This window comes from Haemaphysalis longicornis, unplaced genomic scaffold (assembly GCF_048455015.1).
Source record: "Haemaphysalis longicornis isolate Haplotype H1 unplaced genomic scaffold, Haemaphysalis longicornis Haplotype H1 scaffold_5, whole genome shotgun sequence".
NCBI classification, from domain to species: domain Eukaryota; kingdom Metazoa; phylum Arthropoda; class Arachnida; order Ixodida; family Ixodidae; genus Haemaphysalis; species Haemaphysalis longicornis.
In genome coordinates, this window is record NW_027526385.1 from 101,172,593 (window position 1) to 101,244,681 (window position 72,089).

General features: G+C 48.3%; 1 protein-coding gene across 1 annotated transcript; it reads right to left on the reverse strand.

Annotated features, from left to right (window-relative positions):
* Window positions 1–5,164: 5,164 nt before the first annotated feature.
* On the reverse strand, window positions 5,165–57,519 carry LOC144139341 (uncharacterized). Its single transcript, XM_077671717.1, has 4 exons — window positions 57,433–57,519; window positions 21,625–21,715; window positions 15,888–15,969; window positions 5,165–6,361 (listed from the first exon to the last, which is right to left on the reverse strand). Exons 2-4 carry the CDS (start codon window positions 21,641–21,643, stop codon window positions 6,109–6,111), a joined length of 354 nt encoding a protein of 117 aa, XP_077527843.1. The 5' UTR covers window positions 21,644–21,715; window positions 57,433–57,519; the 3' UTR covers window positions 5,165–6,108.
* Window positions 57,520–72,089: the final 14,570 nt, after the last annotated feature.

Consider the following 72,089-nt stretch of genomic DNA (forward strand, 5'->3'; position numbering starts at 1 on the left):
CTGCTGCCAGATCAACGGCCGGCGAGTTTGTGTGTGCGGAAAATGGTGTCGCCACCATGGGAGAGTTTGTAAGACTGCATTGCTGAGATCGTGCCGAGCGCAAGTGAAAATGTGCAACCAGGAAAGCAACAGCTCACACACTCCGAGGTGATTGGTGCACTCGCACGGGTCCGGCGCTGCTTTGTCAGTGTGGAGTGTTGCAGCCTCAGCTGCTCCGACTCCTTAGATAATGTGGAGAAGTCTCGGGCAGCGAGGTTGTTAAACGAGACGAAGATACCAGACTATCATGTGCAAAAGCAAGGCAGCTCCATCAATAAACTGTTTTTAAATAGTATGTTATGTGCTTTTATGTCATCCAATTCCTTAGCATGCTCATACAGAATTATCCCCTATATTGAACTGATAGGTGGTTTTTGACGAGTTTGATGTAGTAGCCGATTTCTTTTTTCATACTCCCCCGTTTTTAAAAATTTGACAATCCAATGTTCAGGGGGGGGGGGGGTCGACTTAGAATCGAAATCGAACCATGTACCGCTACTAACGGCAAGAGAAACGGGAAATCAGGGGTGCTAAGAGGTGGGAACAGCTTTTCACCCTCGTTTCCATGGTTACGGTCGAAGCATAGCGTATTAATTTAACACTGCATACATTCTGGTGTCAATAAAGGTGATGCCGACTTTGAAAGTGGCGTTTCCAGTCTGTGCCCTTTGTCCACCGCACTCAGAGCGACTAACCTCTGTTCGAAAGTGTACTGAAAAATGTGATATGATTGTGACTACGTTAGTGCCGTGCATTGAATCAAGGAATTCACTAATATTCAGTTTGTTTATTACAGACGAATGCGAGTAACGCACTCACGAATAAAAGGAAATCCCGAGCAGCAGCATCCGTCAGCCGCCATGTTGTTTGTTTTCGTATGGCGCGGCAGTGGCCGCCGCCGGTTGCTTCGATGGTTGTCATCTCACAGCAAATGTGTTCTCATAATTGCGAATAAAGTTTCCCGCTCAACCCACAGCATTTGGTTATTCCGTGTGCTTATACAAAAAGCCTTTTTTTTACATCTACTGCGCGCACCACAAGCGCACGGCTCTTGTGAAAGCATTGATTAAAGAGCCGCCGCGTGGGGGGGTATTGGTAGTTGACGGAAGAGCTCCTCTTTGTGATACGACTTACTAAGCGGTGCTCGCTTTTTTTTTGGGGGGGGGGGAGATGCAATTGTGGGGGGTAGACCTACATTCAAGTCGACTTACAATCGTAGCGCAATTAAACACCATATACTTCGTGCACCGTACGACCAAGCCGTGTTTCCCAGTGCGGCTGCTACTGCACACACGGCACGGCCGCATTCGGTGATCGATCACAAACCCCCTGTTCAGTACGAGTACGAAGCGGCGAGGCATCGGCGGCGGCAGCGGCGACAGGGTTTAACTAGCGCCATGCTGCTTGTAGCGGCGAAAATTATCCCTGCCACCGCGGTGCTTGGGGAGCGCTCGCTGGGCAGGTCCGAAGTGTAGTCGGTCATGATTACGCTTCATTGTTCTCACATTTAAGCCATTTCTGTCTCGTCTGGGGCAACAGTGACCAATGTTTTGAAGTTACTAATTTTCAAAAGAAAATGCAGCGTGCAATTGTCAATGAATCGTATGATTCTCATATTACGCATGTGCATTTGCAATACACTATTGCACCGGTCAACAGACTATTTGACTACAGGTATGCTTGTTTGTATAAAAAATTAACCACTTAGGATTACCTTTTTTTTCTTCAGTTGCCTCACTTACGTGTCGGCAGTCGTCATATATGATGTTAGAAAACCTTACAATTTTGTATTACCGAAGTGCCAAAATAATTATGGCTTTTTCATGTTAAATTATATTTTACCAAAGTTTTTTAATACTACACTCCACGATCAGCTAAGTTCTCTATCTGCTATCTGCAAGATTTTCATTCAACAATCTACACATCCACAATGCGCTGTACGGTCATGCTCACCTATACTGTGCAAGTGCGCATGTATTTGTGCGCATGTTCTTAGTGCTCTTATCTTGTACCTACTGCTGACTTGTAAGGCTGGAGAGGTGCCGTCAAGCAGTGCGCAGTCGCTGCTTTTTGTTGTAAGTTCAAACTGGAATAAATGATGATGACGAACAGTGCCCTCGTAAAAAGACTCCCCATAGATCTTTGCAGCTGCATAACCATTGACCACATCCCCCGAAACATGAACCCCGTCCACAACTCGGGCCACTGACAAGCCCACATTGGTTCCCTCCACAAATACGCTGCAAATAAATTCGTAAGAAATGCGCTCACTACCAGACCGAGCCGGCCTTTTCCCTCCCCACTGTGGAACACCAAGGCGACACAGTAACAACCCTGGTCACTAATGACGCCACGGCTGCCCAAGATACCCTCATGAGAGCTACTGACGCCACAGTGCTGCCAGCCACACCACACGCTATCCCTTGCACACTTCACCCGACCTCGCCATCACCTGGACCCCCCTTACCGCCCACCGGCACATCTACCGGCTGTTCTCGGCCACCTGCCGCGTCTGAGCAAGCCAGAGGGGCTGCCCTCAGACCAGCACTCCCTGGTTGCAGCCACTCCAAGTTCACCTGCAGCCCCAACTGGGCTCACAGTGAAGCCAAAGAAAGGCGAGGGAGCTGCTCCTCGGCTGTGCACAGCCTCGTGCCTGCGTGGGTTGCCCTAGGGCCCCTGAAATTACGGTAGCGCCATTCTATGATCTCACCCGTGCTCCTTTCCTCCTTCGTGTTTTGCTATTTTCTTTTTCTCCGGCCAGCGCCGCCGCCCATTGGCCAACAGAAAAGTCCCGTAGTAGCTCTGCCACCTTTTTATTCTGTTTCCGCGGCCGGGTCGGCTCGCCGGCTGGGACATTTCGCAACGCCGCCGGTGCGGCGCCATGTTTGGCTGCGCAGCTTCAGTTCCGGCTTTATCGTAGGCGCCAGCGAATAGCAAAGAACTAGCGGCTCGTTCCGAACAAATGTCGCATCGGTATTGCTTTATGTTGCTTCGCAGTGCCTATGTGTTGTGCCTTAGGCAGCGCGAATAGGGTCAGGGATAGCAAAAGACTTCGTTATTCCGTCCGGGAAACGCGACGCAGAAAGAAGAAAAGTTTGGTGGCATAGATTTGAACAGGCATACTTCATGCTGACGTATGTCATTACGATTTGGCGAGGTAAGTTTCTGAATGCTTGTTCTTGCTCTGTTAAATTCTGCGCAAGCTCGAGCGATCACTTACGAAGAAATGCGTATTCCCTCAGCGACCGTCGTCCACCCTTTGTTCTGAGTAGGCATTGCCCGCAGCGGCGACTTCGTCCCTCGTAAGCTTTGCTTTGGATAAGGGGCCGTGTATTTGTGATGTGCGCGCTTAACTCCCAGCATAATTATCAGCGGCGCAGCATGTTCAGTCGGTTGTCGTAAGGTTTTCGTGACGCAAGAATTGTTCGCCTGAATTCGCAAGAGTTTTGGCCAACGACAGCGTGCGTCTGACCATGTAGCGTGTGCGTTCCGAGTACATGTAAGGTGTTTGTGGCATGAAGTCATGTTTTGTGTGTAAGCGACCCGGAGAGTATTATAATCCCGTTGTTATAACGTTGGAGCAATTTGCTGCGTAATACGTGCTTGGTCGTTGCAGCGCAAATTGAGGCTGTAAAGAGAAAAAAACAATTGCGGCTAGGTAAATGAATTGAAGGCCAGCCAATCTAGTGACCGCGCCGTTTATGTACGTTTTATTTGCAATTTCTGTTATCGCTTCGTTAAATTCGCGCACGTTTGAATGGACACTTTACATGCATATTCGCACCGCAACGGCTGTACGCCCTTTCTTCCGTGTATGCACAGTGCACAGAGAACCGTTAATTACATCTTAATTAACGGTGATCACACGTGAGGCCGTACATCTGCAGTGTACGCGCTTACTTCATCTTAGTAGTCAGTGGCGTAGCGTATGCAGTCATTGCGATGTGAACCAAAACACACTGGGCAAATATATTATTCTCAGCAGACCTATTTTTGTCCAGCAAAGTGGTTCTTAAACGCATTTAGTGTAAACGAGTTGAGCGTGGACCAGGGACCTCCTTGGCGTGGACGCGGCACTGAGCAGATGCACGAACGCGAATTTGACCACGCTACGGAAGAAGGGTCACTAACTCTCTTCTGCAATGCATTATTGTCTATATTTGCGGAGTGTTTGTGGCGCATCTCAGACTCGGTAGTGAATTTTTTTTTCTTCTCAATAGGATTATTCACGAATAATTTGAGGAACGGATATTGAATAAGCTTGCCGTTAAAAACTAAACCCAAATGCCACTCCCAGCATTTTTTCTCACAGGAAGCCACGTCAGCAGCACGAGCCACCTGCACGAACTCATTACGGACGATTGTTCCAATAAAATATCCATTCGGTGGCACCAATTCATTTTGGTAATAAACCTTATCGTTTTCTTTTAATAATCACCGTGATATCGGTGATTATCATGAGCTATTTATATATATCTTATATCCAAATGAGCCATTTATATATATCTATTATTTGTACTTAGAGGGGCTCGATCTCTGGTTCGCATGTGATATAAAAGGCCACAAATCTGATTTAAGTTTACCCGATCGATTGATCGCAGTCTTCTCTGACGCCTATTCCCAGAATTAGTAGCCCACGTTTTTACTCGGTTCGCACATGAACGTATGGCAGCAATTGCAGTTTAGTGTATCCCGCTGTGAAGTCGAGGAAGCAGGGATTTTTCCCGTCCCTGTAAGTGCACTCACGCACAACAGCATGTGTGTATTTTTTTAATCTAGTACGTCACAGCAGCCTATAACGACATGAAGGTGAAAGAAACATTTCTACAAAAACGGCAAAGCACTCGGAACTGCGCGGAATTAAGCTAGGATGTATGTCGGTAGTAACAGCAGGCGCAGGCTGAACACCGCTAATGATTCACAATCATCGTAAGAAAGGCGATCGCAAGGACGCCAGCGCAGCGCTTGAACGACGGCATTTGCAAATTAAGCGCTCGGTATACTGCTGCGAGCCGTGCGCAGGCCCTCTGTGCAGTGATTGCACGACTACAGCCACACGAATGAGAGAAGACAATTACCGTAACGGTGCAGTTTGAAATGTTCACGTTCGATCCTTTGGTGAGATGCTACAAGCATGCTGCAGAAGTAAACAAACACCGCGCTGTGCGTATGCGTGAGCGGCATCCACCCTGCACAAATATCTCCTTCCAGACAAAAATATGAAACAAAAGAACCTCACTTAGTGCATGTTGGTGAAATAAGACTATAAATCCTAAAAATGCCACCAAACAGCGATTTGGCGCAAATACCAGACCAAATTGCAAGTAAAACTCCAGTGAGCGGCCCTTCGCGTTGAGAGGGCGTCTGCTCTGAAGCAGCCAAAAAAATGGCGGCACCGCCGCCGCGTTCAAGCGCACGCGGCGCCGCGGGTCAGGGCAAAGAAAAAGATGAGAGCAGCGGAGAAGGAGGGAGCGGTTGTCGCTACCTTAGTAATTTTAGGGGCCTTAAGTTGCCCAAGCTGCTCGCGCCACCTAGCGTCTCCTTTTGCCCTCAGACATCCCTGCCACAGAGAAGCTGTCTTTCCGGGTCCACTTCTTTCCAGTGGAAGACTTTTTCGCATTGAAAGCACAACCACAGTCACTCGTAACATCCCCATTATTAAATACACGCAACTTCCAAGCTACTGGCGCCTTGTAACCTCGCCAATTAGGGGTTATATTATATTGAAGTTTGTTATATTAATGTTATACTATAGTGGCGGTTCTGTTCTACGTGCAAGAAAGCTCTCCTCCTGTAATTACTTCAGCCAGGTGGCACAGTTTTTTTCATGACATGATGACTAGAGCGGTGTTTCGTTGTTAATGCAAATTTTTGTAACATTGCCCGAAGCCAACATTTGCTATGCGGAGTACTCGTGTTCAAAGTTCAACTAGGCGAGATCCCCTCGCCTAGGTCAGAACACTGGGCCCAGTACTGAGCCTCAGCATCGCCAGCTTCAGCAGTGGCGCATCCCGAGGAAAGGGAAGGGCTCCCCCACTACTCGGACGCATGCCCCCAAATGGGAGCATATCACAAGCATGCAAACCACCATACTCGCAAACCGATGCACCAGGGAGACAGCTTGCCTGAACCATTCTTCCGGATCCTCCACTTTGCTGCATACTCATGCACCAGGGAGACAGCTTCCCTGAACAATTCTTCCTTATCCTCCACTTTGCTGCTGCTGCTGCTGCTGCTGCTGGAGGCATTGTCCACACTTGCATCTGGCACAGGCAAGTCTAGTCCACTCCATGGTTGTGAAGATGTCTCTGACGGCCCCTGGCTGCACAGACCAACACAGAAAATTTCTCCTGCAAGCGCTGGTTATGTGCACACTAACAATAATCGACAGGGCAGGGAGCTCCACTGTGCTGTGAGTGTACATTGCTCCACGTGCTTCACTCGTACTCAGGTCTACATCGGGCTGTCAGCTCTCCACACAAGCACATGCGCCATGAGGGGGTCATCACAAACATTTAGTGCCCCTCCACTCTGTGAAGAAGGATGGCCAGCAAAGCTGCGGTGCCGAGCCTCAACGTGAGCTTTGACTGGGTCGTAGTCCAAGGGGTACACGAAGCAAAACACGTTTGTAATTTGTTTACTTGTCACTGCTTAACTTGTAATTTGCTTACTTTTACTGTCACTGAGTATAGCTACGCCGGACTCCACGAGATGGTGGTACTTTGTGCGCGCTAAACACGCGTGTGTTTTTATGTTCCAAACTGTACCCCTCCGAACGCAAAGTAATGCCTCACCTCCACTGTGTGTACGACCAATAACAAATCTGCTGACACCACCTTTGATAATTTGATTGAAACGGGGCAGACGACACATGCCAGGGCTTTTTTTTCTTCGAGGTGGGGGCGCAGTGGCCCAAGCTGCACCATGATAGTGCCGAAGAGGCACGAACATGGCAGTTTCTAATGCTGCCAAGCGAAGAACTCTACAGCCTAACTTTTCAGTGAATACCATCTATAAGCACCATGCATCAGCATATGTAGCTCATTGTAACTGCACTGGCCTGAAATTTACTAACTGCGTCTCCGTAAGCAGCATTTCCCGAGATGGTCATGCAACGGCTTTACACTATGATGTAGATCGGTTCCTAGTGGAGCACTACTTATACCTGACAGCATGCCAGCATATTTGTCACCACATACTCATCACTACCCTTGGCAAACTAGTGTGGTATAAATTTCCTGCACATTCTACGAAAGAAGTACAATGGATAATGCAACTTTATGCTCAGGGATCAGTATAGGGCAAAAAAAAGTATTGCTGAGTCGCCTTGTCATGAGGTGAGCAACCGCAAACATTCATTTGCTACGTATACACTCCACGACCAGCGCGGAGACTGGTTTATAGAGTAAACCGCGTGCACGACTAAACCAGTCTTTGAATCATTGTCATATGACAGGGGGAGCCTGCAGAATCTAGCCCAAACTGAAATTAAAGGGCCTTGTCAGATGCCACACTCTTCCGACACATTTTGTCGCTTATGAACTGGCTGCATGCATACTTCGAAAAATGCGTCCGCCGACTGACCAGCTGTTCAGTGAAGTAAAAAAAAACAAAAGGAAAGTGAACACTGTGCTTATGAGTGTGATTACTAAAACGCTCATTACTTGTGTAGATGATGATGAAGTAGTAGTAGAGAAAGAAGTTGGAGCAAGAACAAAGCTGCTGGTCGCTGACGTGTCTGTCTGCGTGGTCGCTTGCTTCTAAGCTGCTTGGTTTTTCGCTTTCCTGGTTGAGGTGATCGGCCAACCTTCAGGCGGATTAGCGGTTGTTTCCCGCCATTCTTTTGGTCTTTTCTTTTCTTCCAGGTTGCTGGTTTCCGCGCCTGGATGTCTTTTGAGTCTCCTGGCCGGGGGAGTTCCCCCTGGGCGGCCTCGATTCGTCCGCAGGACATGCAATTGGAAGCCCTAAAGTGCAGTGGGGTGGGCAGCATCCCCGTGGCCTCGGTGCCAGTAAGTGGCGGATTCATCCGGCTGAAAAACCCGCGGGCTGTACAGGCGGCACTTCGAGCGGCTACTGAGAAGTTCGAGCACATTACGGAGGTCCGCCCGTTTGGCAAAGGTGGCGTCTTGTGCCGATCGTCAGACGAGACCTGTGTCGCTGACCTCTTGAAATGTACAATGTTTACCTCTGTTCAGGTGAGTGCATTTATCCCCCCTCACCTTGCTTGCGTGAAGGGCATCGTTCGAGGTGTTGATGTTCAGATGACACCTCAGGAGGTACTAGAGCAGTTTTCGGTAGCGGGAGTCACCTCAGTTTACCGTTGCAGCCGTGTTGTAGAGAAAAACAGGGTGCCAACAGAATCTGTCATTGCTACATTTGTTGGGACGCAATGTCCATCGGAGATTAAAGTATGGCCTCTCATTTACCGTGTGGAACCTCTCTCTCCCCGGCCTCTTCAGTGCCACAACTGTTGGCGTTTTGGCCACACATCCAAGGCATGCAAATCGTCTCCCCGGTGTCGCGCATGCGGTGAGAGCCATTCTGTCGAGCTAAGTACTGCCCAAGATGCCAAATGTTGTTTGTGTGGAGCGGCACACCCAGCTGACTATTCTAATTGCCCTGCGAGAGCTCAAGAAGTCCAAGTTGTCGAGGTCATGGGTAAGCGTCGCTGCTCGCGCGGGGATGCTGTTACAATTGTCAAAGAAAGGACACATGGTTATGCTGGAGTTACGGCCAAACACTCTCCATCACTCGCTGATGCAGCCGTAGTGAATACCATTGTTGCAGTGGTTGAACAAGCCGTTGCCAAGCTCCAACAGTCTTCCCTCGCTGACCCAGCTTTTGCTTCCGTTGTAGCAGCGGCTGTTGAGAAGGGTGTCTCTTCAGTAATCACCCAGTTAACTTCCACCATAATCGAGTGCGTGTCTCGCACAGTGGTGACTCAGCTGGCGCCACATTTGCAGCCCGCTCCCCTTTTGTGTACCTCCTCTCCCCAAGTGATCCAGCAAGTTTCCACCGTCCCTGAAGGTCCGCTGCTCTCAGCAGCTAATCTTGCCTCGGATTCTGTTAAAGTATCGTCTACTCTCGCTACTTCGGTGCGTGGTTCGGAACATCCTACTTACGCTGAGGCTGGTACTTCGTCTGTTCGTGGTCCTACGGCCGACAACGAGTATATTCCTCCCCTTTCGCCCTCTTCAGACTCGGACATGGAGCTTCAGGCTTGGCCTATGGAGACTGTTCTTCAGTCTAGTAAACGTTCCGGATCACCTAGTACCGAAACCCTGGAAGTGCAGCCAAAAGCAAAATCCAAGAAAGGTAAATCTGTTTCAAAGCCCAAGAATCAGATATTACAAGCTGCAGTTGCTGCAGCCGGTCTCTCTGAATCATAGGGGTTCTAAAAGTCGTTCAGTGGAATTGTCGCTCCGTTTCGGCAGGCTTTGCGGATTTACTTTGTTTGTGCTCCCAATTTTCCCCAGACGTAATTTTGCTACAGGAAACCTGGCTTAGTAGCAACCAAAAATTTGGACTTTATAATTACCGCACTTTTCGACTAGACAGGCCAACCCGAGGTGGCGGTCTGTTAAGTTTGATATCTACAAAGTTTGCCCACACCGCGAAGGTGTCCTTCCAACTTCAACGCCCAGACTGTGAAATTTTAGTGCTGGAATTAAAGCTACCTGGTTGCCTCCCCTTCTCATTGGCCAACGTGTACTTTCCTAGTGGCGTCGTTGATTCCGAACCACTTGATTTGGCTATTGCTTCGGCTGTACCTCCCATTATCTTTGCAGGAGACTTTAATTCCCACCACGTTACTTGGGGCTTCCGGACGGATTCTTGCGGTAATCGCTTGTTGGATTGGATTACAGATAACAACTTAACATGCATAAATTCGGATTCTCCAACCTACCATAAAAGACAAACGCAATCTGTTTTGGATTTAACTATATCTTCTCGAGGTGTTTCAGTGCCTTCTTGGTCGACTGTTGATGGCGGGTCGAGTAGTGACCACATCCCAATAGTTTTTGACATTGGGTGTCCCATCCGTTCCGTTAACCGCCAGAGCCGTTCTTTTGTTAACTATAAAAGGTTTCAAACCTCTCTGAAGGAGTCCCTGTCCTCTCTGGTGACACAAAATGAAGCTGAATGTGCGACAGGCCTTTGTTCCGCCCTTTCCTCTTCAGCTCAGTCGTCATTATTTGAAGTGATGTCGAAGAAGTCAGTATTGCCGAGTCCCTGGTGGGACGAAGAATGTTCGCGCTGCTTTAGACGTAGAAAGGCGGCCTGGAAGAAACTTTGCCATAACCTATCCCCGCTTAACTGGTGCAACTACAAATATTTTTCAGCGGTATTCAAACGCGCTGTTTCTAATGCTAAACAGACTTATGACACAGATCGATCTCTGTGTCTCTCCAAGCCTAACAATAAGCGTGCGCTTTTTCGCTTTCTTCGATCGCGGAAAGCAGTACCCTCTCCAGATAATACAGACTCCGTGGTGCTATCGTCAGGTGAACTCTCAGAGTCCCTAGAGTCGATAGCTGATGGGCTTCAAGCTCGTTTTTCATCCTTCTTAGCGATGTCATTTACTCCGCCAGACGTGGTAGACGACTTCATAGAGGTAACGCTATCAGAGCTCGCTGACGTCATGACTAAATTGACTGCTGCAGCTCCTGGCCCAGATGGCATTACAACTGAAATGCTGAAGTTATTATTTGACGAGGCTCCCAATCATTTACTTAACATGATCAATTATTCTATTCGACATGCATGGATCCCCGATGTCTGGCGTCTCGCCAAAATACTTCCGGTACTTAAGAATGCTGGTCAGGGCCTCTCGATTGAAAACGTCAGGCCTATTGCGTTGACATCTAATGTGGTTAAATTAATCGAGCGGATTTTGCAGCAGCGCATAATGCAATTAGTGTCCAGTTCTAGAATCTTTAGCCCAAGACAAATTGGTTTCCGCCCTGGGTGTTCGATTTGGAGTGCGCATATGGACCTTGAAAGCCGGATTAAACTTGCCCGTCGCACTAACCAGTTTTCGGCCCTAGTAACCCTAGATGTAGCAAAAGCTTTTCATAGCGTCGAATACCCTGTGTTGTTGTCCCGGTTACAAGTCTTAAACTTCCCAAGGTATATCATAACTTGGATTTGTGAATTTCTGAGAGACAGGCAGTTCAGTTGTGTAAAATTTAATGTTACCTCCTCACAGCGGCCACAGTCTAGGGGCGTACCGCAAGGGGCGGTCCTTTCCCCTGTTCTTTTTAACATCCTTGTAAGCGCTATTCCGGTGGTTTCTGGTGTTTCTACATATGTATTTGCCGACGATATTGCGTTTTTTGCATCAGCACCTGACATTCAATCTCTTCACAAATTATTGCAGTCTTATCTGAATATTATTGCCTCGTGGTTGGACAGTATTTGTCTCTCTATCAATGTGAACAAATGTTCCTTATTAGTTTTTCCAATCTCAGGTCCTGTTAACATTACTCTCAGTTACCGACAGTGCATAATTCCTCAGGTTCCTTCTTTAAAGTACCTCGGGATTATTTACACCAGTGAACTTGACTGGACCCCACATATAGCCCTCATTGAGGCCAAAGGTGCACGTGCTGTTGGGATGTTGAGAAGTCTCAGTCATAGGAAGAAGGGCATGCGCAGAGAGACCCTTCTTATGATATATAGAATGTACGTTCGCCCCATTTTAGAGTTTGGGTGCGTGTTATTCTCTGGGTGCGCCGCGTATAAGCTTCATCGTCTGGTTCTTCTGGAGCGCCAGGCTCTTCGCTGCTGTTTAGGGTTGCCTAAGAATGCAGCAAATGCAGTAGTTTACTTGGAAGCGCGCGTTCCTCCTCTGCTTAATAGGTTCCGGATTCTGACGGTTGAAACTTTTCTGAGAGCTTATAGCTCTGAGGTGAACAGGGAGCAGTTTATTTTTATTGCAGAACCAAGTGCGTTTATGGTGCACCAATGGCCCAGGTCCTTATGTCCACAAAGCACTTTGATACAGAGCTTCCTTTCTCCATTGGGTGTAGCAATAAATCAGATTATTCCATATACTGACAGGAGTTCACCTCTTTCTATCAATTTCCGGAACATTTTCCCCAAAAATGCTAAACTTTTACCAGCCCGGCTACTCAATCGCCTTCTCGAAGATTATTTGGCCTCTATGCAGCCAGGTGCTATAATTTATACAGATGCCTCTCAACGAGAAGAAAAATCCGGTATCGGAATATTTTCCCTTTCCCTTAACTGGACCTTTTCGGTTCGTCTGCGTGATTTTATCCCCATATTCTTTGCGGAATTCCTGGCAATTGTCCTGGCGCTACGAAAGCTGGATGTGTCAATTACATCTCCAATGATAATTTCCGATTCTTTTTCTGTATGCCTAGCCCTTTCTTCCCCTAAAGACACTCCCCTTCTGCGGACGTTTCGGTCACTCCTGCCACCTCACTTTACTGAAATTCACCTTCTTTGGGTTCCTGGTCATGCAGGGATCACATACAACGAGACTGCCGACTCTCTAGCAAGGGTAGCACTTTCTGGGCCTGTAGTAGACGTCGTAGAGCCGACACCTTTAATAACAGCAGCTAGGCACCGTAGGATGCTGAAACTCCAAGTACAGCAAGAATCGGTTTTATTATCATTAAGGGATTTCAATCATCTTAAATTTTCATGGAAACCTGAATGGTGCCCTTCACGCAACTTAGAGGTGATTATTACAGCCTTACGTTGTCGAGTACCCAAGTTAAACAGGTATTTACACAGGTCTCGTCTGGCGCCAACAGCTCTGTGCAGCTATTGCAACGAAGACGAGTCTGTCGATAACTTCCTTTTGACATGCCGACGTTTTTCCCGAGTCAGACGTCAGTCCCTGGAGGTGCCGCTTAACAGTTTGGGGATATCCCTAACAGTGCCGGCTATTCTATCGTTCGGGGCATCCGAAACGGGGTTCTGCCGCCGGGATGTATGCTCTGCCCTCCTGCGCTACATTGAAAATTCAAAACGATTCTCTTTATGATTGCGATTGGTCACCCTCGCTTTGATTTTTCAGGGTTTTTTTTTATTTTTTCCTTTTCCCTCAAAAATTTTTCAAACCGGTCTAAATTATCTTTCCTAAAAGTCGCGTGATTAGAAAAGAATTCCATTCATTTTAACCATCCTCTGTTGATTGGCCGATCCCCTGATTGGGTATGTGCCATAGCTAAAGGCGCAACAACAACAACAACAACGGTGGCCTACAGTCTGTCTTCTCTTCACCCGTCCCCTTCTCTACACTGAAGACTCACAACGCTTGAAAATTTACAACACACGCTTCGGCCAAGGACCCGTACGCCATCACGAAGGTCATATTCAAACGTCAGGAACGGCGGAAACGGACTGGTCAAAGAGTACCTTCTGCACCGAAAGCATCGGCCGGAGCCCGTCTACAAACATTACGGCTGTAGAAAAGGACGTTGTGACAGAAACTTTGTGACACTGGAAAAATCTGGGTTTGAGGCGATGCAAGGATACGTCACTTTTAGTGTTGGCCTCAAGATGTAGGCCCAGGATCTTGATGCTGGGCCTTTAATTCCCTTGTGCCTCATGATACGCAGCTGCCGTTGCCGACGGCCACAAGACTGGCCAAAAAACGCGCAGAACCGTGTCCGTGGATGGCTCTTATTGGCGTTCAAGAACCTTAACAAGACACCGCTGCTGTTTTAAGTGCCCTAAATGTACTACAGTAAAAGCTCTTTAATTCGAACTCGCGCCCTGGTCCGGGCACAGCCCTTTATACTTCAATGGGGGACAACTCCCGATAATTCGAACGCGTCCGTATCCAGAACGCTTAATTCGAACTCTGATCCCCTGTTTTCCATCGCTCCTGGCAGAAGCCGGCCCAGGGTGATCACGTGTTGCAAATCCAAACCAAATTAAATTTACTGAAGATGCAAAACAACGAAACAGGAAAACAACCGCGTGGCGCACGCGTTAGGCTCCTGCAACAGCTTATTTTGAGTCTACAGAGGGCGCCCGAGCGCATGCCATTATTATTTACGAAATCACCTCCCACAAACGTGTAGTAGCGCCGAATTCGCGATAACGAGTCCAGAGATGGCTTGTTTTGGTTCTGCCCGCGCTGTGTGGTGCGATTTCCATTCAATGTAGCACCCGCCTGATAATTCGAACAACTATATGGTCCCCTTCGAGCTCGAATTAACGAGCTTTTAGTGTATTTGCTTACAGATGTCACCATAACATGTTCTTTAGGGTGCGGAAAGGAAAAAAAGAAGCAAAAGAGAACCACAGCACTGGATGAGCCCCTATCAGCCCCGCAGCACTAATCCTGTAAATGCCGCGGAGAAGCGGCGGCAGGCGGCGAAGCTATCGCGAAGGTCAAGGCGAATATTGTGCTCCTTTAAGCATCGTCTCCCGCAAGAACAAATGGAGATTGCGGGTATTCTTTTAAAGCCATTTGGACGTGACCTTAGTATTGACACAAGTGAAAACTGCAAAAATGTCTACATGGTGTTAGTGGGTACTGAGAACATTTTTTATGGCCCCTCCATGTATGATGATAATTGGTTATAACGATGAAATTTTCAGGCATTTTGAGCATTGGCATAATTGGGCTGCACTGTATTAGAACAGAGTCTTTCTCAGTGTGAGCAAGTAAGTTTAGAAGACCCAACGTCGCAGCTTGTTAGGCGCTTTCAGTGACAAAAACGCCACGACGGCGGGATGCTAGCAGAGAGGACGTAACCCAGGTGCCGATTTGTGTCCCGTCTCCATGCCAACAGCCCCCTAAGGAGTGCCCGCGTTATAAACACTGAGACGGGCTAGCCAGCAGTGTCACAGCAGGAACTCAGCAGGCGTGGCACCTCATGCCTATGCAGAGTGCAGAAGAGGCCCAAACCACTCGAGAACAACACCCAACACACTGCCCCCCACAAGCTCTTTTCATGTCCTTCGTTCGGCTGAGTGCGCGGGAACTTACAGCAGTCCACACATCCAATTTCAGCCGTGTAGTCAGCTAGCCGCCTCTTTCACGATTATGTCCACGAGGCGAGGGCATCTGTCTTGCCCAGCATCCCGCCCACCCGAACTCTCAATCTGCTACGCCAGTCCCATCCGGAAACAGGCGCACGCAGTCTGTACAAAGTTTGGGTTCACTGGTTCAAAAGTACAGGGATGCACGAGTGAATCGGCGTGTGGTAATGGGTCTTCCTTGTCCAGTTTACGACATCGGATGGGCTCTTGATTCAAGCAGTGGCACTTAACAAGTAGACGGCACTAAAATGAAATGGAGATGGCTAAGGACCTGGAGCACTAACCAAGTGAGACTCCCTGTATATGCTTGCTTGACGCATGCACTGCGTTAATTTGCAATGGTTAGGTGTGTTGCCTCGAGCCTAAATCAAAAGCATGGCCGCTTTTACAGTTTGAAGTGTCGTCCTTCTTTGAAAATGATACACGATTCGCAGCTGGCAGTCATACTAATTATCCACCTGGCTTTACTTCGTGCTTCGCCCAGGTGACAGAAGCCTGCCTGCCATTGTTGGCCAATGGCGAGTGTAGTGCTGGTAGCACTACACTCGCACGTGCAGGGGCAGTGTGGAATGCGTAGGTGCTCGTTAAAAGCGCAGGCCCCAGAGTGTTTGAGCGGTCAGCCCAGTAAGAAGCGGCGACACGCAAGACCGCTTGAGGAGCTCTGGAAGCTAGAATGGAGGTCGAGGCTCCGTTCTCAGCCACGGCAAGGCTTGTGCGTTTTGGGCCTCCCCAGGCAGCAGGAAGGTGAACAGGACTCCCTGCATGCCCCCCCAGCTGCCCAGAGGCCTGGCCAAGGAAGAGGTAGAAGGGGCACCCACCTGGGAGGATCCTGGTCCCAGTCCCAGCGCCGCTTGCGTGCCTGCTTCTGCCTGCCCGACATGGAGGACGAGCAGGAGCCCCCTGCACAGGCACCAGGAACAGTTTCAGGAAGGCACTCTCCTGCCACACACACACCGGCCGCGTGCACACGCGATCACACCCTGCATGGATCTGCAGGGCTGCCGACGTCAGTTGTCACACCAGCGGTGAAGAGTGTCCAGCTGAAAGTCGCACACACGCAGCATCAAGTGTACGCAGTCATCCTGAATACATTCACAAAGTTTTGCAGCGTAGCACACAGCCTCTCAGAAAATGAGGCCACACGTGCGAGGACAAAAACCCCGACAGTAGCCACCTTTGATGACTGTCGATGAAGGGCTGTTGGCAAAGTACTGCTGCGGGACAGATTGGTGTCCTGCAGCACAACCTCCTACAAACCCTCCTCAGTTTGAAATAAAAATTGCAGGGGTGGAAGAGGACATGAGTTTGGGAGCAGTCCTGGGAGCAGGCAAAGGTTCCTTTTGTAGCTGCCCTGAAGCAGCCAGAAAAACCTCTTGAAGCAGCCTAAAATGCCATTTCGAGGAGGTGTAACAACATTTCACAGCATTATAGTGCCTCCTTGACTCCCTACAGGCCACTGAGCCAGCCCCCTGCCCTATTACGTTTGATCTGTTCTAACGTGCACTAGAACCTACTCCAAACCTGGAACGCAGTTCTTGTAATATGTCTAGAGCTTTACAACACACGCAGTTATCTAGCTTCGGCCCCAGTAAACGTGGCACACTATCACCAATCAAAGGACAAATTTCACGCGCACAGTCCAAGGCGACCAGACTACAAGCCTTGCTTCGTGTCCGGTAAACGGATGTGTTTAAGCAAGCTCGAGCACTGTGGCTTCCGTAAAAAAAATTAGCGCCAATCCATTCGGTGAATGTGGTTGGAAAGCAAAGCTTCAAACGGCCCCCACAACGATTACCCATGCGACGTCATTCCCTCACGTCACTCTACAAAAAGTGAAACCAGAGAGAAGTGAAATGCACTTAACCACACCCTCTATTAATAACTTCATGGAGATATTCTTGGTAAGATTTAATTAATGCATGATTCATGAACAGTGGTTGGTTTAGTTGTATTGGTTCGGCACAGGAGTGGAAACTATGCTTTTATAAAATTTAGGCTCAAACCCGGTGTTAGAAGATCTCTTTTCTCCGTCTTTGCCGTCGCGGACGGAGGCGGCGAGATCGGCGGCAGAGACGAAGAAGGAGTTGGAGGAGGAGGTGGAACTACTTCTATGCAGATTTCTGAGCGGCCCAGAGTGCGGTCCAAGGGGGGTAGTTCCTTCTTCACTGTAGCCCATATTCAGTCCGCGCCGCCTGTGCTCTGTCCAGCAGCTGAAGCTGGGCAGGCAGAGAGGGGCTGGATAGCAGCATCTCCAATTGCTCTTGTTCGGTAGTTGACGGAAAAAGAGGAGGATGCTCAGAGCTAAAGTCGCACACCCCGATTATGTGGCAGAGTGTTCCTACTTCTGAGCAAAATTCACATTCAGCGTAGCAGCAATTCGGGTGCATTAAGTGAAGACGCGTCGGGTGTGGAAAGGAGCCGGATTGTATGAGCCATAGGGTAGTTTGTTGTTCTATGGAAATGTCAGGGTAAGGCAAAGGTAGGGTCTTCTCAGAAGGCGATAATGCTGGGTTATGTCCCTGACCGAGACAAGCGGGTGACTGTCCTCGTGCAGCTCCTTAGCACGGGGGGTAAAAGCGCAGGCTTGGTGGCCGTGTTCGTTGCCCTCAATGTAAGTGTAAGCGGGTGTCCAGATGAGCTGAATGGAACCATTTGGGGAGTGGGGTTGTAGCACACGCAGTGCAGGTCAGGACACCAAACCCGTCTGGTAATTCCGGTAGGCTTGTTGGGAATCGGTGACTGCCTTCCGAACCCCTGGTTGAGTGAGAGCCAAGGAGATGGCTGCCTCTTCTGCTGCCGTCATGTCTTCGGTCTTGAGTGAGGCACAACAAGGAGGTTCGTTCTGGAGGTAGCCATGATGATGGCGTACTGCTGCCCTCGATGTTTGGAGGCGTCTGTGTAGATAACTGCATGATTCCCACCGACGGTGGTGTTGAGCGCTTAAGCCTGTACTTGTCGGCGACCCTCGTCGTGTGAGGGGTTCATATTTCTAAGCAAAGGGAGCATCTTTAGTTCTTGTCGCCAAAAGTCCAGGAGTACATCAAGCGGAGTAACATTCTGTGTTGCCCAGCCAATCTGGTTAAGGATGCTACGACCCGCCGCAGTTTTGCTCATTCGAAGCTTCTGGATAGAAAGATGGCCCTCTATCAGCTCTTCCACTGTGTTGTAGAGACCCGCGCTAAGCGGCCTCTCTGGGGACGCACTCATGGGAAGACCAATGCCTTGCTCAACCGCATTTCTAATCATTATATAAAGCATCTCTATGTCCTCCTTGCCGCGAAAAAGACAGGGGTTGACGTAAGTTTTTCTCGGGAGGACAAAAGCTTTAACTAATCGAAAGTTATGCGATTCCTTGAGGCCTCGCTTCTTGGTGGCAACTCGCCTGCTTATGTGTATGATTTTATTGACTCTGTGTTTGAGGCGATGCAAGGATACGTCACTTTTAGTGTTGGCATGAAGAAGTAGGCCCAGGATCTTGATGCTGGGGCTTGGAGTGATGGCCTGGCCATCAAGGAGTATTTGAATGTGTTCCTTGAGGTGTCGTTTGACGTGAGGGCGGACGACAAGGAGCTGAGATTTTTTACGTGAGCACTGGAAGCCACAGGCTTTAGCACATTGGCGTTCTAGAAGTGAGATGCCTTGGGTTGGTCTGAGCTTCCTTTAATCGCTGTCGCCTGGTATTCAGCGAGAATGCAGGGGTTAAACCCGTAGACGTGCTTGGTGAGTGCACCACTTGTCTTTCCCGTCTCCGCATGGGCTCGTAGCTAAATCGGTAAGCCAACGGGCTCTGGCTTTGTTACTCTACTAGTTCCAGGATCGATTCCTGGCGGTGCCTGTGAATTCTTTTATTTGTTCGCTGAAGTTTTCTGTTGACACCAACGGTCGCGAAGGAACCCTTGCAGGGTAGAGGTAAAAAGCTTTGCTTTAAAAAAGGCATTGGATTGCATTTTTTTTCTATCAGAAAACGGTTTCAGTGCGTGCGACGCTGAACATAGCGTTGTCTTCGCCACTCACAGGGTTGCAAAAGTCAGTGAACTTACGGAAGGCTACATTTCTAGGGCGTGTTGAAAGGCATGAATAATGTTGGATCATCCTCCACTAAGCAAAGCTAACCCGAAAGTTCAGAGGAGAAAATGCATAATTACCTCACAACAAAAGTGAACCAAATGAGAAAGCAAGGTCGAACCATCCAAGACCCGGTTTGATCAATGCATGCAGCTACAGAAAGTTCCAGGCAGCAAGGCAAGCATCGTCAAAAATGGGGGACTATATTGATGTTCACTTCCAATAAACTACAACCTTTTAGGCGACTATTCATCTATGTGTTTGTGATGGGGCACAAAGACATATTACTTTTGGTAATTTTCCACTGATAGTGGCTTAGCTAACGGCACCGGCCAACAAAACTGTAAATGCGACAAAAACATGCAGAGAGCAGGCGGAGACAGCGCGTAGTCGTTACGGCTAAGGCAAAGCCAACTTCCATAGCCACTCGTAGCTTAGATGAAACTGCAACCGCCGTCATAAAACCGAAAACAAGATGTTGCAGCCAAGTTTTCTGCACGCGGCATCATGGCAGTCGTATCTCGCGGTTCAATTAAAGGGGCCTTGCAGCACTCACCATCAACTACTCGGAATGTATTTTGGTGTAAAGTCTATTGTCCCAGCAAATCTCCTGCCACAAAAATTACGAAAAGCCGTTCACTATTAGCGAAACTACGCGCGATGAGAAATCTCTCATAATCATTCCCCCTCAACTCGACCGCGGACAACGCAACGAAAGCTGCGCGCTCTCTTCCGGAGGGGGGCGGCTCGCAGCGTTCTCTTCCGCGGCCTTCTATATATCACAGGCCGGGGAGTTTCTCCTTTTCTCCAAAACGTGGAGGGGTGTGTTTCCGGTGTGGTGCCATAAAAAAGCAGGCATAGCTGCCTGCTCGCAAGCGCACGCTCCGACTTGTAGGATGGGCACTCATAGCATCCTCAAGGCCGGCAAGAAGACGGCCAAGCCCGCGGTGCATGCGGACGTGAATTGGAACGAGGAGAACATTAAGGAGACCTTCCACCCGGTGGACAAGGACTACGGCTACATGCAGGTGGACGAACCCAAGACGCCTTTCAACTACAACATTAGCCACAACCAAGGACCTGTCAGTGCCGACGTCCTAGCTCAGAGAAGCTGCCCGCCAGTACATACCGTACGCAATGAAGATCAAAAGGGAAGAAGACCATTTCATGACAGCGAAAGAGCACCAGTTGGAGTTCGAGTTAGTCAAGCAGGCACGGGAGCGCCACAAGCTAGGCCTGGACAACTCTGACAAAGACGAGGACACAGAGACGGGGAAGCCGAAGGGAAAGCCTCCTGACGACAAGTCACCCAAGCGAAAGCTTCCCGGAGGCAAGGCTTCCGACAGAAAGGCGCCCGAAAGCAAAGCGAGCGTCGACAAGAAGCCATCCACTTCTACGAATTCATCTCTGCCATGCTCGTCGTAACTGCGTGATGTCTCTATTTCCACGCGCGTTAAAAACACAAAAATGGCAAAGGTGTGCGTACAGGTTCTGGCATAGAAGAGGTTGGTACACAGCGCAGACGACGGCGGATCGCCACAGGAAATGCGAAGAATAAGCCGCTAAGTTGACCAATGACAGCCGATCGGACAGCCATGGTCTCAATGACGTTGTTTGGGCCATGTCAGGGGTGCATAATGAGGAGAACTGAAGAGAGCTCGGTTGGTTTTTCCGTGTCTTTCACGGCGATTTGCGCGCTCACCGCTTCACATGCACGTGTAATATTTGGCTCAGGTATTCCTAGAAATGTAAGCTAAACGTCGCGCAGGTTTACTTGCACTCCTCAAAGAGTGTTGCAGGGTCCCTTTAAGGCGCTTCGATGCAGGACGGCGCTGACAAAGGAATTTGGCGCAACTGGGGTGGTTTGGCGCAGAATGGCACATGTAAACCTTGGCATTCAATGGCGCAAATGGTGCAGCCCTTCCACCCTTGAAATTGGCACCCTGCCATGGAAAACTGCTTACAGCTTTGGTGGTATATTCCCATATGGTTATACAGTAACCAAAAGACTAGACCAGAGACTACAAGCAAAGAGCGAATAGAAAAAAATAGCATTATAATACTATACTGTACATTTTATATCCCTCTTTTAGAAGATGCTAGCTCTGAACCACTCAACCGCTTCCTATACACTGGTCAATCGCTTTTAAATGTGTTGAAAACCATGTTTTCTTTCCATCGTTTCTTTTGTGGTACACTCACGAGCTCACTTACCAAGGGGCAGGTAACTCTGCGCTGCATAAATGCAGGAAAGAGCGCGTCCACAAGTGGACCGGTGGATGGTGCTGTGTTTCTCCCATATTGTTGGTAGAGAAGACCATGCAACTTGAGCTCCTCAGACAATAACGCTCCGTTCCACTAGCCTTTTTTTCTTGGTGAAATAAATGCAAGAACAACCCCTCTAGCCACTGTCGTGACAAGAGATCCGAAGTGCCTTCGCTCCAAGCTGCCCGACTGCGTGGTAATCGCATTGTGACCGTGTTGCCTCACCATTGGGCTGATGATCCATGATGTTAAAGGTCACAGCCCGGTTGACCTCTTGCAGGTTCCAGGTCAGCGGTCAGCTCCCCTTCCTCGGAACCTTATGCAGGGGTGAGACAGCTGAATCAGATTTGGGAGCAGTTTTTTGGAGCCGTGAAATCTCGATTTTGGAGCAGAACAAGCTTGATTTGTCACTGTAGGAGCCTAAAATGTCAACTTAGGAGCCTAAAAAATGAATGTTTTGGCAACTCAGGGGGTAAAACTGCCCTTTTTAATCAACCGATTAAAAAGGACTTTATTGAAAGGCTGTTTCAGTATTATGTCATAATACTGAAACAGCCTTCAATAAAGTTCTTTCAACCAGAGTATCACAAGGTACGAACTTCACTACATTGTAACAAACCCTTCTTAAATTCTTAGGCTTTCTGCATAGATAGCGTGCATAGATAGTTCCGTGGAAGATATCGAATTGACAAACTAAGCAATCGTAAGGCATTTTGTTATCAGGTGAATGCCGAAATTATTATTTTGTAATCCCAGAATAGGCGTTATGCACAAGTGCAGAGCCACGGCAAAGGTTGCGCAAAGCCAGGTGACAGTCACCGCACCCCACCTGCCCTCCCTTTTCAAGCCCCAAGGTGCGCGTTCACTACGATCGTAATTTGAGTAACGTTGGTATGTTTAGCCACCTCCCTTTTGGCATTAAATTTAACTAATCTAGATAGATGAATCATTACTACTAGCGTACAATAATAGACTGCACTGCTTGAACATTTTGCGGCTATGTAGCCTGCGTCGCCGCTTCTGCAGTGTCGATCATCCCATCCCCGCCAATCGCAAGCTCGCTGTCACAGGCAGCAATAACTCGGCGTTTTATAACACCGCAATGAGTCCGAAATTTTACTTCAAGCACGCACCGCGCCTCACACGGCGAATAACTCCCGTCTTTCGAGTCGTGCAGCTTCCCGCAACAGATGAAACGACTAAACGCAAACCCAGCCACCCCCATAACAAAAACCACAACAGAAGTCGGCGGAAAGCACTCTTCCTGAACCACGAGCAAGTGCATGCTTCGCCCGGCGGCCGCGTTTTCCAATCTTCACCACACCAAGATGGCGGTGCCCAGTATTGTCGTTCCGGAGATACGGCGCAGCAAAGACTGACGTTTTTTTATCAACTTGCACAAGTGGTTTGTCGCCTCAGTACACATAAGTATTTTTTTTTTCTACAGCACTTAATTTGCAATGGTTTTCGATGGTAAAACTTTAAAAACGCACATACTATAACATCTGCAACCCGACACTGTATACCTTTCGAAAAGGCTGCGTCTGCTGCAACCCGGGGCTTCCGAGCCGATTCCCCCCGAACTGGCTGCTGCGCCCCGCGGAAGTGACGTCCATTAACAAGAAAATTGCGTAATTGCATGAAACTGCAATTATTGCAATAGTATTGCATATATGTTTGGTTGTAACACACTAATATTACAATATTCAGGATTTATTTTTAATCTGAGTTTGATGTCTACTAATATGACGTCACTTAGTCAACGTGACGTCATACACATGCTTTGTAGATATTTGCATCATATTTTTCTCTGCGAAACTCGAGTTTGTTTTTGGTTTAGACACTGGGGTGAAGAAGTTGTGTAAATAAAGCACTTTTATAGATTTCCAACGGGTTTTACGGATGACCTACGGACGAGCGGCATGGAGAAGAGGCCGAATTCGATCGAAGGGCGAATTTTGGCGTTTTGGCCCCGTACTGGCATCCGTACGGGTAGAGTTCACTCTCGTACGGGCTGGGCTTGTCTGTTCCGTGGTACGTCTGTTCCGAGTTTGTTCCGATGGCCTGTTTCAAGTATTCCGGCTTCGCGCGGTGCCGAGGCAAGCAAGAATGTATGAACGTCGGCGTTGTGTGGAGTCGCTCACGAGTGGTGCGGTGCTGCGCTGTGTTTTCGTTTCGTATGAGGTGTTCCGCTCCAAGCCTGTGTCTCCGCGATTGTATCTTCTGCAGTAATTCACAGTCTCCAAAGTGCGATAACTATTCGTGGCAGCAACGCGAAGTGCTGGTCAGCGCTCGCGCAGTGTTTTCATATCAAATACGTACGCCGAACCAAATGTTGCTCCAAAATGTGCAATAAGGTACGAAGCCGACGAAGCTACGTGTTGCCTTCAAAACGCGACCCGATGTGTGCGGTGCGTCGTAGCTTTCCAGAGGTTTATTTTTTGTGTGAAGCTGCTGGCGCCGCAGTCATCGATGCTATCATCGCAGTTGTGTCGGTATCACAACGCGAGGCAAATATTTTGATACTGCTCCGTACTCGACTTGCAAGTGTCCAGATTCGTGTCGCAGCGGGAGTGTATACGCGAATAATCTAGAGCCTGATCAGCTAGCAATGGTGCGTCGCAGTGACAGCGAGTTCTTGTTCATGCGCTTCAACTTGCCGTGATCCCTGTCGTTACAAGCGTGGGCAAAAAATGCGCCGGATATCTGTCGTGAGCTACTGTGGCATTTTCCGTGTGTGTTGTGTTCGTGTGCTCCAAAATTTACGATGTCGCCAAACGTACGTGATCGTGCCCATTTATGACAGGCTAGCTGATGCGTCAGTGACTTCAGCAATAACAGGTGCTACGTGCTGTTTTGAACTGCTATACCTACATTCTAAGCATACCATCTAGGTGACTCTGCGTAGTTGCTGTTTCTATTTGCTCTAACCTCAGTTGCCTTGTTCATCTTTTTTGCAGGGTATTTTTATTTACGTGTACATGCAGCATATTAGCACTAAATCAACTTTACACATATATCTGTGCATGTCATAACCCTCTATGCAATCACGTGTGCAGGTGCTGCTGTAACGCTGCAGTATTTCATCAACTACTGTGCATGCTAGCAAAGACTGTTTACATGCTGTTCTGAACCATTGCTAACAGCCTGAATTTCCTTTAGTATTACTAACATACCTTTTTCTTTCTCACCTGCTGACTTCGTGTTGCTTTTAAAAGGAATTGATGATTTAACGCTGCGTCTAAAGGTATGGCGGACAAACTTGCAAAAAACGTAATACACGGGATATACCTGCAAAATTTCTCAATGGCCCAAAGCATGTACACTGATCGAACAGGCTAAAAGTATGTCTGACATGCTCCACACTCTTCGTCTGCCCCTCAACGCAGTCATGCTTGATTTTTACCCAACCGGCAAGACCACTTCTGTTCACTGACGAGCCAGGGTCACTGTCGCGCCCACTTCACCACATATGGTGAAAGCAGTTTGTTCTGATTTTTACCCAACAAACCAAACCACTTCCACTCACTAACTAGCCGTGTAGAGTCTGTTAATAATTAATCATTACTAATAATTTTAAAAAATCCAGATGTAACTCTAGCGATGGTGAAGGCTGTAGTGAAATTCTGGGGTGGACGACTTTTACGGCGCTTGTGGGTTTCAGTGCATTTGGACTAAGAACGGCTTTCACTGGGTGGAAGCCCTAGCATTCTTCTGCTCACAAATCCATAAAATATTTCTGTCTCTTTGTTTAGTGCAATACATAATTGAGGCCATTGAAAAGCACCATCAGAGAAACATGAGAAACCGTTGCTTTTGCCTCCGTGGAATGAACCAAGGTATACCCGCTAGGTATATCTGCATCTAAGCATACATTGGGTGCTACTGCGCAGCCGACTGGTACTCGTTGGCAAACCTGCTTCTCACACAACGCAAACACATGCCTGTTGCATGCGGCCTGTGCGCATTTTGTTTATCTGCGTGGAATAGAATGGCTGTGCCAGCAGGAAATAATTCACGAAGCACTGCAGGGCAGTGCAACAGTCGCCAGAAAAAATTTCCATTGGCAGACTCGCATACTCGAATGGCAACTGGCAGGCTCCTTGGTTCAACACAGTGGGTAATTCCAGTGTGCCACCAATGCAACAAGTCTCTCCATATTATCAGGAGATTCAAATATAGGTTAACAAGGGTGGCGTGACAACTGTCGCCGTGCTGAAAAATGCCACAACAGGGGCTGTATTGTGCACAGATTGCCACTCCCATCCCACTGAGTTGTGCCAGCTTCCAAGTTTACCCTGTATCATTTCAAATTAACTGACGTTTGCTGGTGTTTGATAGATGCAAGCACCAGTAAAGTGTGTCTGTCATCTTTAGCGCTAAAATCATGTTCTCAAGGGGAAACCGAGTTTAACGAGGTTGCGGACATGAAAGCTGGCAGTGCTCATGGGGGTCGTAGCAGAAAAGTTGCAGCATGGTGTTGTGCTATTTTTGCTATGTTGATGTTGTAAAGCGCATGGTATTTATATGGGTCATACGTTTCAAACAAGGCACTAGCTGGAAGTCGTTGCTCTGTCTCTTCCCTTTGTTACACTTTGTAGTCGTGCTCTTTGTTTGCAAAAATTACTAGAAACTAGGTAGTGTAATTATAATTATAGAACTAATTTTCTGTGAAGGAAATGCTGCCTTGTGCCTGCTAAAGGATATCCACTCTTTTGGCTACACACATCGTAAGACAAGATAGCAACGCAATACTCTACAGAGCCCGTGCACAAGCTGCTGCCTTCCATTGGTCTGACCCACAGAATTGACAGGAGCAGCTCCCTCCCCAGGACTGATCCTGAGCCAAGGTTCTGGCTCGCTCATGCCCCTCAACTTCACAGAAGTCAATGAAACCTTGCTACACAGGCTGCGGATTGGAGTAGCATTGACCTGAAAGTATCTGCACACAATCGGATGCGAGGACAGCCCAGACTGCCTTCTGCGTAAGGCTGTACAGAGACAATTGATCATTTGCATAGTGTTTGACCAAGGTATCCTAGTGAATGAAAAGACATTGAAGCAGCCTTACTACGCTTGAATGCTTACCCTCTGTCTGAACGAAAGATTTTGGGCACGTGGGCTGACACGAAGAAGCAAGATCGAGCTGTCAAATCGCTGCTTCTCCTGTCAGGACTCTTGGGTCTACGTGGTGAAATTTCACAAACTGCGGAACTTTTTTTTTATGGTCGGTAAATATGTTATGTGAATTATGCACTGATTAGCCTGTGCGCCCCATTGCATGTTATACATGCTTTAAGTGTACAAAGTTCATTGGTTGATTTCACTGTCATTTCTCATACCCTCAGCAGTACCCTCCTTGCCCCAGTGGGATTTACGTAGGAGGCCCAAGTTCTGTTTCTCAGGCTGGCCTCTTCTCCTTTCAAAAATCTTTTACTCTCTCTACCTCTCTCTTGCCAGCATGCCAGGTGTTTGTAACGGTTTACTAGGATTCGCAACGGTCAACATACGATAAAAATTTCTTATGAAGACTTTCATTGCTGAAGTTCACTGCACTCAGTCTACTAGGGTGTTTGGCGCACAATAGTAATTATTACTGCAGACAGCCTACAGACAACCTACAGTTCTTAAAGCCCACATCTAAATCCTGCCATGGACTCGTTCTTGCCTTCACTTCGATAAGGCTGTCACCAATTGGTTGATCAGCCGAACATGCCGGAAGGGATGTTTTTCTGCGCTCTGAATTAATGTTTGATCAACGTGCATACATTAAAGCATTTGTGCTGGTTCTTCCTTTTTATCTCTTGACACCCAGTGCAACCAATGGGCTGGTAAAAGCTGTGGCTTGTAATATGTGTTTCCAGTTCATAATGGTGCATTCTGCTTGTTGCCAAGGCCAACTGCAGAGAAGTTCTTAAGTTCTAATGCAGTGCTGGCGATGGTCTTTTGTGGGCTATAAAATCAAAATGTACTGGTTGTTGATCAAATAAAGTGAGTCAATTTTAAATGTTTCTTCCCAATGCCTGATGTGTTTTCTTGGAGGTTGTGTGTTTGCTAGTCCTTTTGGGAACAGTTGGGCATGTATGGCTCATGTGTTGGCCATGAGACTAATCAGCATTTGAAGGTTCATGGGGCAGGTACAACTTGTACAGCTGGTGAGCGAAGGGATATAACTATTAAATTTTCGATTTTCTTGCAACATGTCACTAGCATACAACAATTAGGATTTATAATTTAGCTGCAGTTCTTTTTTACGACAATACTGCTATTGTGCCCATTATAAAATGAATAATGATTACAACCAGCCGCCATACGTTGCTGGCAGTAATGTGTGCGGCGTCATCAGAAAACATCATATCATAGTTACTCCCGCCGTTTACCACGCACGTGTGCACGTGTTTTGCGATGAGCGTCCGGCGTCGTCCTGGCTTGCGCGTGATGCTCGGAAAAATACCAAGGAAACAGTCACGTGCGTCCGCGCCACAAGGATGAGCACAAGACAGCTCGCAGAAGCCCAGCTCGCGAGGCCGGTTCTAGCGCGTGCCGACGCGTTCCACTTTTGGAGGAATGCTTTTGGAGGAATGGGAAAGCCTGCGGACAAAGCAATCCGGGTCAGCCAGTCATGCATGCGGAAGACAGATGGATATGACGATGACTACTACTGCGACCGTGAGAAGCGACGAAGGAACACGTAAATAAACAAATTTCGCAATACGTGGTGGTGTCATTCAGTGCTTACATAAAAAGAAATCCTCCAGCTTCACCTTGCGTCACTTACTGCAAGTTTCGCCAATTTTAAAGACGAAGGTGTAACATCAAACGCGAAAAGTGACTATATATTCGTGGCCGTCAGCGGGGCCACCGCTGTATGGAATGGTGTACGACTTGAACTCATTTCGCCAGAGCAGCAGCCAAATCCTCTCACCACGGCGCAAAACCGACACCTTGGCAGAATGGAACCTTGCTGCCACGTGCTGCCATGTACACGTGGCAGCACGTATACGTGTAAACGGGTGCGCACACGGTGAACTTCAGCGTGATGAGCATCCAGTCTGCTTGTCAGAAAACGAAGGCCTGTATGATTCTTTCTTTTTGGACAACAAACGTCACATGGTTGGCCGGTTCTTCATCACTTGCAGTGGTAGGCTACAGGAAAGCTGTTGCTATGACCACAAGCACTACTTACATGACGTTTGTATACAATTATGTGCAACAACGCTTTTATCAATCCGGTGTTGACAGGAGCTGTGGGCACAGTTTATGTGGAAGACCATTGTTGGCGCTACATTTGCTGCCCTTACCAGCGTGTGGTACAGCGCTGTGCTCTGCCTCACATAATGTGGGGGTGTGACGAACACAGAGTGAGGGGTTACCCACCGGAACTACCACAACATGTCGTGCAAAATATGAACTCCCCGACTAGGGAGCTCCAACTCATGGTGATCCAGCAGCTGGAGACAGCTCTGGCCAGGCAGAAGCGCGGGCGGCTTCCCGATCACGTCAATGGTCGGACCCCCCAGCGCCGACGCCTCCGGCCGGACGCGGCCCCGACTCCGGATCGGCTCTAACACAAACAGCCGACGGTGAGGGCGGAAACCTGTGTGGTGATCCCCCCCCAACGATACTGCAGGATAACCAATAAAAGTCCTTTCTCTCTCTCTCTCTCTCTCGCTATTTATTAATTACGAGCACAATTTTTACAACGGTGTGTGAAGTTGGTGAAATGAAGTACAGTGTGTCGATTGATCGGTGCTTCCTGCTTCGGCTGCTTCGGCGTGATTCTTTCCAGGCCATCACTAACAAGGGTGGCAACGTTTGCATGTGCTTGTGCCAGAAGCCACATTTTTTTACACTTTGTGATCAGTACTTGTAGCACTACTGTATCCCTTGCAACTTTGGAAGCTCGGAAAATTCGGTACAACATGACCAAATATACAGAGTTGTAGGCACCACGAAAAGAGGCATTAACACGCGTTTACTCCAAACATCTTTTTGTTACATCCAATATAATTCAGACCTCTTTTGTCCCAGCTGTGCAGATTTCACCCCTTAAAATAAGGCACCTGCTGGTCTTTTTATGCACAAAAAGTATGGTGAGGTTGCAAAACATTTCAGGCTGCTGCGCCATAACTACACGGACAAAAACGCTAGTGTTCAGCGGCGCGTACTAGAGTTCACCAGAGCCACTAAATAAGCTCATATAGTGGAAGATCAAGTGCACTGGGCACGAGTATCAGGCCCAAGAGAACTCTTGTCAAATGAGGGCCTTTAGAGGTATTACTTCCGCCTGTTCTTCTAGGACGCGGGTTCGATTCCCGGCCGCGGCAGTCGCTTTTCTGATGGAGGCGAAAAGCAAAAATGCCCGTGTGTACGAGATTTCGGCGCACGTTAAAGATCCCCAGGTGGTCAAAATTAATCCGGAGCGCGCGCCTCATCGCCTGCAGCGTTGCGTAGGCGCGTTAAACCGTAAAATCAATCAATCAAATCAATTGCCTATTCTTCTCCCCACAAAAGACACAGATTCTGTGATCTAAATGGGATCGCGCAAGTAGCCTTCGTGCAACACTATTTAGACCTTTGCCGGCAGTCTGCCAGTGCCCACGTTTGAGGACACAGAACCGTTCTTCCCTATTGAGCCACAGCAGAACCTGATGGCGTGAGGTGGGGCGCGCACACACCTTCCAAAATAAAAAAGAAAGAAAGAAGTGCGGTTACAAAAGCCGACGACTTAAACGTGCAACACAATCCTCCGAATCCTCGGATTCACTCGGAGTGGTTTTGCCTTGCCCGCAGGAGTGCAGTTATCAGCCTGAGCTTACGGCACGTACAAAAAGCGCGTGCTTTTCATCGTAAACACAGCCGACCTAAACATGAGTGCCGGCACGGCCACTTTGCACGGCCGGCATGGTACTTCGTACTAGTTTCGGCGATCAACAAGGACGACCAAATTCAAGAAATAATAACAAAAAACAGATGACGTCACTTCCGTGGGGCGCTCCAGCCAGCCGCGATCGGGCGAGGCTGGAGCACCCCGGGGGAAAGGATCCCCGGGGTGCAGCAGCCTTTGCCTTTCGAAAGGCTGTATCCTTTACAAAGGCAAAGGCTGCTGCACCCCGGGGATCCTTTCCCCCGGGGTGCTCCAGCATCGCCCGATCGGGGCTGGCTGGAGCGCCCCACGGAAGTGACGTCACCTGTTTTTTGTTATTATTTCTTGGATTTGGTCGTCGTTGTTGATCGCCGAAACTAGTACGAAGTACCATGCCGGCCGTGCAAAGCGGCCGTGCCGGCACTCATGTTTAGGTCGGCTGTGCTTTTCATTGTTTACGATGAAAAGCACGCGCTTTTTGTACGAGCCGTAAGCGCAGGCTGATAACTCTCCTCCTTGGTACATCGGCTGTCGTTCGGTACGTGTTGTATTATCTACGGCGCACCTGCGGGCAAGGCAAAACCACTCCGAGTGGAGGATTCAGAGGATTGTGTTGCAGGTTTAAATTCGCCGGCTTTTGTAACCGCACTTCTTTCTTTCTTTTCATTTTGGAAGGTGTGTGCGCACCCCATCACACCATCAGGTTTGATCTGCTATGGCTCAATAGGGAAGAATGTGTCCTCAAACGTGGGCACTGGCTGAAGACTCTGCCGGCAAAGGTCTAAATAGTGTTGCATGAAGGCTGCTTGCGCTCCCATTTAGATCATAGAATCTGTGGCTTTTGTGGGGAGAAGAATAGGCCGAAGGAATACCTTTGAAGGTCCTCATTTGACAAGAGTTCTCTTGGGTCTAGATTACTGGTGCCCAGTGCACTTGATCTTCCACTCTGGTGCACTGTAGTACGCGCCGCTGAACACCAGCGTTTTTGTCCGTATAGTTTTGGCGCAGCAGCCTGAAATGTTTTGAAACCTCACCATATTTTCTGTGCATAAAAAGACCAGCAGGTGCCTTATTTTGGGGAGTGAAATCAGCACAGCTGGGACAAAAGAGGCCTGAATTTTATTAGATGTGACAAAAAGATGTTTGGAGTAAACGCGTGTTAATATGCCTCTTTTCGTCGTGCCTACAACTCTGTACATTTGGTCATGTTGTACAAACTTTTCCGAGCTTCCAAAGTTACAAGGTACACTGCAGTGCTACAAGTACTGATCACAATTAAAGTGTCAAAAAATTTGGCTTCTGGAACAAGCCCAACTTTGCCACCCTTGTTAGTGATGGCCTGGAAAGAATCACGCCGAAGCAGGAAGCACCGACCAATCCAGGAGATACACTGTACTTTCACCAACTTCACACACCGTTGTAAAAAATTGTGCTGGTAACTAATAAACAGCGAGAGCACAGCGCTGTACCACACGCTGGTAAGGGCAGCAAATGTAGCGCCAATATAGTCTCCCACATAAACTGTGCCCACAGCTCCTGTCAACACCAAATTGATAAAAGCGTTGTTGCATATAATTTGTATACAAACGCCATGTAAGTAGTGCGCATGTTGTTTCTGGTCATAGCAGCAGCTGTCCAACAGCCTACCACTGCAAGTGATGAAGAACCGGCCAACCATGTGACGTTTGTTGTCCAAAAAGAAAGAAGCATACAGGCCTTCGTTTTCTGACAAGCAGACTGGATGCTCATCACGCTGAAGTTCCCCAGCAGTCAGAGCTGTGTGTGCGCATCCGTTTACGCGTATACGTACTGCCACGTGCACCTGCAGCTGGCAGCACGTGGCAGCAAGGTTCCATTCTGCCAAGGTACCGGTTTAGCGCCGTAGTGAGGGGATTTGGCTGCTGCTCTGGCGAAATGAGTTCAAGTACACCAGTCCATACAGCGGTGGCCCCGCCGAGGCCACGTATATGTACGGTCAGTTTTCGCGTTTGATGCTACACCTTCGTCTTTAAAACTGGCGAAACTTGCACCAAGTGACGCAAGGCGAGCTGGAGGATTTCTTTTTAGATCCTCCTGAAGCACTGAATGACACACCACCACGTATTGCGAAATTTGTTTATTTACGTGTTCCGTCGTCGCTTCTCACTGTGGCAGTAGTAGTCATCGTCATATAAGGTCCCTAAAATTATCGTCATATCCATCTTCCGCATGCATGACTGGCTGACCCGGATCGCTTTGTCCGCAGGCTTTCCCATTCCTCCTAAAGTGAAATGCGTCGGCACGCGGTAGAACCGGCTTCGCGAGCTGGGCGTCTGCGAGGTGTCTTGTGCTCATCCTTGTGGCGCAGACGTACGTGACTGTTTTCCTGGTATTTTTCCGAGCACCACGGGCAAGCCAGGTTGATGCCGCACGCTCATCGCAAAACGCGTGCACACGTGCGGGGTAAACGGCGGGAGTAACTATGACATGATGTTTTCTTGATTGATTGATTGATTGTAGGCTTTAACGCGCCGACGCAACGCAGGCGATGAGGCGCGCCGTAGTGGAGGGCTCCGGATTAATTTTGACCACCTGGGGATCTTTAACGTGCGCCGAAATCTCGTACACACGGGCGTTTTTGCTTTTCGCCTCCATCAGAAAAGCGGCCGCCGCGGCCGGGAATCGAACCCGCGACCTCGTGCGCAGCAGCGCAACGCCTTAGCCACGACATGATGTTTTCTGATGACGCCGCACACATTACGGCCAGCAACGTATGGCGGCTGGTCGTAATTACTATTAATTTTATAATGGGCACAATAGCAGTACTGTCGTAAAAAAGAACTGCAGCTAAATTATAAATCCTAATTGTTGTATGCTAGTGACATGTTGCAAGAAAATCAGAAATGTAATAGTTATATCCCTTCGCTCACCAGCCGTACAAGTTGTACCTGCCCCATGAACCTTCAAATGCTGATTAGTCTCAGGGCCAACACATGAGCCATACATGCTCAACTGTTCCCAAAAGGACTAAGCAAACACACAACCTCCAAGAAAACACATCCGGCATTGGGAAGAAACATTCAAAATTGGCTCACTTTATTTGACCAACCACCAGTACATTTTGCTTTTATAGCCCACAAAAGACCATCGCCAGCACTGCATTATGGCTGAAGAACTTTTCTGCAGTTGGCTTTGGCAACAAGCAGAATGCACCATTATGAACTGGAAACACATATGACAAGCCACAGCTTTTACCAGCCCATTGGTTGCACTGGATGTCAAGAGATAAAAAGGAAGAACCAGCAAAAATGCTTTAATGTATTTAATGTATGCACAATGATCAAACATTAATTCAGAGTGTAGAAAAACATCCCTTCCAGCATGTTCGGCTGATCAACCCATTTGTGACAGCCTTATCGAAGTGAAGGCAAGAACGAGTCCGTGGCAGGATTTCGATGTGGGCTTTAAGAACTGTAGGCTGTCTGCAGTCATAATTACTATTGTGTGCCAAACACCCTAGTACACTGAGTGCAGTGAACTTCAGCAATGAAAGTAGTCATAAGAAATTTTTATCGTATGGTGACCGTTGCGAATCCTAGTAAACCATTACAAGCACCTGGCATGCTGGCAAGAGAGAGGTAGAGATAGTAAAAGATTTTTGAAAGGAGAAGAGGCCAGCCTGAGAAACTGAACTTGGGCCTGCTACTTAAATGCCACTGGGGCAAGGAAGGTACTGAATACTGAGGGTATGAGAAATGACAGTGAAATCAACCAATGAACTTTGTACACTTAAAGCATGTATGGGGCGCAGAAACAGACTAATCACTGCATAATTCGCATAACTTACTTACCGACCATAAAAAAAAAGTTCCCCAGTTTGTGAAATTTCACCACATAGACCCAAGAGTCCTGACAGGACAAGCAGCGATTTGACAGCTCGATCTTCTTCTTCGTCTCAGCCCACGTGCCAAAAATCTTTCGTTCAGACAGAGGGTAAGCATTCAAGCGTAGTAAGGCTGCTTCAAGGTCTTTTCACCCACTAGTATACCTTGGTCAAAAACTATGCAAATGATCAATTGTCTCTGTACAGCCTTACACAGAAGGCAGTCTGGGCTGTCCTCGCGTCCGATTATGTGCAGATACTTTCAGGTCAATGCTACTTTAAGCCGCAGCCTGTGTAACAAGGTTTCATTGACTTCTGTGAAGTTGAGGGGCATGAGCGAGCCAGAACCTTTGCTCGGAATCAGTCCTGGGGAGCTGTTCCTGTCAATTCTGTGGGTCAGACCAATGCAAGGCAGCAGCTTGTGCACGGGCTCTGTAGAGTATTGCATTGCTATCTTGTCTTATGATGTGTGTAGCCAAAACAGTGTATATCCTTTAGCCGGCACAAGGCAGCATTTCCTTCACAGAAAATTAGTTCTATAATTGTAATTACACTAGCTAGTTTCTAATAATTTTTTCAAACAAAGAGCACGACTACAAAGTGTAACAAAGGGAAGGGACAGCAACGACTTCCAGCTAGTGCCTTGTTTGAAACGTACGACCCATATAAATACCATGCGCTTTATAACATCAACATAGCAAAAACAGCACGACGCCATGCTGCAACTTTTCTGCTACGACCCCCATGAGCACTGCCAGCTTTCATGTCCGCAACCTCGTTAAACTCGGTTTCCCCTTGAGAACATGATTTTAGTGCTAAAGATGACAGACACACTTTACTGGTGCTTGCATCTATCAATGAAACACCAGCAAACGTCAGTTAATTTGAAATGATACGGGGTAAACTTGGAAGCTGGCACAACTAGGTGGGATGGGAGTGGCAACAAAAATCTGTGCACAATACAGCCCTGTTGTGGCATTTTTCAGCACGGCGACAGTTGTCATACCGCCCTTGTTAACCTATATTCGAATCTCCTGATACTATGGAGAGACTTGTTGCATTGGTGGCACACTGGAATTACCACTGTGTTTAACCATGGAGCCTGCCAGTTGCCATTCGAGTATGCGAGTCTACCGATGGAAACTTTTTCTGGCGACTGTTGCACTGCCCTGCAGTGCTTCATGAATTATTTCCTGCTTACACAGCCATTCCATTCCACGCAGACAAACAAAATGCGCACAGGCCGCATGCAACAGGCATGTGTTTGTGTTGTTGTGTGGGAAGCAGGTTTGCCAACGGGTACCAGTCGGCTGCGGAGTAGCACCCAATGTATGCTTAGATGCAGATATACCTAGCGGGTCCACCTTGGTTCATTCCACGGAGGCAAAAGCAACGCTGTCTCATGTTTCTCTGATGGTGCTTTTCAATGGCCTCAACTTTGCATTGCATTAAACAACGAGACAGAGAAATATTTTATGGATTTGCGAGCAGAAGGATGTTAGGGCTTCCACCCCGTGAGAGCCGTTCTTAGTCCAAATGCACTGAAACCCACAAGCGCCGTCAAAGTCGCCCACCCCGGACTTTCACTACCGCCTTCACCATCGCTACAGTTACAACTGGATTTTTTTAATTATTAGTGACGATTAATTATTAACAGTGACTCTACATGGCTAGTCAGTGAGTGGAAGTGGTTTGGTTTGTTGGGTAAAAATCAGAACAGACTGCTTTCACTATATGTTGTGAAGTGGGCGTGACAGTGACCCTGGCTCGTCAGTGAGCAGAAGTGGTTTTGCCGGTTGCGTAAAAATCAAGCATGACTGCGTTGAGGGGCAGACGAAGAGTGTGGAGCACGTCAGACATACTTTTAGCCTGTGCGATCAGTGTACGTGCTTTGTGCCATTGAGAAATTTAGCAGGTATATCCCGTGTATTGTTTTTTACAAGTTTGTCCGACATAAGCGTTAAATCATTCATTCCTTTTAAAAGCAACACGAAGCCAGCAGGTGAGAAAGAAAAAGGTATGCTAGTAATACTAAAGGAAATTCAGGCTATTAGCAATGGTTCAGAACGACATGCAAACAATCTTTGCTAGCATGCACAGTAGCTGACGAAATACTGCAGGGTAACAGTAGCACATGCACATGTGATTACAAAGAGGGTTATGGCATGCACAGGTAAGTGTGTAAGCTTGATTTAGTGCTAATATGCTGCGTGCACACGTAAATAAAAATACCCTGCAAAAAAGATGAACAAGGCAACTGAGGTTAGAGCAAATAGAAACAACAACTACACAGGGTCACCTAGATGGTATGCTTAGAATGTAGATACAACAGTTCAACACAGCACGTAGCATCTGTTATTGCTGAAGCCACTGACGCATCACCTAGCCTGTAATAAATGGGCACGATCACGTACGTTTGGCGACATCGTAAATTTTGGAGCACACGAACACAACACACACGGAAAATGCCACAGTAACCCACGACAGATATCCGGCGCATTTTTTGGCCATGCTTGTAACGACAGGGATCACGGCAAGTTGAAGCGAACGAACGAAAACTCGCTGTCACTGCGACGCACCATTGCTAGCTGATGGGGCTCTAGATTATTCACGTATACACTCCTGCAGCGACACGAATCTGGACACTTGCAAGTCGAGTACGGAGCAGTATCAAAGTATTTGCCTCGCGTTGTGATACCGACACAACACCGTGTATAACAATGACTGTGATGATAGCATCGATGACTGCGGCGCCAGCAGCTTCACACAAACAAACCTCTGGAAAACTATGACGCACCACACACATCGGTCACGTTTTGAAGGCAACACGGTGCTTCGTACTTCACTGCACATTTTGGGGCAACATTTGGTTCTGATACGTACGTATTTGATATGACAACATTGCGCTCTGCGCAAGCGCTGACCAGCACTTCGCGTTGCTGCCACGAATAGTCATCGGACTGTGAATTACTGCAGAAGATACAAGCGCGGTGACACAGGCTTGGAGCTGAACACCTCATAGAAACGAAAACACAGCGCAGCACCGCACCACTCGTGAGCGACTCCGCACAACGCCGACGCTCGTACATTCTTGCTTGCCTCGGCACCGCGCGAAGCTGGAATATTTGAAACAGGCCAACAGAACAAACTCGGAACAGACGTACCACGGAACAGACAAGCCCGTACTAGAGTGAACTCTACCCGTACGTAGGCCAGTACGGGGACAAAATTCGCTCTTCGATGGAATTCGGCCTCTTCTCCATGCCGCTCGTCCGTAGGTCATTCGTAAAACCCGTGGTAAATCTATAAAAAGTGCTTTGTTTACACAACTTCTACGCGAGTGTCAAATAACAAACTCGAGTTTCGCAGAGAAAAATATAATGCAAACATCTACAAAGCATGTCTATGACGTCACGGTGACTAGGTGATGTCATATTAAAAGACAATAAACTCAGGCGAAAAATAAATCTTGATACTGTAATATTAGTGTGTCACTGCCGAAAATATATGCAACACTATTGAAGTAATTGCAATTAAATGCAGTTACGCAATTTTTTTGTTGACGTACGTCACTTCCGTGGGGCGCAGCAGCCAGTTCGGGGGGAATCGGCTCGGAAGCCCCGGGTTGCAGCAGACGCAGCCCTTTACAAACAGCATCGCCTTGGAGATGCTGGAAAGGTATGGCGTAAGTAAACACTTTTCCCGACTGAAACTGACGGGAGCGTTAAAATCCTTGGCTTTCGACTGTTTTGGAGCAGTTTGGCACAATTTTTGCAATTTTCAAGCTTTCGAAACAGCCTGGAGCAGGAAAGGAAAACAAATTTTTATCGAAACAGCTGCGCAGCTGTCTCACCCCTGCAAGTTATAAAAATGCTACCTAGAGATAGGAAGGACGTGGCACGGGGGATGTAGGTACAAAACTGGCCAGAGACGACGCGGGAAAGGAAACGATCTACTGACCAAGCCTCCACAACAGGCTGAAGTGCCTGCAAGTAAATCAAGTAGACACCCAGTATGAAAGAAACGTGATATTATAACGAATAAATGCTCCCAAGGTATTCAGCTTTTAGGGATGCAGAGGACACCAAAATATTTTTTCAAGCCAATCTAGTTTAGTGGCGGCCCTAGCAAAAATTCTGATAGAAACTTGTATTAGTCCTATGCATTTTTGTATGTATTAGTCATACAACAAACTTGTATCAGTTTTATAAGTTTCATGTATAAGATGTCTAATACAAAAGAACCTATTAGTTTTTATTAGTATACAAATACAAATGGACCCACAAAGTGCGATTGCCTATATTTTTATTTTTCCCGAAAATCACAAGACAAAAGGTTGAAATGATCGCCCTTAGGCAATAATTATTTTTGGTACAATATTATGAAGCGTTTTGTTCACTGGTAAATCTCCGTAAATCTCTAACCGAATTATTATGCAAAATAGGTCAACATAGTTTTGTTTCACTTTCCCTCCTAAAAAATGAGCTGCTATCACAGACATGAAGAGAGCTGATGGGAGCGGGAAGCACTTGATCCAGCGGCGCAATCAATGGGCGGAGCCACGAAGACCCGTGACGTCATAAATAAAAAATAAAATCCGCTTTTACTAGGCGGAGCCACAAAAGCCCGTGACGTCATAACAAAAATAAGAAAGAAAACAGACCAGGTGAACGCCACAAAATTTCGCTTTTTGTTTTTTTATTATTTTTATTTTTACGAAAAGCAGTGTCAGCCGATGTTGTGGCTGGGAGTTCGGTGGCATTCTCGGCGTTTGTTTTACGAGAAGCGGCGGCGCGGAATCGTGGAGGAATCTCGATATGATGGCTCGATGCACTGCGGGCACCACCAAGTTCCAAAATGTGTTTGTGTGTCCGCCTTGTTTCAGCTGATCAGTTGGGGATTTCCGTCGATGTTTACATACGTGCGTGAAGTGGGTGGTGCGTTAGGGCCCGGTGGACAGCACTTGTGTTCGATGATGCGTTTGTGTGCTTGTCCGTTTTGTTATTTGATCAGTTGGTGCGTGCTTGGAGTGCACAGGTGATGCGCCAGGGCAACTGCTTTGAACGTTTTGCTTTTTTTTTTTTCTGTGGAAGTTCTGCGGTGTTGTGCCGCAGCTATGACGTGTGTTTCTACGTCTGCCCAGTTTCAGCTCATCAAATTGGTGCTTTCAAACTGGGTGATGCGCTAAGGCACCGCTTCAATTTTTTAAACTCCCTTGAGAAGTGATGCGAAGCTTGCTCCAGCAGTGTGCAATTATGATTACTACCCTTTGTCCTGTGAAGGACTACGTACGTGCGCTGTTGGTTTGATAAAAACTGTACGCGGTGGTTTGTTTACGTACAATATCGTCAGTAGACTGAAGTCAATTACAAAATCGTTACACTAGAGTTTCCTTTGTGCGGTAAATGTCGTCATACCCGCTGTTAGCAACCGGCGAGGATGCGACTACGTTGAAACAATATGCTAAAAGGAAACACTCCCTTATGACCTAGCACTAGTTCGATCTACAACTTTAGGTTCATTTGGTGCAGTAATGACATCGTTCAGAAATGCATACCCGAGAGAAAATGTGTGCTAGCACCAGCTGCTTTATGGTTAAATTCACAGCTGTTCTCCGCTGGTACGGTTCGCTGGGAACAGCAGCGACTTTAACCATCAACGAGATCGTACCAGCTGATATTTACTCTTGGGTACAGATCACAATTCAAATCCGTCAGATCCACTTCACCTATACGTGGAACGTCGAAGGGTAATAAGTACAATTGCATAGCCCTTAGATAGCATTGTTGGCATGCTGCTCATAATTTTCTTGATTTCTGAAGCAATCAATAACCTGAATGTTAACGTAACACAAGTACAATGCGCATATTCAGCTAATCTCCAGAATTAAAACAATCAGCGTTTCTCTTTTGTTAGAAATTAGCCTAGTGGTCATTAACAGGGTGACTGCAATGCACACAGAAAACCGTTAAGGGAAAGTAGCAATGTGAACGCTGCATTCATGTGGATATGCATAGCACTTAAATACTGACCCGTTCCGCACGTTAACGGAAACAAATTATGTGCATTTTAGAAGTGTCACTTTCAGCAATGTCTAACGTGTGTACCATGCCTGAAATCATGACGATGTCAGGAGGTTAGCTTTAAAACGTGTGACGCATTTGAAACAAGGGTTCATTTAACTCCGTATTTAATATCATTGTGTGTTACTATGAAGGGATGAAAAAGTGAACGGGATGAGGCATTTATATAATGACAGAATCGCCATGTTATGAGGAATACCGTGAGCCTAGGCATACTTTAACAAAAGTGAGTTGGCAAATTAGTGTGTGACATTTAAAGTGCCATAGGGCTCTTGACATTGAAAGGAACTACAGGCAGTTCTGAAACATTTTAGCAGAAAATGGGGGAGGGGTACGTATACACAGACAGTGTGGATGTTTATATGCAGGCTTTGAACAAAACAAGCAAGTTGGCTAATGAACACAGCTTTTGTTGTGAAGTAAAACGAAAAGAATCTCTCATTAGTCTTGGATTACCATTCGTGCTAACTGTGATGGCAGCGCTTATATCTTTCAAGTGCATTGTCACAGTTTCTGCACTCTCATTCGCCACGTGGCTTGACAAAGAGGGTTTAACAAAAGTTTCCCAGCACGCCTTCTAGTACACCAGTGCTCCTTTGTAAAGGAAGCTGCGCTAATCGGTCAGGTTGCATCTCGAGCAGCAGAAAGACGTGCCTGTATTGTGCCTCGTCTTCTTAGCACTGTTCAAAATGCAGTGCTGTTTGTTCACAGTCAGAAGCAAGGTGTTTCCTGATGACCTGATGGCTTTTCTTACCAATGGCCAGGGCCTTTCGCTTGAGCAGCTGTTGTAAGGGAATTTCTTAGCAGCAATCTACTGCACAAAGTAATCAGCTCACTTAAAATGACACAGGCCTCAAGCCGCTTGATAGCGTAATCCAGAGCCAAAAGGCCTGTGCAGTAGTAGACAAAACTCTAAACTTTTTCTGTGGGGCTGCGGTTAAAGCTGATGAGCTTTGAGATATGCTTATTGTAGTTGTGGCATCGTGAGGTTCTGGCTGTGCTTCAGTGGGCCCTAGTCTGATTTCTCCTGCATAAGTGTTGGGCACGCACGTCATAGATACAAAAGGTCCATTGAGCTAACTTACAGGACGCTGTAGGAATGAAGTGTCACCGTGCCTAAAAGACAGTGCAAAAATGTTTACAGAAAATTTTCATTACATTGGAGGCCATGTTGGTGCATTCTTGCGGCAACATGTCCACTGTGTGCAAGCTAGATGCTTGTAAGCACACTTGGTACTGTCTAGCTGTACCTGCAGCATACACATCACCTCCTCGTACTGCAGTGCAGTGTTCATTCTCTGCATCGTCAGCTGGCCTGTCATGCAAGCAGACTTGGGTATTGCCACTATACGCCCCCTAAGGGTATGGTGACCGCATCACATACCTGCTGTAATCTCATGGCCTGTCTGGTAATTTCTTTGCACGAGCAGAGATAAAAGTAGTCAACGATTTCTGTTTCCCCCGGTTGGTGTTCTGATATTTATTCTTCAAAACTTCGTTTTGGCCCTCTGTACCATTATTTGTGGTAATGACTACATTGAAGTCAAGCCTGTATATATGCTCTTACCTACATGTCTGACAACCAGCCATTCACATTCTATCTACGACCTCAGCTTGCTGTTCCAGCAATGTTGCAATCATTGAAGGTCTCTGAAAGATAAATTTGCGATTTCAGTTCTCAGACAAATAAGTACAGCATCCTTTAACTGCACATAGCAGTCTGTCTTTTTCAGCCATTGGTGCGAAGCTTGCTCCCGGTGGAAGTCGCATAGGACAACTTTGCGTTCCGGAAAGTGCTCGTTCAAAGCATTTGTTTCAGCTTGAGTGTAGTCACCATCGAATATTCAGCACAGAAGTCAGTATTCTATTTCCCGAACACTTTAAGGGCTTTAGGTTCGCAGGTTCTTGTCTCGAACTGTGACAAAAGCACCAAAGGTCAAGTATCCAAGTGACGTGTTTACAATGAACAAAAGAAGCGGCAATGTGTAACATATTAGTAGCCCTTGAGGCATGAAGCTGGTTTTGGTATTTGGTATTCCTCATGGAAAACATTCTTGATTTAATTTGGTTTGTCCATTTATTTCATTTATTAGCAGGAAAAAATACAGGGAACCGTGCCTCAAAAGTAATGACGGAGTTTAATTGGCGAGAACTTTGGAAATTAGAGGCGCACAACATACTGGTGTGTGGTGTGTTCTTAAGCCGTCCACTTCAGAATTCTTGAATGCTTATGTACTCCACCTGATAAATGGCTGTGGTCAGATTTTAATTTCGCGTGATTCCATCTCTGTTGTATAAATAATCAGTGCTGTGGCGTTTGGTAAAGTTGTCCAGATTTGTGATTTTTTCACAACTCGGTATCAAACTGTGTGCACTTTCCAGTCTTGAACGACTTCTGGAGGTCCTTATCGAAAGCTAGAAATTAGGTTATCGCCATCTTTCATAAAATCTTGTAAATTTGGTCTCCTGTGGATCGTTATCCACATCGGGATCCATGATTATTAGGTAGTGTATTTGAGTGAGTGAGAAAAAAAAACGTAGTTGAGCAAAATAAAATAAAAAAACCGTGTGTGGCATTTTTCTTTTTCAGAAAGCCGTGAGTTGTCGCTGCTCGGCTCGTGCGGCCAAATTTTCTTGAATTTCAGGCCGCGAGCTGATCAGCTCGCACTCACATTGCTTCGCGAATGGGGAAGGGCGGGTGGTATGGGCATTCCCAGTAACGTTAGGCGTTCCTACACGAGGTGGTACAAGAGTGGCAGTTGTAGGGGTATACTATTAGCTGAGATAGATGTGGGGGTGTTGTTATTGGTTGCTTCAGAAATCAACAAAATTATGAGCAGCATGCCAAAAAAAATTTGCGCCAATCCACCCTGTGATTGTGATGGGAAAGCAAAGCTGTAAATGGCGCCCACGACGATTACCCATGCGACATCACTTAAATTCACTCGCGCCACTCTACAAATAGTGAAACCAGAGAAGTGAAATCCACTTAACCACACCTCTATTACTTCAAAGGGGTATTCTTGGTGAGGTTAAATTAATGCATGATGCATGAACGGTGGTTGGTTGAGTTGTATTGGTGTAGCACATGAGTGGAAACGCTTTTTTAATAAAAGTAAAGCTCAAACCCGGTGTTAGACGATCTCACTTCTCCGTCTCTGCCGTCTTGAACGGAGGCGACGAGATGACGGCAGAGACGCAGGCGGAGCTGGAGGAGAAGCAGGAGGAAATACTTCTATTCAGATTTCTGAACGGCCAGAGTGCGGCACAGGGGAGTGGTTCCTTCTTCACTGTAGCCCGTACTCAGTCCGCGCCGCCTGTGCTCTGTCCACCAGCTGAAGCTGGGTAGGCAGAGTGGGGCTGGACAGCAGCATCTCCCATTGCTCTTGTTGGGTAGTTGATGGAAAGAGAGGGGTGCTAAGGGCTAAATTCACACACCCCGATTATATGGCTTCTGAGCAAAATTTATATTCAACGTCGTAGCGATTCGGGTGCATTAAGTGAAGACGCGTCGGGTGTGGGAAGGAGCCGGATTTTATGAGCCGTAGGGTAGTTTGTTGTTCTATGGAAAGGTCAGGGTAAGGCGATAATTCTGGGTGATGTCCCTGTTTGAGACAAGCGGGTGACTGTCCTCGTGCAGCTCCATTAAACCGGGGGTGAAAGTGCAGGCTTGGTGGGCGTATTCGTGGCCCTCCATGGAAGCGTGAGCGGGTGTCCAGGTGAGCTGAATGGAACCATTTGGGGAGTGGGTTTTTAGCACACGCAGTGCACATCGGGACACCCAACTGGTAATTCTGGTAGGCTTGTTGGGAATCAGTGACTACCTAAGAACCCATGGTCCAGTGAAAGCCAAGGCGATGGCTGCCTCTTCAGCATCCGTCATGTCTTCGGTCTTGAGTGAGGCGCAAGCAAGGAGGTAGCCACGATGATGCCGTACTGCTGCCCTCGATGTTGGGAGGCATCTGTGTAAGTAACTGCATGATCCCCACCGAGGGTGGTGTTGAGCGCTTAAGCCAGTGCTTGTCGGGGACCCTCGTCGTGTGAGGGGTTCATATTTCTAAGCAAAGGGAGCATCTTTAGTTCTTGTCGCCAAAAGTCCAGGAGTACATCAAGCGGAATGACATGCTGCCCAGCCAATCTGGTGAAGGATGCGGCGACCCGCCGCAGTTCTGCTCAATTGGAGCTTATGGATAGAACGATGGTCCCCTATCAGCTTTTCCAGCATGTTGTAGAGCCCTGTACTAAGCAGCCTCTCTGTGGACACACTCATTGGAATACCAATGGCTTGCTCAACCGCTTTTCTAATCATTATATAAAGCATCGTTATGTCCTCCTTGCCGAGAAGAAGACAGGGGGGTTCACGTAAGTGATTCTCGTGAGGACAAAAGCTTGAACTAATCGAAAGTTATCGGATTCCTTGAGGCCTCGCTTCTTGGTGGCAACTCGCCTGACCATGTGCATGATTTTATTCGTGCTCAGTTTGAGGTGCTGCAAGGATACGTCACTCTTGGTGTTGCCCTGAAGATGTAGGTCCAGGATCTTGATGCTGGGGCTTGGAGTGATGGCCTGGCCATCAAGGAGTATTTGAATGTGTTCCTTGAGGTGTCGTTTCACGTGAGGGCAGACGACAAGGAGCTGAGATTTTTAACGTGAACACTGGAAGCCACAGGATTTAGCACATTGGTGTACTAGAAGAGAGGTGCCACGGGTTGGTGTGAGCTTCCTTTAACCGCTATCGCGTGGCGTTCAGCGAGAACGCAGGGGTTAAACCCGTAGATGTGCTTGGTGAGTGCACCACTTGTTCTCCCCGTCTGTGCGTGGGACAACCGGCTATGGCTTTCGATTCCTGGCGGTGCCAGTGAATTGTTTTATTGGTTCGCGGGAGTTTTCTGTTGACACCAACGGTCGCGAAAGAACCCTTGGGGGGTAGAGGTAAAAAGCTTTGCTTTAAAACGTTCAAAGCGGTTGCAATGCCCTGGCGCATCCCCCATGTGCACTACAAGCACGCACCAACTGATCAAATAACAAAACGGACACGCACACAAACGTATCATCGAACACAAGTGCTGTCCACCGGGCCCTAACGCACCACCCACTTCACGCACGTATGTTGACATCGACGGAAATCCCCAACTGATCAGCTGAAACAAGGCGGACACACAAACATTTTGGAACTTGGTGGAGCCCGCAATGCATCGAGCCATCATCTCGAGATTGCTCCACGATTCCGCGCCGCCGCTTCTCGATAACAAAAGGCCGAGCATGCCACCGAACTCCCAGCCACAACATCGGCTCACGCTGCTTTTCGTAAAAATAAAAATAATAAAAGAACAAAAAGCAAAATTTTGTGGCGTTCCCCCGGTCTGTTTTTTTTTCTTATTTTTGTTATGACGTCACGGGCTTTTGTGGCTCCGCCCAGTAAAAGCGGATTTTATTTTTTATTTATGACGTCACGGGTCTTCGTGGCTCCGCCCATTGATTGCGCAGCTGGATCAAGTGCTTCCCGATGGGAGCTGGGAGTGCTGCGCCTGCGATAAGCCACCTTACCTGCGAGGCCGCAAGAAGAGCAAAAAATCAAACTAAGCCGGAAAAACTGCAACGAAGTCAAGCCAAGCCAAAGCCAAGCCACGCCAATGGTCTTCGTTACCTGACGTTCAGGAACGGTGGACGAGCACTACTGCGCATGCGCCAACTAGACATCAAAAAACAAAGAAAATCAACTTTTTTTTGCCGGATGTGACGTCATGGTTTAAGGAAAATGGCAGCTGTTGCGCGGTCATTTCGCTGCGCTCTTCTCGTCGTGATTTTTGCCTGCCGTTGCAGCGGTGCATAGGTGTTTGGCTTACGATTGTGATGAAGGTGCTCTCGAAGAACTTCTGGAGAGCACTTACGGTGGTGTGCAGCGTGTGATCGGGACGCTGAGTGTGTGCGACTGCCTAATTTTCGCGTAGTACGTTGCGACGGTGACGACCGGCGCTCTGCATCAGTTCTGCCGCCTCGATTTACGACAGTGATGAGTGCGTTCCCGTCGAATTTCTGCGCTGTGTTTTATTAGAGCGCCGTGTTGAGGCCGCTGGGCGTTTCGCCGCCTACGTGCCGTGGCGAGAGGCAGCAAGGAGGGCACTGGGATGGCGCAACCATGCTAGCCACTGCAAACGTAGACCACTTCTACGTAGACCACAGGGCTGTGTTTGTGTCCCAGTACAACGGAGTTAACTTGTGCGAAGGTATAATTGTGTGTTCGGAGTCGTGAGGCAGGCAGGTAATGTTCACCATTGCGAAGGTGTAGTAACTACCATAATCTGTCTGCTAATCACTTTGTTGGTCTGAAACCTAAGTCAGCTGATAATAGGACATGCAGCCCGGTGGGAGGTAAGGCTGCGCACAGGACAAAGGTGTTTTTTGTTGTTGCCGGCTGTAGGAACCAAGCCTTAATAATACATATCCAGGCCTCAAGTAGTGAATGAGAAAATATTAACTAGTTGCACTTAGCCCTGGTGCCAAGCATTTTTTTTTTTTCGTGGGCCCTCTCAAGTTCCCGTTTTTAAAATTATCCCTTCTAAGGCACGTTCAAGCTGGTATAATGCCATGCATTCAACAGATGCTGGACAGTTCACCCAATATGCCCTTGATGTGTGCTGTCACATGCCAAAGAACAATACTGTTGGTACTTTTAGGAACAGATTTTATGATGTGCAATGCTTTCAAGTTCATTTCTTCTGTGTTTAGCGTGACTGAGGACTTGCCTGCAGCAATCTTACCGCAAATAAGTTATTGCTTGTCGAACAGCACAAAAGTACCACTACAACTTAAAACTGAAATTAGTCAGGGATGAGGTTTTCCTTGTCAGTTTTCTCTCTTTAGCAGTGATGGCAATGGAAGCTGAGCAGTGGCGTTGCTGGGTAAACTTGCACCCGTGGCCCAGAAAATTTGTCTCCCCCTCACATATACAAAATAATGATTAATAATAAAACTAGTGTTATTGTTAGTATTGATAATATTAATGTCTTCTATTGTTAGCATATGAAAGCTGGTTCACACTTGCGACTAGAGCTACCAAAATCGATTTCTGTCACTCGGCATTGCTCTCATCGCGCGACAAGAGCGATTGGTCTCGACAAATTTTGTGTCTTTCATTTGGATACCAATGTAAAAAAATTTTTTTACAGCTACTGAATGCATGGGCTTCAAAACGTCAATGCAAGCATGCATAATATGCGACATGCGATGCGAAATCAAGCCACAGGATACTTGATGTGTAGTTATTTATAAAGAACTGGCAATATATTAGAAAAGTAAGCAGCAAGATAAGAAGCCGTGTGTTATTTAGGCAATAATAGCTACACAAGCTTGGTTTAGAGAACCCCAGACGACGACTCTGGTGCAGATCTTGATAAACAACACTGACATTTTCAGTGAATTAGGCATCGATAAAAATCCTAACAGTAAGGAGCGTTATGGTGTGTCACTCGTGAGCACGAAAACACCATTAGCAGCCGAGAAAGGAGTGGCCAAGAGCTACTTGCGGCAGCACAGAGTGTAATGCGCCAAACCAAAGTAGGGTAGGGGAAAAGTGAAGGCTGATATGCGGCAGTGTGAGAGTACCACATTTTACAGTCGATACCAAGCGAATGGATGCGTGCAAGAACATGGAGGTGTGAGAGAGTCTCGGGCCTCGTCAGAAAACGACACTTATTATAAGGTGGTCGCCAGAGGCGTTCGGAAAGCTTTGCAGCCCGCTGTGCCGACTAAATCATGCAGACGTCCCACGGGCCTGGAGGAGGGTGGCCAGCAATGATAGGGATGTTTAAAGGCAACACATGCAAGACAAATAGTCACTTCATTCGCATCAATTTTCCTGTGTCTAGGAACACACCTTGGACAAATTATGCTTGAAGGACCACAGGCGGAGCATGGTGAAAGAAGGCTGGGGGAGAAATAGAAGTTGTTCCAGCAAATAAACAACAGCCGGACTTAAAAAAAAGCTATTTCCAAGTATTGTGCAGGAAAAGTGGTATAAAATGTGAAGGAAACGGCCGCCCCATAAATTCGGAAAAACCGCCTGCGCCTGCCCGTTTGTCACTAAAGGCAGCCTCTGTGGCAGCATGCAACTGCTGGAAATTTCTCTAAGTGAGAATTTCAGTACGTTTGAAATAGATACATTGTCGGGTCTCTATTTCTATGGTTATGTGATTACTGAGAATGGAGGCAGATAGAAAGGGAACATTTAGCAGGGAAAGAGATCACTGGCCGTACATGAGTCGTCTAAGCGGCCAGTGAACGGCTAGTCGTGTGGATGTTTGTCTCCGACAATGTTGTCGTTTCCTTTCGTACGTTGTAAAAAGATTCCACCACACATTTGCAAATAAGTTAATTGACATTGGCGTCTTGGGAAAACGAACACAGTATAAAGTATAAAATGTGAGGTTCAGGCTTACCAGTGAAGCAGCCACTAGTCAATGGAGGAAATCTGAATCGAAGGAGGTTACGAAGCGATAAAGAAAGAACTCTTGAGTAAAATATCAGATTCGTACGGGCCCGAGTGTATCAGCGCACACGCTGGGTCACAACCGTTCGGTCGTGCCCATCCCGATTTGTTGGTGACGATTTCATTGACGTCGTTGTACAGTCGACTAGCTCAAGACAGATCCTAGACGAAACAACCTTTTCCCAGTAGCTGAGGAAATATCGCCCTCTCTAACCAAAAGTAATAACCAAGAACAAGACGTTTGGGACCCATCTCGATTCCCTCTTCCTTCAAAGGTGACTGGGCTCGCGTTGTAGCGCCGGTCACTCACAAAGCGCCTCGCTGTGGAGCGCGGTGCCCGCATGTACACAAGTGGGAGGGTTCGGAGGGAAGGATTTATGTTCTTTGCATCTTTTCCTCCAGTTGGTCATGCTTCTGGAGCGTTTCACCGAAGTCTCTTTTGCGGTCTGATGTTTTGCAGCCGGACGTCGTCGTTGTGCTGCCTGAGTTGTTCCAGTAGATTTTTCCTCCCCAATGCATGCGGAGGGGCACTCAGCTCAAAAATCTTGTATACGACACCGGGGCGTCCTGTCCTTTGTCGCACAGTCTTCAAATTTTTTTTTTCTAGTAATGCTCACAAAGCACTCAGCAGAATGCTTTCACTAATACAGAAACTGCCCCTCACTCCCACCTCAATTATCGTGGGGTCTCCCGCCCATATTCCGGGATGGGAGCACTCAGCGGATCGAATGCCTAATGATATAAAGTGGGTGACGTACCTGGTGTTTATCTTTTTGTTATGCACTTAATTTCGTTGTCCTGTCCTTTTTTTTCTCACCTTCCACCTTGCAAGATGAACCTACCAGAGCAAAATATTTAGGTCATCCGCTTCAAATATTTCTTCACTTAGAACTCCTTGGGACGGCCACTCGAAAACCATGATAAAATGGAAAGAAGATGAACACACGGCTATCCACTTTATTTATGTGCGCAACGCAGATAATTTATATTGCTCTCAACATACAGGGGAATGAAATAAAAAACCGTAGATTTACCTGATTAAAAGTTAGGTAAATAAAATAAATGCCTACATAACTGTTCTATTTCTTGCATAATTTGTTTGACAAGCTACTCGTCCGTTGTTCTTTTAGTTTAATTACACGGGGCTGCATGGGATACGCCCCTTCCATATAATGCCATCTTCGTACAATTGCCATGTGCTGGCTGCGTCGCTGGGAACGATGAAGGAAAGTCAATGACATAAAAAATATCAGCTATCAACACCCGATATCAGATCCTTCGCAATTGCTTAAATCGCGAATTGGTTGGTTAGTGCAAGCACTGAAGGAATCGGGTGCAACCAAGGGGAAATCGCGACAACCCATTTGTCTCACCTAATGTTGGACACCTTAGCTCCCACCCCCTCCTCTTCCGCTTGCGCCCCTCCTCCCAACACAGGCTTAATTTGTACAGTTAGCTCCCCCGCACCAACCTTCATTGCATGTTTCACACTTACTTTCATTTCGTTTTAATTATCAGTCCCCGCTTCCTCAAGATTCAATCTTCCCCATATTTTTTTTTCAGGTCATTTTCACATTGGTTTCCTTCTGAAAAATATGACAACCGGACCGGGGTACACGGTCTCCGACGCGTCACTGTGAAGACTCCAGAAAATGCTAAACATTCACCATGACCCGTACACAACATCTCATGTGCGTAAAAAAAGTCGCATAAATAACCACCAAGGAAACATGACCAAAGTCTCGTAGGCTTGGGCCTTCACTCCTCCCCCCTACTGATCTCGTCCGCCGCCCCAACAGTGGTCCTGGACGTGATGAAGGGGCTTTGTTAGGCTCCTGTCGTCCCATTGAAAAGCAAGCTCGCTCGCTACACCCCTCCAAGCGTCGCAGTCGTATACACCCCCTCTCCAGGAATTGTTCCTTGTTCGCCTCCGCTCACCCTGCAGCCAATTAACTCCTCAAGCCGCACCCATCCTCGACTACCGCGACATTCCTAGATGCCAAAATTCTCCTCGCTTTCTTCCATTGTACCAGGAAACAAATTTGAATAGACTGGTGGGGACGTAAATTGAACAGGCCAAAGCTGTGGTCTCGTTACAGTTGTCTTCCAGTTTTCGACGTCAGCATTACACATTGTAGGGGCACAAGTGGCACCCCCCTTCCCTTTACCGAGGGGCTGGTACCCGGGGCCCAGGGACCCCCGGCCCCCCTTAGCGACGCCACTGCAGCTCAGTGTTTTTTGTCACTACAAACGACAACTTAGCTTTTGTAGATATATTTAGAGGTGTGTGATTATCAACTTTGCATCTGTGAATTGAATACAAGTTAAACTTGGCTGTGAATTCAATAAAATATTTTTGAATACGAATAGTAAAAGCTGGCTGCGAATTAAATATTTTCAAACCACACTATCTTTGTTTTGGTGTTTCTAGAGTGTACAAAACATAACTACACCAAAAAAGCCAGCTTAGGCAGTCAGAACTAGACACATCTCTGTTCAGGTACTTGCGCTTGACATACAAAAAATTTAATGTAACAGAGAAAATAAAACATAGACATGCAAACGAGTGCAACAAGAATTTTGCATATATTGAAATAAAGAAATATGGGTTCCTCAAAATACTGTGAACACAGTAACCATACTAGGCATATTTAATATGATAGGCAGCAGTCCCCCCACTCTCCTCAATGATTGAAAGGAGGCTGGGCGTGCTAGTTGCCGGTGGGACCTCACCAACAAGCCAGCAATAACGTTTGATTTCTCACTTCTGCTACTATATTTATAGGAAAGCTATTTTAGATTATAAATTTTGCTTTCGTAGTGTTGCACTTGACCTAACATACACCACAGTTAGCGAAAACTTGCTTGGTGCAAGGCTTTTAGGCTTTTGGCACGGCGTCGGTGTCATGCAGAAAAACCAACCCGCAATGTCTTACCTAGTGTCACTAGATAAGGCTTATCTAGTGACACTAGTCTTACCATGTAGTGAAGCTTGAAAGTTCGCACGTCTTCAGATAGAGCAAACATTCGTTCCTCTACTATTTGTAAATTTCAAATATTTGAAACAGAGCTGCAAATCGAATATCAAAAAGTACTCGCACAGTATTCTAAGTTGCGAATGTTCACACACCTTCAAATATACTGCCTGGTCCCTTCAGTATAAGTGTATAATTTACACAAATAATTTCATGAATGAGAGTTAAAAATGCAGTAAGGTGTTTCATGCAAGTTTGACGCATTTATTTGAAATCACTGATAAGCATTGGGTGCAGTTGATAGGATGGTTTATCTCTCTGTCTTCCCTGTACTATCTCCTACATCCCCTCAAACTCAACGGGCATGGCTTCATTTCTCCTACTTCCTTCTTTAGACACTGCTATGCTTTCCTTTCTTCACCGGATTCGACCTCGAAGAATACGCCATTGCCCTTGCAATAGAGCACGCTACTCTTAATGTTCCTACCACCACGCCAGTATATATCTTCTCCAACTGTCAGTCAGCCCTTCGTAATTTCGCTAACCATGAGACCCACCCACACACCACTGATTTCGTCACTCTGATACTTGCATCGAATCCTCGGCCACGCTTCACACTGGTTTGGGTTCCTGGCCACGCTGGCATGAGCGGAAACGCCTTAGCAGACGCGCTCACCCGAGTACCTTTCCCGGGTTCGCCCATGTCCTCGCCAACCTTGTACCATCCGCCGACGGTTCGTACTCAACACCGCGCTTCCCGCCGTTACCAATTACACGCCCAATGCCTATCACGCACCCTGTACCCACCCCCCAGTTCCCGTCGAACTCGTGAGGCTGCATGCCTCATTCGACAGGCTCAAACCTCTTCACTCCCCTCCCATCACATTCTTCACCGCATCTATCGGCGCCCTGGCCATCCTTCCTGCCCCAGGTGTTCTTCCTACCCATCCATCCCTCATTCTAATTGGGACTTCACCCCACCATCTCTCACTTTCATCACTTCCTGGAAGCTCTGGCTGTCTCCCCCGCCGACAGTGAACATCCAGGCTGCCCAGGAAGCTCTCTACAAACACGTGCACCGGATCCGCACAGGCATTCAGGAGTACGTGGATCCGGTGAATTGAACTTTCAAATTAGGACCAGGCATTCAGGAGTACTACGCGGATCCGGTAAATTGAACTTTCAAATTAGAACCTGGACTTAGAAATAAGTGTTTGTTCTCTCTTTCTCTCCTTCCTTCCTTTACAGGGTGGGCATTCATAGGGGCACGTGTTGGGTAATATGTTGTGTTGTAGTGTGTGTGGGTTTGTAGGCATCTGTAAAACGGCTTTGGACTGAGAGGTTGGTGAGGGAATCCGGCAGGTCTTTTCTGCTTTCTACGAATCCGTGGCTAGTAAATTTGAGGGCAGCAGTGCGTGCTGCCTCATTCTCTAGTAGAAGGGCGTGATGTCCAGATGAGGTAGATGATCACTAGCTTTTGTATGCGTCATAGTGTATTTGAGGTGTGATGCATCCTTCTTGATAAAGGGACATGCTTACTGGGAAGCACGGTGGAATCTGCCATGGCTGTGCTTGCATCTGTTTTTTGCAAAGTTGTGGAAGTGGTAGTGGTGAGTGTGGCGGGCATCAAGGGTTTCTTATGAGTGATTAATGGCAAACGTCCCAGGGTTTTGTGCTTAAATATGCATCAAAACAGTGAACTGAATGAAGGTGGCTACGCAGGCTAGTTGAGACTTCATCTTGGAAATTTTGGTCAAATGTCAGGCATGACTCAAGGAAAGGATAGAGACAGGAATGAGCTTCATCAACGAAGCTTCATTTTGCTCTGAGAGTGATTACAAAGTAAACAAAACCCTCATGTGACACTGCTTTAACACCACATGTATAAAAAGCAATTACAGCTGCTGCACACTTCACACTAATTATTCAGTATTCTATAGTGCATCTGTCTCCCACCTTTATCACATAGGTCTCAAAGATTTCTCGTTCCTGTTTTGTGCCATACAACTTCAGCACTCTCGTCGTATCATAGGCCTCAAAGATTTCTCGTTCCTGTTTTGTGCCATACAGCTTCAGCACTCTCGTCGTATCAAATTCTGGCATGCAGCCACCTGGCGTGCATTGAGTCTTGGAGTGGAGCACCAAATCGGCTTCTGTTCAAGTCGTCACCAATGCGGCATGCTCCCACCACCGCCTGTTAGGGCCTTGTCTGCCCTATGTACCATCAAGATACATTGAAATAGGAACAACAAACCACATGACTTGCAGTATATGCTGTGCATCATGGTGACGGGCTGTGTAGCCACAGGAGGAACAAAGTTACAAGAATTCGTGTCCAACAGTGTCATGGAAATAGCATTTGAGAATGTTAATTTGGCCCACTGCCGCATGTCGTGCGGGGTCCCGCTACGGTTATCAAACTTTGTCACTGTGTAGGCTCAAGCAGAACACGACGAAGGCTGATCGCAGAAGCACAAACGGGCACCAAATATGGTGGTGGGCGAAATAAATATTTTCACAGACCGAACAGTGCCTTCTCGACACCCACGTGCAAGTTGGTCGAACTGGAAGTACATAATATCTTAGATAAACTGCACGAAGCTTACCATCACTCCCAAACCTCCCGCCTCAACCACCTACCAGACGAGACACCCTTGAACTCCTCGTATATCCAGCACCCCAAGAACAGCTACAAAGTGTGCCGGCCACATCCGTCAACACATTTGTACAGCTCCCATACCGCGATATACGCTCAATACGCTCGACAGGAAAGCAACCCTCTGGAGACCAACGAAACTAACGTGGATAATTACAAACTTTTCATTTCTGCGTGCCAAGAGTCCTCTGCAATGATTTAACAAGTATATGCAGCAGGACCATGACCTCCTGAATATAATGTCAAGAGCTTATGACAGCACGCAGCGATTACAAGACACGGGGTTCGACGAACCAAAGCGACGCGCAGGAATCACCTTTGTAGGTCGCAATAGTCTTGTCTTGTTATTTCTTAGTCAACGACCGTGTGGTGAGCGACAAGAGTTTCGTGCGAACGATCATTCGTGGCTGGCCGGTCGCAATAGTCTTGTCTTGATATTTCTTAGTCAATGACCGAGTGGTGAGCGACAAGAGTTTCGTGCGAACGATCGTTCGCGGCTGGCCATGATAGCACCGCCGTTTGATGTTGAAGGCATACGCGCACTCGCACGTCGGAGACGAAACGCCCAGCGGCCTCAACACGGTGCTCTAATGAAATCACTCTCGCAAATCGAAGCGGCACAACTGATGCAGAACGCCCGTGTTCACCGTCGTAACGCACTACGCGCAAATAAGGCGGCCGCACACACTCAGCGTCTCAATCACACGCTGCACACCACCGTGAGTGCTCTCCAGAAGTTCTTCGAGAGCGCCCTTATCACAATCTCAAGCCGAACACCTATGCACCGCTGCAACGGCAGACAAAAATCACGGCGAGAAGATCGCAGCAAGATAACCAAACAGCTGCCATTTTTTTTTAAATCATGACGTCACATCCGGCAAAAAAAAAGTCGCTTTCTTTGTTTTTTTGATGTCTAGTTGGCGCATGCGCAGTAGTGCTCGTCCACCGTTCCTGAACGTCAGGTGTCTTCGTTGGGTTGCCAATATGGCGACAACGTCAAAGGCATGGAGGAAGCAAAAGTTTAGGGGGGAGCGTCACGTGACAATCGTGAAGCCTAGTCATAAAAAATAAAAAGGAAAGACTGATGGGAGGTGTTCTATTCACGTGACAGGCAAGCGGTAGTTCTTTGCGCCTCATGTGGCCCTTCGCCATGCCCTTCGCCGACGCTGCGTGCGTGCGTCTATCCGTTTGGTTGCCGGGCCGTCCGCGTATTCAAGTTTCGGCGACGAGTCGTTGCGCGCAGCTCTGCCTGCAACCCGAAACGCGCAGCGGCCTGATCGTGCCGGCAAAGTGGTCGGACGGGAGAGGCAGAAAACATCTTTGTTTACTGAGCTTTCGGACCCGTCGAAGTTCACGCCGCAGTCGGAGAGTTGTGTGCCGCCGCCGCGTGCAGGAGTGGAGAAGATCTTTTTCAACTTTGCCTTTCAGGCAAAGTTGAAAAGATCAACCATTTCAACCATTTCTTTAACCATTTATTGCCAAGGCGAAGTCAGTCCACAATTCAGCAAAGTCCCTCCCAGACGTAATCTAGCATTCGTTTTTTTTTCATACGTATCGCGCCGATCGAGCGGTCCTCAGCGGACAAACAGCCGGCGTACTGCTTGCGACGCGAGGTGGTCACACCCAATATAAGGGTTCTGAACCCTTTGTTTTCCAGTGCACTGAAGTAGATCAAAACGTACCACCACGCCGGAGCACTGAAAAGGCGAACGTATGCAAAAGCTCGCGCGAGCGAAACCAAAGCTAGTCTCACCACCTCACCGCCGACACGACACTCGTTACGCGCGATACCTCAGCAGAATGCCAAACGCAAACGTCACAGCACACCTGGCAAACACCGCGCCGCTGTAGGCCGCTCCATGTTTGTGAATGTTTACGGCGGCGCGTTCGAGCGATCCAACGTCAGAAGTGAAATTCGGCTTGCAGCTCGTGTGGGTGCTTCTTAAGAATGCGATCGAAGTATCGCCTTGCTTTGAACAGCTACAGCGGAAGTACTTCCACGATACGAAGCTTGGAGCGCAACGCTGGCGAACAATCTTGTACGGCGCCTTCGGCGACGGCGCTCGCCTCCATCTCCACCAGCAGACAACCGGAGCCACTAAATGCTACCGCGGGCCTGAGCATGGTGGATTTTCCATAATGCATTGCGCGGGAGGAGCCCGAGGAGAGGAGAAAGCGGCTTCCGAGGAGGTTGGCTTGCCGAAGCTGGGCCGCCTGACGTCATGCTCCCTCCTAACATTTTTCTTCCTCCATGGTCAAAGGGCGGCTGGCGTGTGCGTACGTTCGGGAAGAAGACGGTTAGAAGGAAGCGGCTTGTAGCGTTATTTCACATCAAACGCGTGTGCCACGCGTCATCGAGAAGTGTTGGAGATGTGTCTAACGCCCGTATAACTTAATAGCGGGGCATTCCGCGATGTATATGCAGTTCCCAAACAGTGCGGAATGAGGTGTATCGCGTCGAATTTCACTGCATCAAAGCGCAGTTAAAAGAAAGCGTCCCTACCACCCCACCTAATAAATATCGATTTCCTTCAGCCGCCACGTATCGCAACACTAATATGCAGAAAGCTCCGTGCTACATCGGTGCGCTACGGCTGCCCCTCGGCAGTCAAATAAATTAAAGAACAAAAATCTTTACGTGACCTGCTTACAACATATCGAACGTGGTATTTAACATTCGTAATAATTCCCCCCCCCTTTTTTTTCTTCCCACAATACCTGCCGCGGTGGCTCAGTGGCTAAGGCGTTGTGCTGCTGAGCATGAAGTCGCGGGTTCGATTCCCGGCCGCGGCGGCCGCTTTTCTGATGGAGGCTAAAAGCGAAAACGCCCCTGTGTACGAGATTTCGGCGCACGTTGAAGATCCCCAGGTGGTCAAAATTAATCCGGAGCCCTCCACTATGGCACGCCTCACCGCCTGCGTTGCGTCGGCGCGTTAAACCCTACAATCAATCACTTTTCTTCCACGAAATACGGGCTGAACACTTCAAAGACGGCGTACACTAGATATCGGACAGCAGCTGAGGATGACACAGCAGCACGCGAAACAAGGATGTTTTTCGTTTGGATATGTATACATCAACATGAACGGCGTACAGCTCTTACCAAAGTACCAAAGCCGCGCCGCACCACCGCTTACGGTATAAGATGGCCGCACTCACCTTCCCGCTCGTCTATACGCCTCGAGCTTCGCGATCGCTGCGCCGCCTGCCGCCGCTTCTCCGCGGCGTTGACGGGATTTGCGCTGCGTGGCTGATAGGGGCTCAAGCAGTGTTTTGGTTCTGTTTTGCTTCTTTTCGCCTTTCCGCGCCTTAAAAAAACTTGTTGTGGTGACGTCTATAAGCAGAGAGTACGTTTAGGTCACTTAAAAAGCAGCTGCGTCTTCTTAGAGAACGCGATCGCCTGCAAGAGCTACCCGGGGGCGCGGTTCTGCGCACTTCGTCGCCGCTCTTCCGGGCGTCGGCGACGGTAGCATCATATCATCACTGTCACCTCCAAATACGTCAAGCACAAATGAATTCTACTGTCGCCTCGTTTAGACCTGATACTGGCGCAGTGAGAGGTTGGCTTCATTTTGCAGCGTGGACAACGAATGCGGCTTCGTTTCGAATATATACATGGCAGAAAAATATGTTTCGGGGATATGATTACCTTATCCCGGAAAATAACTTACGCCTTTTATAAGAATATAAACCATGCGGAAATGTTAAGTATATCCCAAGCCTGTGCGTCGTTAAATATTTGCCCACACACGCCTTATAGCAAGAACCAAGGCAAGTAATGAAACCGCGGAAAAATAAATGCTGTGCAAGTGCGGAAGAAACATAATAGCTGTAACGGAAATGGAAGAAAAAAAAAACAGTGCAGCTTCTGACATGCTAAAGACGTTCGTCTAAACTTAAGCCAGGTATACGGTTCACCAGACCAACTATACGCGAACTGCACTGCTATTTCGCGAAACAATAGGGGGGGGGGGGGTAAGGGGAGGGGGATGCTGTGCACAAATTCGGAGCGGAATCAAGCAATGAACGTTTTAGTAATCACACACACCAATCTCGCGTTCACTTTCGTTTTTCTACTTCAACGAACAGCTGATCGTACGGCGGACGCATTTTTGGAAGTATACAGGGTAGGTAGTTCAACAAGCGATGAAAGGGGTTATTGGAAGAGTGTGGCATGTGATAAGGCCCTCCGATTTCCGTTTCTGCTTTATTCCACAGGCTCCCTGTGCCGTATGACGACATTTCCAAGAAGCATTTAGTCGCGGATGCGGATTATATTTTAAGCCTGTCTCCGCGCTGCTCGCAGAGGATATATGTAGCAGATGAATGTTCGCGGGCGCTCACCTCACGACATGACGACTCTGTCGTGTGCTAATCCCCGAGTATAATCATGCATGGCCCATCGTACTTTGGTTGAATAATCCCGGAATTAACAGAGACTGGCTTGTAAATGGTGGTGATCAATATCAGAGGTATAATATTGGCAAACGTAACTGGCGTGCTGTCAGGTATGAGTGCTCCGCTGATTATGTAGGCGCACAAAACTGATTTACATCGTAGTGCATAGCCGTAGCATGAAAATCTGAGGAACCGGTGGTTACGGAAACACTGCTAGTAAATTCAGGGCAGTGTAACTACAATCGGCTCCATCATACGCCCGTTCCGCGACGCTGGCCTGTGACACACACCTGGCGCTTATACAGACCGAATATACCACACTAAGATCGCGTCAGAAACATTTACACTCTCGTAAACACACCCCATTTGCGAACAGAGTGACTGCTCCATATAAATATGGATTTCGAACTCCCGCAAACGGTAAATCTCGGTCGTGAACGTGCCGTAAAAGCAGCGGCGAAAGTAGGGAGCGAGACGCGGACTCCCGCGGCTGCTTTCGAAATGGGCCTCTAGGGGGATTTCAGTGGCGCCCCTACAGGCCGCGCTCGAGGCGTATACGCCTCGAGCTTCGCGATCGCTGCGCCGCCTGCCGCCGCTTCTCCGCGGCGTTGACGGGATTTGCGCTGCGTGGCTGATGCATTGTTGCATGGCATTGTTGCACTCATTGCATTGTTGCAGTGCATTGTTGCACTGATGCATGGCTCGTGCATTGTTTTGGCTCGCTTTCGCTTCTTTTCGCCTTTCCGCGCCCTAAAAAAAAAAACTTGTTATGGTGACGTCTATTGGCGGTGAGCGCGAACACGGGCGGCGCTGCGAAGCGCGCCTCCGTGACGTCAGCTTAGGGATTCTCGCATTTTCCGTCTGCTTCACTCGGGCTCGCTCTCCCTGCTGTTTCTTTGCGCTCGGTCAACGTCTGATGGTTGTCCGCACCATATTTTGCTCGTGCGTAACTTTTTATCTTTGTAACAGACCTAAAATCGCATACAGTATAGCTCAATGCGTGAGTTAAAGTATAGTTTTGGATACCGCTACGGAATAAGCACTGCTGGCGTCGCCCCCTTCCTTGCGAATCCGGCCCTGTGCGGAGCGCGACGAGTCGGAGCTAGGCGTCAGCTTCTGTATTAAGCAATCTTCCGAACAAAGCGAACAGCCAGCTGCTAGTAACCGACAACAGCGAAAATGGAAGACCAAAACAAATTCTAGGCATTCAGGGCTATCGGCTTTGGCAGAAGGCATTACGATTCACGGTAATCATATGTAAGGTAAAACAGTTTTTGCGACCTTGCCGAACGCTCGAAAGTATTGTATCACATCACTTTACGTTATCATGGCATGAACCTTTGCCGACATGCACTATAGGCTGCAAAAACTGGAGGTTGAGCTCCAAATAACCCACTGTGTGTATAGGCGAGTGCTGATTTTATACCAGACTTCTAACCAGTAGGAGGTTTATTAAGCAAAACGAGTCACGTCTACGTTAAAGATAAAATAACACTCTGTTTGTTCAGACCTGGAGCGATATTTGGGTACATTTTCCACAGCCATATCTTCCCGATATTCGGATATGCGTTATAGGAAAACCGCACTCAAGAGGAGGAGGAGTGGGAGGAGGAGGAGAAAACTTTCACAATGAACCCAAGCTGGTTAATGGGCGGGGTCCTCAGTCCATGACAAGAGAGTAAAAGTATTTTTCTTCAATTCATAGAACACCATCCCGAGTAGAATAGGATTTGTTCTTTGCGCCTGGAAGGGCTGGAAAGCAATAAAGACCTGCTTGGAAATATTAATCGGTTTCGATTCTTGTAATATATGCAGGTATACTATTTATTGCATTAGTTAGCGAGTATATCATGCCTTCAACACCGTAATCATGCCATCATTGTTCTGGTTGAGAGTCAGTTCATTATGATAACGATGGTTACGATAGAAATTCGGGGCACAAAAGCCGCCTTCGAGTACTGTGGACAACGTTGTCTGAGGCGCGATCGCGGTGGCGTAGCACAAACCTTCTCATTGTATTTGCATGTGAATAAACAAAGCACGCTGCGGATATGCACCTTCTTGCACGCAGCCGTAGTGAAAGCCAAATTTTGAAGAAGGGAATGTATGCCATACAACCTGAAAAAAATATCCACAGTATCTTTGTGAGACTCCCAAACATCCCCAAACCTCCTAATAAGACGTTTGTGATGGTGCAGAAAAATAATGCGTTGGGCACAAAAAAAAAAAAATTCATCTTATACGAGACGACAACTACGAAAGAAATAGAAGACAGCCGTTTTATTTCCAGCTGTGCGATGCGCGTGTAGAGGCCCGCTGCTTGGTATGTAGCTTAGACTGTTGAGTCTTCATAAGAGCATCTCAAAAATACTGCAGGGAAGCCTTCGCATTTTGAGTACTTATCGAGGGGCGCTGAGCGCTGATCCTCGCGAATAAGATAGAAAAGACGTGTTACACACGATCTTTTGACCGATGTCAGCGCCAGGCCGGCGAAACCCGAGCCGCGGAACGTTGCCAGGGCGACAGAGAGAGGGCCAGGCAAGAGCGGAGGCGAAGCGAGCAACCGCGAAGAACAATCCAAAGCAGAAACTCGCGAGCTCAAAGCGACGATCAAGAAGACGCAAAAGGAACTCCAAGACCTGCAGGCGGTGGTTGCGGCGCTACAGCTCACCATCAAACAACAGCGCGAACACATCAGCAAACAGGATGCCATAATTACAGGCTTCCAGCGAGGAGACGGGCACAAAGATCGGCGGAAACAAGAAGCCGAGGAGAAAATGGCGACTGAAGAGCCGGTCGCAGCAGGAGGGGGGGAATCGCAAGCGGCACACAACCCCAACTCAAGAGCGACACAAGCAGTCAGAAGTAGACCTCAGTCCAGAGCGGCGGCCGGTGCGGCGACCAGAAGGATCGAGCTACAATCCGACGACGAGAACGTCAACGAAAGCGAAGTCGAAGACGTTGAAGAAGACGACTCGCTATCAACGGCCACAGGACTAGAAAGCAGAGAGAGGGCCTCGAAACCCGTGGGATACGCGGGCCTCAGTAACAGACTGACGAGGCTAGAAAGCACATACAAGAAATGGGATAGGAACTTAGAAGCGATGGAGCAGAGAATCATCCAACGATGTACTCAGCTTATGCAACAGCAAATGGCTCAACAACTTGAGCAGCTACAAAAGCAGATGCTGCAGCAATTCGCTAACATGCTGCAACAACATCGAAGCGAACCAAAGCCCCAGGATGGACAGCAATAACACAATCAGAATCTGGCACTGGAACGCAAATGGTTTCAGATGCCGCAAAGCTGTCCTACAGCAACATATTAGATCGTTGGAGCCAGAGAAAAGGCCCGACGTAATCGCCATTCAGGAGACGCATCTAGAAGAGACCCCAAAACTCATGGGGTACAGAACGCACGACAGCCCGCCCTCAGCCCGCACAAGTGGGAAGGGCGCGGCACAAGGAGTGTGCACGCTAATCCGCAAAGGGCTGGCGCACACCAAGCACCAACAATTCCTGGGTGACAGAAGCACAGCGATAGAAATGTGCGTCACGGAGCTCGCCTTCACGGCCAAAGGACGCTCACGGGGCAGTAGGAGAGGAAAGACGTCGACGTCGCTTCTCCTAGCTAACGTATACAGCAACCCGAGGCATAGCGGGCAAAAATTCAAAGCCCTCTTTGGAAAAGTCAAAGCCGCCAGACTTGCGGCGGGGAAAGAGATGGCTAAAATGGGAAACGCCATAGCAATGATCTGCGGGGACTTCAACGCCCAGCACGAAGAGCTGGGGTACACGGTCACAACTGCAAAAGGCAGGGACCTACTCGAAGATGCCGCAGAGGCCGGTTTCACTCTGCTAACGAATCCGGCGCAACCATCTAGAATAGGCACGTCTACGGCCAGGGACACGAACCCCGATCTCGCCTTTGCGCTGTTTCCCGAAGGGGGCACAGCGAGATGGAGAAATACCGGAATCAATCTAGGAAGTGACCATCACATCCTAGAGATAGAAATCCCGCTAGCCCACACCAACGGCAACCCGGGCAAGATCAAGAAACACAGAATAGTGAACTGGGACGAATTCAGAAAATTCGACCTAGGGAATATCACCGACATCGAAGAATGGTCCAAGAGACTGCGCGAATCCGCGGACGAAGCAACGAAAGAGGTGGAGGCCGCCGAGAACGTCGAAACGATGGACTCGAGGCTCGCACATCTCCTAGACGCCAGACGAGCATTACAGCGAAGATGGCGACGACAGCGATATAACAGGAAGCTCCGCAAGAAGATTGCCGAGCTCGGCAGAGAGATCGAGAGGCACAGCAAACATCTGTGTAACCAGCAATGGTTCGCCCTGTGCAATCAGGTCGACGGACAACTCCATCGCAGCGGCCCATGGAAGATCCTCAAACAGCTCATGGACGAAACCAAGAGCAGAGAGTTCCAACACACCCGCATGGCGCAAATCCTTCATACCACGGCGCGACGGCTGGGGGAAGAAGAACTGCACAAACAACTCAACGACCGATACCTCCCGGAAACGAAGCGGGAGAGTCATCGAAACTACGAGGGGCAACCCAACGCCCATCTAGACAAAGACATCGAGGAATGGGAAGTCCGCCTGGCAACGCGGAACCTCAACGGCCGGTCTGTCGCCGGGCCGGACAAGATCTCTAACAAGACGCTCCGCAACCTAAGCGATTCATCAATTGCGGCGCTAACGAGATACTTCAACGAGTGCTGGAGAAGCGGCACCCTACCGAAAGCGTGGAGAACATCCAAGACGATTCTCCTGCCCAAACCCAACAAGCCACCGGGCATAGAGGGCCTGCGTCCCATCTCGCTCACGTCGTGCGTGGGCAAGGTGCTGGAGCACGTCCTCAACGCCCGGTGGAACGACTACATGGAGCGACACGGCATCTACCCGGACTCGATGCTCGGATTCCGGGCACTCCTGGGTACCCAGGACGCCATGTTGCTGATCCAACGAGAGATCCTGGACCCCCCGGGAGGGCTGCCTGGGAGAGACAACCGAGCCATTCTGGGCCTGGACCTCCAGGGGGCCTTCGACAACGTGAAACACTCTGCAATCCTGGAGCAGATCTCTCGCCTGAGCCTGGGCGAGAGGTCTTACAACTACGTTCGAGCGTTCCTGTCGGACCGTACAGCCCGGCTGGAGCTGGGCGACCAGAAGCTGGAGGAGAGGCGGCTGGGTAGCGTCGGGACCCCGCAGGGCTCGGTGATCTCGCCGTTCCTCTTTAACATAGTAATGATCGAGGTAGCCAAACGCCTCGAAGCACTGAGCCCGGGGGTCCGGCACTGCCTATACGCTGACGACGTCACCATTTGGGTCACCGGCGGCAGCGAAGGGGAGATCGAGTCGAACCTCCAGAATGCGGTGTGCGCCGTCGAGGCCGCGCTCTCGGGCACGGGCCTGCGGTGCTCGCCGCAAAAGTCTCAGCTCCTGATCCTGCCACCACCGGGGCGGTTCCGGAAAGCGGCCAACCAGGCCGCGGCAGAGAACATCGTGGTCCGGACGGGCGACGGGGCGCCTATCCCGCACGTCTCCGGGCTGAGAATCCTGGGGATGTTCGTGGACGGCGTCCAGACGAACACCACGGCGATGAAGAACATCGTAATGAAGATCGGGATCGCCACCCGCCTCGTGAAGCGGGTGTCGACGAGGTACCAAGGCATGAACGAAAGGGGGCTCCTGCGGCTGTTGCAGGCCTTCGTCGTCAGCCAGGCAGCATACGCGGGAGCCTTCCACCGCTGGACCAGAGCGGAGGAGGAGAAGATCGACGCCGCCATCAGGAAGGCCTACAGGAGCGCCCTGGGTCTACTGCCAGGCACGAGAACGTCGGCCTTGCTGGCTCTGGGGGTGCACAACACACTCTCCGAGATCGGCGAGGCCCAACGAACGGCACAGCTAGCTCGACTGAACAGCACGAAGACGGGCAGAAGCATCCTGGAGAGAGTGGGAATCAACCCGCCCGCTCATGGAGGTGCGGAAGACGACGAACTGGAGAGCCACGTCCCCCTGAGGGACGAAGCGGCAAGGGGCATCATAGTGTTCCCGTTGCCAAAGAACGTGAACCCGGAGAAGGACTGGGAAAGACGCAAGGCGAGAGCAGCGGCCCTGGCCAAGCAGTACAAGAGCGACGAGAACGCCGCGTTCGTCGACGTGGCTAGACATCCAACGAGAAGATGCGTGTACGCGATGGCAGTCATCCGGGCGTCAACGGGTGAGCTGATCAACGCGGGCACGATTAAAGCGAAGACCCCATGCCAGGCAGAGGAGACAGCAATCGGCCTGGCGATGGGAGTACCAGACATTCGGACGATCCTCAGCGACTCCAAAACAGCGGTCAGGAACTACGCCAGAAGCACGGTCTGGAGGGAGGCGGAGCGGATCGTGGGGCTCGCCAGAGCCTCGCGAACCTCGGAACGTCACCCGACCGGGCCAACCATCACCATAAAGTGGTTCCCAGCCCACATGGGGGACCTACCGAACGTGGACAACCGCAACGAGGATGCAGACGCAGCGGCCCGAGAACTCATCAGGTGCCGGGACGACAGCGAGAGTATCCCCGCGGGTGTCGGCGACGAACAAGACCCTGAACACCTAGTCGACTACGGCGCGATACTCAGGAGGCACAGGGAAGGAAGAAAAGAATATCCGGCCCCGCATCGAGAACTTTCCCGAGCGGAGTCGGTGTTGCTTCGTCACCTACAAGTGAAGTGCGCGTTAACCCCGGCGATGGCGCGCCACATATGTCCCGAGATGTTCGCAAGCCCGGTGTGCAGTCTATGTGAACAAGAACTGGCGACACTAGAACACATAGTGAGGTGTGACAGTGCAGCGATACCGGGCGGCGGTTCGTGCGACGGTGCCGACGGTGATGTGTGTGGCAGGGCTGGGGAATCTCATGGCGGAGAAACTGGTGCCCACGACAGCACCGCCCGCCAAGAACTGCCAGCGCAGATGGAGCGGTGGATCCGCTCGGTGGACTGCCAATCTCAGAAATGGGCGATCCAGCGGCTCGAGGGGGCCCTGGCCAGGCAGAGGAGAACGGGAACTCGTGACCCGCAAGCGCGGGGCGCGGGAACCCAAGTATTCTCTGTCGGGTCAGGTTCAACCCTCGAGTTCTAGGCCCAGTGTTTCTAGGACTGCATAGACTAGAACATTAGAAGGGTAAACCGCGCCCTGCGAGGCCGGCACCTACCCCACGCAGGATCCTGTAAATAAAGTCTTTTCTCTCTCTCTGACCGATGCCCTGAGGAAAGTTCTCAATCTCCTCGTGTGTTGCAAACTTGTGGGGGATACAGCTTCAAATTATTCAGATGCGTCAGAAGCTGACAAAATAACTGAATCACTAGAAATACGCTTTTTAATGCACTACAGCTACAAAGCGGGCGATTTCTAGCACAGGCACTGCTGCCCCTCACAAGCGGAGTGTAGCAGACGACAGCGGCGCGAGTCCCTAAGCCGACGTCAGAGCCAGGGGGCGCCACTCAAACATCTCACCGCCAATAGGCAAAGTAGGTCACTTAAAAAGCAGGTGCGTCTTCGTAGAGTTCGCGATCGCCTGCAAGAGCTACCCGGGGACGCGGGTCTGCGCGCTTCGTCGCCGCTCTTCCGGGCGTCGGCGACGGCAGCAGCATATCACCCATGTCACCTCCAAAACATCAGGCACAAATGAATTCTACTGTTGCCTTGTTTAGACCTGATACTGGCACAATGAGAGGTTGGCTTCATTTTGCAGCGTGGGCAACGAACGCGGCTTCGTTTCGAATATATAAGTCGCAGAAAAATGTGTTTCGGGGATGTGATTACCTAATCCCGGACAATAACTAATGCCTGTTATAAGAATATAAACCATGCGAAAATGTTAAGTAAATTCCAAGCCTGTGCGTCGTTACATATGTGCCCTCACACGCCATAAAGCAAAAACCAAGGCAAGTTAATGAAACCACGGGGGGAAAATGCTGTGCAAGTGCGGAATTAAGAAACATAATAGCTCTAACAGAAATGAAAAAAAAACAGTGCAGCTTCTGACATGCTAAAGACGTTCGTCGAAAGTTAAGCTAGGTAGGGTTCACTCGACCAACTATACGCGAAATGCACTGCTTTTCGCGAGACAACGGGGAGGGGGGGGGAGGAGAGGGGGACGCTGTGTACAAATGCGGAGCGGAATCAAGCAATGAACGGTTTAGTAATCCCACACACAAATCTCGCGTTCACTTTTCTTTTGTTTTTCTACTTCAACAAAGAGCTGATCGTACGGCGGACGGCAGACAGGGTAGGCTGCAGCGATGAAAGGTGTCGTTGGAAGAGTGTGGTATGTGATAAGGCCCTCTGATTTCAGTTTCTGCTTTATTCAGCAGGCTCCCTGTGCCATGTGATAATATTTCGAAGAAGCATTTTGTCGCGGACGCGAATTATATACTAAGCCCGTCTCCGCGCTGCTCGCAGAGGATATATGTAGCAGATGAATGTTTACGGGCGCTCACCTCACGACAAGAAGACTCTGTGTTGTGCTGGGGGCGCCGTCAAAACAGCGCACGACGAAAGGGCACGCGACAGAAAAGCACCGACATAACAGCATGGCGTCCAAAGGGCACGCGACAAAACAGCACGCGACAAAACAGCACCGCGTCAAAAGCGCACGCGACGGAAGAGCACACGGACAAAAGAGCACACGGACAAAACAGCACAGAGTCAAAACAGCACAGCTACAGAAGGGAACGAATTTTATGGAATGCCTAACTGGGCAATTGTTTAGATTTTAAAGCGTATACAAACATTATAGAGGGCGGACGATGCTCTGTAGGAGTTTCTCTTCAGTCTCTGCGTATCACAGTTCTTTCGATTTTATTCAAATATTTCCAGCCTTGCAGTTCCGATTGAATGTAGAGGTGCCACAATATGTGGAAGCTCTCTTCTACCTTATGCGACTCGGCGTTGCCTACACAGTTTTTTGTTTAAAAAATGCCGCAGCGTGCACTGCAAGAAAAAAAGCAGAGATAGCGGCCCCCTGTCTTCGTCAAAGACCAGTCTGTTGCATCTCACATTTATTTCCGAACTTGCCGCTGAAACGCCTCCAAGTCTGGCAGGCCCGGATCATTTCGTCCGCAGGCTTACACATCTTTTCCAAAGTGGGCCGCCCGCGCTAGAACTGGCGGCCGAGTCTAAAGTCAACGCCCGCGCTACGAACCCAAAGGAAATGCGGTGCGCCCGGAATGCGATGCTCAGTCATTATTGAAAAACGCCAAGGCGCCAAAATACACTTTCCCACTGCATGCATCGCCCCACCTCAGGTTTCACGTTAGTGGAGATGTCCCAGGATTTTTTTCTTTCCAATTATTGTTATTGTGTTGTTCACTGCCGCCGCTACAACCGTGCCACCCTCAGACCTTTGGGGTGGCACAGTGTTAGGTTTCCGGTTTCATGGCGTTTCTGGTTTATGGTTTCATGCCCTCCCGAACCACAGTTATTTCTCAGGCTTAGAGGCTTTTTGGTAAGACTGACGGCCAAAGCTCGGCCTAACCAGTTCTGCTGTGAAAATGACTGTGAAAATTCACCATTCCGCGCATGCGGAGAGCACAAGGAAGATGTTTCCAGAGTGTTATTTTAGACTGTCCAATATACTGCAGGCTAAAATGTGAACTCTACCACAAACAATAGCAGTAGCTAACCATATTATGGTGGGTCCAGAAACTATATGGGCTGACGCTGGACGTCAAAATAAGGTTGTCCGTGCCTTCAATGCATTCTTTAACTCAACAGGTATCCCTTCAAACTAATAACGGATAGTTTAAGCCTTTCACCGCGAATTCCTGAATACGAACGCAGAAGGACCAACTAAACCTCGGGAACCTCGTGGACGATATCGTGTACTTGTGATATCTTTAATTGTATCTATGGCCCTTCGTTGAGCGAAATGGAGTAGCCGGGGTTTACTGGCTTCCAACCCTTCCTCTGAATAAACCAGTTAACCCAGCTACCTACCTATTTTCTAAAAGACCTAGGTGGGTTCCAAGGCAAAAAATCTTTAAACTTAGCTTGACTTGCACCAAGGATTTAATACATGGCATGGCTTACACTGCGTAAACCTAAAGTGTCGAAATATTTACACTATAAAAAATACGATGCTCCCTCGAATGTGTACCTTGTAAAAAATTGGAAAATTCAAATTCGCTAGATAAGATGATAAGAAATTATAGCAACCACCACACAAAGTTTGTACATATTAGCGAACAGTGTTTGCGAAAGAAGAGGAAATCCCGTACCATCTCCACTCACGTGAAACCTGGGGAGGGGCAAAGCATGCAGTGTATAACAGTATTCTTGGTGCCTTGGCGTTTTAAGTGCGAATGCACTTCTTAAGCGAGCCTGAAGCGTCCGCCGCCGTCCGCATAGCAACCGCTGCGGGTGCGCGCGCTCCTCGTCTTCCTTGGCAACGGGGGGAGATGGGCGCGCGCTGCCTGGCCGCTGACATGGCACATACCCACATGGGGGATTGGCCAGGAATCTCCTCGTCTTCCTTGGCAACGGGGGGAGATGGGCGCGCGCTGCCTGGCCGCTGACATGGCACATACCCACGTGGGGGATTGGCCAAGAATCGGGCGTGAGAAGGGCTAATGCACCCGCTTAAAGGAGTACTGACACGAAATTTCAAAGCTGAGATCCGCTCTAGCAATCAAGTACAACGACAACACAAATAGGTGTCTGTGAATAAATGCATCTTTCTTTCTTTGTAGTTGTGTGTGTGTGTGTGATCTCTCTTTCGCGAACATTACCGAACCGCGCAAATTCAACTCGTGCATTCGCACTTTCACATTCTTCCCCTCGGGGAAATGCGGGGAATTTTTTTGCCCACGGAGATGAATCATTTCGGGGGGTAGAGCCTAGAGGTATACAGCTTTGCTGAAAAAGTCTCGTTTCTTTAACGCAGGAAGCGTTCTAGAGCGAGGCGCTGGAAAACGACTGTCCCGGTGGGTTCTTTTAGTACGCGTTTTTTCCCATGGTGATGTCAATTTCTAGCGCAAGTCGTTGGAAAACGAATGTTCCGGTGTTTTAGCACCGTGACTACAATGACGACAATGACAGGAGACGCAGAAAGCCCGAGCCCCTAAAAAAACATCGAGCAAATACACATAACCTAGTACGATGATTGGCTTAACGTACAGGACAGCGATTGCGAATAAAACAGAATCAGATCATTGCCTCCAACCTACCATAAATGGCTTCAGTGTAGCAGGTTGCAAACTAAACAGTATATACGCAAACACTGCGGGAAGCAATGTAGTTATTCAATTCAACGCAAATTATTCTTGCACAGCTGATATTCAATGCAAAACCCTTCCACCGTGTGCATAAAACCATAGCGGTGGCTTTAAACAAGTAAGCCTACAATCAGTTAATGCGCTGAAATAAACCGCCACCAAATAATGCCTATCTTAGCGAACGGCGTTTCGTGGAATTCTGTCAAGACGTTTCGTTGAATAAATCGTACACATCTAGAGAAGCGTCTTTTGCGTGGATGGACAAAAGATAAGTGAGGTTGTTGTATTATACTCACGCTTACTGCATTTAAAGTTGGTATTTCGACAGCAATCTTGTGTTCCTAATTTGTTGTACACTGTAGGTATCCATACCGATCATCTATTTCTTTCGAAACAAATTTATAACTATGAAGGGCTTAGCTATTTGGGCTTCTGCGGGATAGTTGCGTGCATTTTTCTTAACATGACAAAAATGTATGCCTTGTTTCAGTTGCTGCCTTTCAAATGCTACATGCAAACACGGCTCCAGGACAAAAAAGGATCAGTCATTTAATGAGGGAGACAGCCTAAACACCAAGCTTTCTCTGGTTTAAATGAAGAAAGTGAGCGCTTACGATTCGTTTCTTTAAATTCGATTTATTCACATGTTAGAGTGGCTTGGAGTATAATTCGATAGAGAAAGCACGTCATTCTGAACTATTTATTACAGATGTTCTTGCTCGCAATTCTGCGTTATTTTAGGCCAGCGGATGGTTATGCGGCCTTTGCAAAAATGTACATTTATTTGTGGAATATGAGCCGACATATTTAAAGCTTTAAGTCAATTTTGTACCTTATTTAATTTTTTCTAGGGACTTAATTTATAGAGCAAATAAGTGACAGTATCATCGTGTTTTTTTTTCACTGTTTTTTTGTAACGACTTATTGCCGTTTTTTTTTTTTAGCAAAGCTTTGAGCAACCTGCGACAACAGCTGAGTAATATAGCGCCACGGCCTGCGTAATAGAAGTGAGTGCGTGTTGAAATATCGTTTAAAAGAAAGTTCAACCAAAGAAAAAGGATCGACGAGCGATCCTTATTAAATATTAGCAGAAGACATTGTTTCAAAAAACACGCGCATATATAATTTCGCGATTTCAATCAGGTTTTCATTGTTATCTTCCGGGATTTTCTATTTCAATCTTTGTTAATTTTAGAATATCTATAAGATGCACACTTTTTATTTGGTTAAGTAATTTTTGTAAGTTTGTTCTTTCTATTCTTGGCCGTTCAAAACTTCATTAGACCAACTGCCTCCAGTCACGCTGTAGATGAAATGTGTCAGCTTGGTTTGCTTTAGTCTGTGCGTATGCTTTCGTAGTACTTGCGAAAGTCTCGGTAGGTTTTTTCTGCCAGGAATGCCGCAGTTGAAAGGGGGGGGGGGGGGGAAGGGGGTGTAGGTGGCGGCCGAAGAGCGCGAGGGAAATAATTGAGACGCCAACTTCACGTGCGTGCCTTGGCTCGCGGGGGAAAGGTCGACGAACCCAAATTCCAAGGAAGGAGTTCCGGCCCTTCGGGCGCCCCGTGGGCCAGTGACGGTCGTCATTGCATTGGCGTGGGTCGTCATCTTTTGGAGGGGAAAAGCCTGATGAGGTGGGAAAATGGGAGTGTAGACGAAGACGTTGACCAGAGAGGCCAGCCGGCTTGAGCCGATAGCTGGCGGGTTGCCAGGGAGTAGTTATCGCCTTGCAATATACGTAAACAAAGCTGTCATAAACGAGTTATGTCACAAGCAAAAATGATATAATGAGCCGTAGAGTTCAACCTCGTCTACATCGTCGGTGCAGCCGCAACGAGTCCCAGTGTCCCAACGCAAAGTTGTAATAATCTAGTGATGGCACAAGCAATCATGATATAATGAGCCGAAGAGTTCAATCTCGTCTGCATCGTCGGTGCAGCCGCAACAAGTCCCAGTGTCCCCATCGGGGGTCACGGAATCCACAAAAAAAAAAAAAAGAACGCGAATGATATGACGCGAGTAAATCAACACAGCCGCAGCTTCAGCTGGCGAACATGGGAATGTCGTGTCCGCT

Coding starts and splice junctions, on each gene's coding strand:
- LOC144139341 (XM_077671717.1), bottom strand. Junction 6,362..15,887: donor TGGGACCAGGATCCTCCCAG/GTGGGTGCCCCT, acceptor TGGTCTGTGCAG/CCAGGGGCCGTCAGAGACAT.